Below are 62261 nucleotides of genomic sequence, written 5' to 3' on the forward strand. Positions count from 1 at the left end.
TGTGTCCCTATCATCAGCCCATCATGAAACTCAGTCCATTCATGAGTAGTGGTAATCTGGATATACTAATGTCAATGGGAAAGGGGGAACATCATTGATTGCTCAGAGATTGAGTGCAGATAGGTAACGGATTCTCTTCAGATGTATGTTGGTAAGGAACTCCCTGGAGCAGAGTTCGATCCTGCGGACTATTTCTTCTCTGCGTTTATGATGCATCTGTTGATCAGTGAGATGGCGAGAACAGTAGAGGATAAGTTGAGTGAAGCTCTCAGGGTCTTTCAGTAGATGCTGTTTTGTCAATCCAGGGATCTCGATGAGTTTTCTTTTGCATCTGAGTCTAATATCCTCCAGTCTGCAGCATTCAGCTATGAAATGGCATCTTGATTCAGGTTGGGAGTCGCAGAGTTTACAGGTGGGGTCGATCTAAAATTGGTTGAATCTGGCTCGGTTTGACTGCAGAATGTACGTTCCAGTTAGAATCCTGGCTTTTAATTCTGCTCTTTGTACGTCCCTTTGTATTGGATTTGTCATTGAGTATAGATGGTGGGGTAATCCAACTTTCAGTGCATCCATCTTGGCCGGCCAAACACACTTTAAAACACGGCATCTGATTGGTGTGAAAAATAGCTCGACCAATCAGATGCCGTCTTTTAAAGTGTGTTTGGCCGGCCAAGATGGCTAATTTTTGTTCAAATGTGAGCCCGCTAAAGTTTTCTGGCGTGATTATACGGAAACAATGGGATGTACATTCATATCGATGTCGTAGATAATCTCATTTTTTTTAGATATGTTGATTTTAACGGACTTGGTCAATTTCTGTCAAAATTTGCATCCCTGTAGTTATTTACCTTTTCATTGGTTCGAATGCAAGTACATTAAAAAATAAATTAAAAAAAATGTCATTTCTTTTTTTTATTCAGATAATTCCCAGATAATAATTTTGAAAAAAAAATGTATACTTATATAAAAAAAATTAAAAAAATCTGACATAACAAAGCGTCAAGTGCCTGTGAACCACCTAAAGGTCTTGAAGAGAAGGTGACTCACTTTCACGTTGTGAATATCATTGCGTTTTTATGTGGCGGTTCTTCAGTTCAAAAATTCTAGGAAAAATGCAGAATTAAAAAAAATGATCTGATGAACAGCTTCGTAATACAAGGACCCCCAAAAATACAATCAACGCTTCAGTTGTCTCATCTATTTAAAATTCGTTTTATAAATAGAGTGGCGTTAATAAAATGTCCGCTGTTAATGTGATACCTTAACATCAGCATAACATCAATTCCATCTGACATCCATATCTGAACAATTAAAGCCAACAAAACCCCGACTGATAATGAAACGATTCGAACACAGATAAACTCTCTGTTAAACAGATATCAGCACGGCTCGTGCTTTTCCGGTGTAGAATTGAAACTTCCTTCTGGTCACATGCGTGACGACCATTAACAATGAGACACACACACACGTGTTATATATATAGACGTACACGTATCCTCGCCGCACACACACACGTGTTATATATATAGACGTACACGTATTCTCACCGCACACACGTGCACACACGTGTTATATATATAGACGTACACGTATCCTCGCCGCACACACACACGTGTTATATATATAGACGTACACGGATCCTCGCCGCACACACACACGTGTTATATATATACACGTACACGTATCCTCGCCGCACACACACACGTATTATATATATAGACGTACACGTATCCTCGCCGCACACACACCCGTGTTATATATATAGACGTACACGTATCCTCGCCGCACACACACGTGTTATATATATAGACGTACACGTGTCCTCGCCGCACACACATAATCATACACGCTACACATACAGTGATTTTCGTAAAACATAATATGTTAAGGCGAGTCCTTGACATTTTTTGTCAAAATTTTAATCAGTCCCATTAAGAGATAATGTGGGTTGTTAGAAAATTGTCGAGACCTACAGGGGAACCGTGATTCCATGAATCGAATATCTGAGTCCCAAAGATCACATCTATAAACACTCACGGACCACCCCTGCAGGTCGGGGATCGAGAAAGGTTACCCACTGCATGTATCATAAGAGGCGACTAATGAGGGGAACATTGTGAGTTCGAATCCTGGTTTTGTTAACACCTCGGTATTCTCTTGCTTTTTAATGTGTAGTCCTAAAGATAAGGGTGTTCTGGAACAACTTTAACATCTCGTCTTTCTGAGATGGTGATCCCGGCACGTGTCTGTAATGTTACACACTAAAACAATGGTGTAGTAAATATGTTCAAATGATAGCAGAAACGCTTTTAACGTCAACAGAACAATGACTTGTAGGTCGGTATGATACATATATAAACGAAAAGAAACACCACCCATAGGACATTGTACTGTATGATGGGTTAACTAGAACATAGGTCTGAAATGTGGGGCTCAAATAGTTCCAGGTTGTTAGTGCTTGGGCTGTAGTTATGGACGATTTATGATTGTGATCTCTAGGTATCTAAGACATTGAGGGTTGTAGTAGCTTTTAAGGATATGGGAGATTTAGGATTGTGAATTCTAGGTATCTAAGACATTGAGGGCTGTAGTAGCTTTTAAGGATATGGACGATTTAGGATTGTGATCTCTAGGTATCTAAGACATTGAGGGTTGTAGTAGCTTTTAAGGATATGGACGATTTAGGATTGTGATCTCTAGGTATCTAAGACATTGAGGGCTGTAGTAGCTTTTAAGGATATGGACGATTTAGGATTGTGATTCATGAGCTGTTTGTTTTTGTTTGTTTGGAGTTATATAAAGACGGAAACGGATTCAGGAGAGGAGGTCTGCATAATTGGTGGGTTTATGATGCACTTGAAAATGAACCGGAACTGTAGTTAAAAAAATCAAATCCTTAATCTGTCAATGATAAGTAGATGGGCTTGTACCTTTAAATTTACCATGGGAAGGTTAGTGTCGTTCTTATCCGCTATAACAAGAATTAGGAGTTTTAGGATGAGATAGGCTACCACAATACGTACAATTTATAGTATATTTGATAAATGTTGTTTAAAAATAAAATATACATGTATCACTGAAGAAGGATATATTTATGTTGTATAAGGTTCTCATATAACATTATCTTATCAAATTCGACCTCGAAGTTGGTGTCTGGTATATCAACTGATACAGGTCAGCGAACAGGAAAACTGGTATCAGGCTGCATTAAAGTATTCCATGTTTGATATATGAATACGTATATCATGTAACTTAGACCACTTTTGATGTATGAGTACGTATGTCATGTAAATTAGACTACTTTTGAAATAGTTGCCGTGTGACCTACCTCCTCTGGCCACAGGGGTTTGTAACAAATATATAAAAACGTTTTAAGAAACAACTGAAAAGCGTTCTTTTTCCAGTCACTTAACGTCAACATTTATTGTTGTTAATGCTTATATGTTTGTAACTATTTTATAAAATATACATGTTGTTATCATTTCTTGTATTGGATCTCAGGGTATAAGGAATTGAAATAAATGAAAAAAAACCCACAAAATAACACACAAACATTATGCATGTTCGTAAATGTTTTTATACAAGCCCATGTGGTCTAGCGTTACATATTTAAATGTTGAAATACCATACGATGATTCGGTATTTTCACAATAGATCAGATGGTGTGAATGTGTGTGAGAAATTACGCAGTATAGATTAACCCTTATAACTTTAACTAATATGTTGACATATTGGAACATAATAAATGTAAATATTTTGTCGATGTCGTAGCGTTCCGGTGCGCTGGCGCCAAAAATCAATCTTGACTACAAATTTTGCAATTTTGTACAGAGTGAAATTACATGTAGCCTTAATGTTATGCAATGGGATTTGATTTCAAACGATTATTTTTCCACGTCGTCATCCAGATGTTCATAAGGTGGTATCTATTTAATCAGTAAAATGTGTTAAAATATCAATTAAACAATTAATTCTGACTGATTAGTTGACCTTTACTCCGTGCTGTACGAGTTGACACATATAGATCCCCTGGTGGCGCTAGGCCCCTACTGTGACCACTGTATGCACGCGTCCTGTGTGTGTCACTGACTCGTAAAAATACGAGCTCAGTGATTCGTCTTTCCTAGTCTCGCAGCACAGGTATGCAGGTAAACCTCGTTCACTGCATGGACCGGCCGTGGGATACGGTCCAGTGACGTCTCAACACCTATATACGGTCCACACAGGTTAATATACCATTGTCTATTGCAGTAGTGATAACATCAGCGATTGCACGGTATTAACGCAGTGGTGATAACAACCGAATGCGGAGTTGATGACGAAGTGGCTTGAATACTGTCTGTATACTTATAGTCCATCATTTACTGCTGTGTCGGGACTCTGTGAATTGACTTCAGCCACTGATTGGAATATTTCATAATGACTTGGACAGAAGCTCATGTGTGTTTAAGCTGCCTGCTAAGCCTGGCTTTCCGTGAGTACACACAACACATTGTCTATGTTGTTAGTATACATACATGTATATAGCTTGTATAGGGCTGTCCAACTGGAGTGGCGAATACACATTTCCCTCTTAAAGTATTTGTGAACTTTTGAGTGGGGGCACAAGGCAAGTAAACGTTATTACAAACCACGGATTGGATAGATCCCAGTCCGTGCACATAAATATTCAATTCAATAAAATTGTATTGTTCTGTTTTAGTCACATTATAACGATGAATAAAATAACATTAAAATCAATGTAACATATGTAGAAATGCCAAATTTCGTAGAAACCGGTTTTTGTAGATAATTGACAAATAATTGATAATCAAGCTTACGTGTGGAACATATAGGTGTGATATTATAAACTGTCGTACACCCGTGTACAGTTGAGTAGTATGTTATAACTAATCAAAATTCAATATTTTATAACTATGTTGTAATTATAAAAGTTATGACAAGTAACAAGAGAGTAATTGTATGGCAAGTAATGATAACCGGTACACGTGACGTGATTGTCAATCCTCCATTTATACACTGTGAGCCTGGTCTCCTCAATACCACAGAATTATATAAGGACCTAGGTCCGTGTTCATACTAGTGAAATCACAATTTTATAAATAAACAAGAATCCTGTATATGTCGAGCCTTAAAGGATGTGATGGATCGTTATTATTATATAGTAATGAGGTACAAAATTCCAATTTGTTGGTCTAGAAGACATTCAATGGGAAATAACTTTCCTCTTTAACCAGGTCCAGTACACTCTGCCGATTGAGCTATATAGCTGTAAAGACCTGAAATAGGTCTTTTGAGCTACATGTATTTTCATTTGATTTTCTCTTTTAAGGAAAACGAAACAAAGTCGCTTTTAAAAGAAGATTTATCATTAGGTTGATAAACAAAAGACATTTCATATAAGTATTACTTTTAAAAAATAATGATGTAAAAAAATCGGAAATTTTACATTGATGAAAAATGAAAATAAACATCTAAATGTATCATTTTTTCAACATAACCATAAACTTTAATGTTTCGTGCGGCTTTGCTTTAATTTAATGAAAATTGAAATCTGAGATATTTTTTTTAGCTCAATACAGCTATAACTTATAGGTGAATACAGTTACTACACACTACACACACATAGAACAAGAACGCGCATCCAACAAGTAGCAATACACACTAACAATCTCATCCCGGCAGACACCAGAACACGTCAAGGACACGACCTCAGTTACAGAGATATCTTACACATCCAAAGACACATACAGACACTCATTCTTTTCATACACCATAATACAGTGGAACTTCCTACCCAAAACAATAATCCAATCAGAAACACCAGCAGAATTCAGGACATGCACCACATATAACATAATCGAACATATACAAAACCTACAACATAACTTCACTGTTTTTAACCTGTTTTTATCATATAGCAAATAATAAAAATATAATAAAAAAAATCACTGTACATAATAATTAACGCACTACAGCACAAGACCGACTTCCGTAATCGTCGATATCGACGGAGGAAGGCATCTTCATAGCTATATAGCTCAATCGGCAGAGTGTACTGGAACTATTAACGAAAGGTTTCGAGGTCTGTGTACTTGCCATGCGTCCAGGTGCCAATGCAATCTCGTGTTCACGTACACTTAATTTTGGGGTATAAAGGACTTTTAATTGATATCATAGTTTCATCGGGAGGGAGAAGTGAAGGAAAGATATGTTGTTATCGCGGCACTGGCAGTCATCTTATGTAACCTAAATAATGTCACGTACCGGCTGCCTTCATCCAGTCAGGTTATACAGTTGATATTTACTGAATGTCCTCGGCGTATACTGAATGGCAATGTCCTCGGCGTAGTCATATAACCTGTGGGATAATATCTCGGTATACAATCAAGAACTGGAAATATAAAAATTGTTCTTTACACTAAACGTCATTGTATGCCCACATACAAACATATGGGTCATACAAATATGATAAAAATCGTAATCCAACAGGTGTCAGAGCAAATGTATCATACTTGTTAAGTAACAACTACAAAAGAATGTCCTAAATAAGTGTTTATAATATGGAAGTTCTTTGTGTAGAACTGCATCTCATTATTGAAACATAATTTCCGTATGCATGCACTTGTGTTCATTTAAATTTCTGCATATGATTACAGGCCGTACACATATATGTATGCCGACTACATGGCTGAGTGTCCGGTAAAGGGACAACTGTATATTTTATTACACGTCAGAGTGTCCTGTAGAGGAAACAGTTCTATATCAAATTACATGGAATAGCCTTTATATATAATTACATGTCGTAAGGGACGGGAGGAATAGCCTATATAGCTAATCACATTTAGGTGAGGGCCATGTTACACAGGGGAGGGAGCTAATCTGTCGTTACTTCTCGCAACCATATGTTACACTGGGGAGTAAATTAATCTGTCGTAACTTCTTACCATCTTGTTACACGGGGATGGGAGTAAATCTGTCGTAACTTGTCATAACCACGTTACAAAAGGGAGGGAGTGAACCTGTCGTAATTACTCACAACCATGTTACACAAGGGAGGGAGTGAACCTGTCGTAATTACTCACAACCATGTAACACAGGGTGGGGAGATGCTGATGATTTTACTTGTGTGAATTTCTGCATCATAATAAATGTAACGTTCTTCTGAGTACAAGATACAAGAAACCTTTTTTTGTCGTGAAACATTAGCTCTGAAGAGCTATTCCTACGACAGAAAACACGTGATTTGTGTTAGGATTTGTAAATGGTGATATAAATATTACTTATATCATGTCAGAAGTACATCTCAAACCTGTGATCCATCATCGACACCTGGCCTACATGGTTGAAATAATCCAGTATCCTCCGTAGGTGGATTGTGTAATAATCCATGACAAATGTTTTCAACAACAGTGAAGATATAGTTTTAATATTAATTATATAATTTGTTCACTGTAATTTGAACTTAAAAACTGTTATAACGACACGTGGGACCGGGACGTCGACCGATAAGCATATCCGGGTCCAACTTTACGATCCCAATATTTACAGGGGCCGTTATCGGTAATTGTTTATTTACCACGGTGAGAGATGTTTAACCCTATTTGATTTACTTGGGGTCTCACGTCATACATATGTAGTTGATTAGATGACAATGCCTAGACAGTTAAACGCTTGGTTGACGTGGTACTGAACTCACGGCATGATTGATTGGCCGGACTAGTAAAACAAAGAAAGAAAAAAATGATGATAACGAAAACTACAATTATAATATAACCGACACTTTTTATATAACTGCCATTTGGGTCTACCTTTATAGCCAAACAGCTCAACGCTTCTCAACATGTGAGCTGCTAAATATTTACCCTTACCTAGGTAATATTTACGTTGAACTCCCAAATATGTACTGTGAACCCAAATATGTACTGTGAAATATGAACTGTGAACCCAAATATGTACTGTGAACTTCTTAATATTTACAGTTAACTGAATATTTACTGTGGAATACCCAATTCGTCATTGTGCCTACTGGTTAAAATAGAAATGTGACGTGTTTCTGAATTCTACTAGTTTTTATTGCTAACATTGAAATGTGAATAAATATAAGCAGTGCTTTGCGTCACCGGGCGGTCACTGGTGGTTGCTGATCGAATTGGTCAGTGGTTAAGTGTTTTCTTTGTTCTGAAATTAGTCATTCACTGTTGCCCTTGATATCAAGTAGCGTCTCTTAAGTATCTACAACTAGAAAGTGAACTTCTGACAACTGTACGGATCACCATGCTTGGGATTGTCTCGGTCATAATATCGTCTGTCGAGGAGGACGAACCCGTGTGTCACAGCTGCCTAAAAATGACGAAGTCCCTTAAGTGATCAAGTTATTCATTTCCGTACGTTTTAGCAACAAGTGGAACTACATAATTACTCGTGCCCTACACAACACATACAATTAAATAGTAACATATAGTATTAATACAAGTACACATAAATAGTATGTTTAACAAGAGGCCCAATGGGCCTGCATCGCTCACCTGGTATAAATCTCACACTTGCAACCTTAAAAGTGATCTAAAATAAAGCTACAGGCAAAATATCAGTATTTATGATTAAAGTCATTCAAAAGAACCTGTTAAAAGATTTTAAAACATTTCACCCCTTGAAAGTCGAACTAAGTCATTATGTTGAACAAATTGTATAGCCTTTCATCTCAGTATGCAACTTGCAAAGTATCAACTTCCTGGGACCCATGGTTATTCAGAAGAGGTCGTTTAAAGATTTTAAACAAATTTGACCCCTGTGACCTTGAATATAAGTCAAAGTCATTCACTTTAACAAACATAGTAGTCCTTGATCTGACTAAATATCAACAACCTGAGCCTTTTGGTTATTCAGAACAAGTTGTTTAAATATTTTGAACATATTTGCTCCTTGTGACCTTGAATATGATTCAAGGTCATACATTTAAACAAACTTTGTAGCCCTTCATCTCAGCATGCTACTGGCCAAATACCATCACCCTGTGCATTTTGGTTATTCAGAAGAAGTTATTTAATGTTTTTCAAATATTTGACCCCTGTGACCTTGAATATAGGTGAAGGTCATTCAAAACAAACTTGATAGCCCTTTACCCCAGCATGCTACTGGCCAAATATCATCACCCTGTGCATTTTGGTTATTCAGAAGAAGTTGTTTAATGTTTTAAACATATTTGACCCTTGTGACCTTGAATATAAGTGAAGGTCATTCATTCGAACAAACTTGATAGCCCTTTACCCCAGCATGCTACTGGCCAAATATCATTACCCTGTGCATTATGATTATTCAGAAGAAGTTGTTTAAAGTTTTTAACATATTTGACCCCTGTGACCTTGAATATAGGTGAAGGTCATTCATTTGAACAAACTTTGTAGCCCTTCATCTCAGCATGCTACTGGCCAAATATCATCACCCTGGGCATCTTGGTTATTCAGAAGAAGTTGTTTAAAGGGTTTTTTAAGACAATTGACCCCTGTGACCTTGAATATAATTGAAGGTCATTCATTTGAACAAACTTGGTAGCCCTTCACCCAAGCATGCTACTGGCCAAATATCATCTCCCTGGGAAGTTTGGTTATCAAGAAGAAGATGTTTAAAGTTTTTAACATATTTGACCCCTGTTACCTTGAAAATGGGTGAAGGTCATTAATTTTAACAAACTTTGTAGCCCTTCATCCCAGTTTGCCTCTGGCCAAATATCGACACCCTAGGCCTTTCGGTTATTAAGGAGAAGTCGTTTAAAGTAAAATATTGACGCCGGACGACGGACGGACGACGGACGGACGGACGGACGGACGGACGACGGACGCCGCACCACGGCATAAGCTCACTTGGCACTTCGTGCCAGGTGAGCTAAAAATTATACACATTAATAGTAACAGATAGTAACAAAACTCAAAAATAGTAATAAAGTAACAAATAACATATAGTTACAAGTTCACATAAATAGTAACATTTAGTATTGCTGCAAGTACGTATCAATCATATAAGATAGACAAATTAACAGTAACACATAGTAACAAACACAAAACTAATAACATGTAGCAGCAAACACGCATACATAGTAACAAAGTAACAAATACATAAATAGGAACATGTATAAGGGGTTTCAATAAGATTTCAAGTCGCATGTGTTCAGCACAAAGTAGGCGGTTAATTTTAGAAGGTTTCATAGTACTCCTTTCTTTTAATTTTCAAGAAAGTAGCCGGTGACATATCTGTAGTGCAGGAGGAAGCTATTTCTACCGGTTACTGGCTACAAATGAAACCCCTTATTGTTGTAACAACTCGTTACCAACACTTCCCTCTCTCCCACCCGTCAACATATATAATATTCATAATATTAAAGATGTGTGTGCTTCAATAAGGATGTCTACAAGAACCATGGCAGTGAGACGTGCACTGTGTATTGTACAGTTTCTAAATAATGTAGCACTTATTCCCAGTTTCCTCTGGCCCTGACATCAGACTTAGACATTTTGACAGATAGATGTCTGGTGTGGGCTCTCTGCCCCTGAAATCAGACATTTTGACAGATAGATGTCTGGTGTGGGCTCTCTGCCCCTGAAATCAGACATTTTGACAGATAGATGTCTGGTGTGGGCTCTCTGCCCCTGACATCAGACATTTTGACAGATAGATGTCTGGTGTCAGGGCCAGGGAAACTCGGGCCAATCAAACTTTAAAATCACTTTGAAAATTGTCGCCTGGCAATCGATCGGAGACGATGGGTTATATCGGTTTGTGACACTTTTAAGTGTACATTATAATTACCTTATGGATAACGGGACTGATGCTCCTTGTATAACGGAACTAATGACCCCAATATAGATAACGGATCCGGCGATTCCTATATATAGATCAGACCCAGACAGTGTTTCCGTCCAGTTGTAATGGATGCAGAGTATTTGTCATTTCCTTGGATTGACCGTTCGCTGTTCTAAGATTGATCCTTGTTTTGTTCGAAGTCCCACTTTTTGTGGAACCTTTTTAATTCGGACAAACTGTCATGCTAGTACCCAGCTTATATTTAAGGTAATAGGATTGTGTCGCCATTTCTCAGTAGAATTTATTCAAATTTTGTTTAGTTATATTGCTTTGAAGTAAAGAAAATTTTCTGCCACAAAAAAAATATAGGTTGTCAGAATTTTAAGGATTTTAAATCGAAATTTATGTAAAAAGGATTGAATTTTGAAAAAAGACTTGAAACACACATTATTTTGCAAAATAATGTCAATAAAAATGATACCAACATAGATTAGTATTGCATTAATGTATATTAATTTCATAAATGCTGAAATTGTGTAAAATTAATCATCTATAAACGATTAAAAATTAACATTTTATAATAAAACCATATACACATAGTAACTACATGCAATGAGTTATCATTCTTGGAAAACTTCACAGTAGTGAACTAGGTAACCGGTTTCCTGAAGAACGGAAAAATGGACACATGTGACTCATTGATAAAAAACAACTGCATTAATGCCTGGATTGCTTTGCAATACTTTAATATTGAAAGAACACACTGTTCTGTCAATAATAGGCATACAATATTCATCAGTTTAATATTAAACATTAGAATATGCGGAAATTGTGATACTGTCTCCCTACATTGGATTTTCAACTAGGGATGTACTTCCTACTTCCGTCTAGCAATACACTCCTATGACCTTAAAGGATTTTCGGTTAACCGACGCAAAGTTTTTGTCGGTTGTGGGTCTCCACTTCCGCTATATTAACCTGACTAGGTCACTTTCAGTCTCCACTTTCGTTATATCTAGGTCAGTTTCAGTCTCCACTTCCACTATAATATATAAACTGAACTAGGTTAATTTCAGTCTCCACTTCCGCAATATAAACTTAACTAGGTTCATTTCAGTCTCCACTTCCGTTATATAAACTTGACTATAGGTCAGTTTCAGTCTCCACTTCTGCTATATAAACTTAACTATGTTAATTAAGTCTCCACTTCAACAATATTAACTTAACTAGGTTAATTCAGTCTCCACTTCCACAATATAAACTTAACAATGTCAGTTTCAGTCTCCATTTCCGCTATATAAACTTAACTAGGTTAATTTCAGTTTCCCCTTCCGCAATATAATTTTAAGTATTTTAATTCAGTCTTTACTTCCAGTATTTATACATACAATGTACGTGTACTTACAGTTATGAAAATCCGCAATATCAGATTTGTCTACAATTCTGTTCAAGAGTATGGAAGTAAAATAGTTGAGCAGAAAGTATCGGGTGAGGAGTTAGCGTGTAACAAGTCCGATGGTTGACACTGTCTTCCTATGACCTTGGCTGTTGCAAAGACGTTAAAACAATAATCGTCCTTTTTGTCGACTAAGGTGTTGCTTTTCCGGCGACGACGTCAACATTATTTTTATTTGCGTTTAAGTTAGTTTCACTGAATGTATAAGTGCTAGACCAATCAAATTTGGACCATAGATGCATCTTAGTTAGTACAGTAGAACATCTCAACCTATGCATCAAATGCTGGTTGTTTTTGCGTTTAAGTTAGTTTCTCCGAAACTATAAGTGCTAGACCAACCAAACCCGACATGTGTATTGATGGTCAAAGGAGGGTACAGGCGAGACATACCAATCCGAATGGCTTGTTTCCAAGTGACAAAGGAGGGTACAGGTGAGACATACCCATCCGAATGGCTTGTTTCTAAGTGACAAGGGAGGGAACAGGCGAGGCATACCAATCCGAATGGCTTGTTTCCAAGTGACAAAGGAGGGTACAGGTGAGACATACCCATCCGAATGGCTTGTTTCTAAGTGACAAAGGGGGGGACAGGGGGGACATACCAATCCGAATGGGTTGTTTCAAAGGGACAAAGGAGGGTACAGGTGAGACATACCCATCCGAATGGCTTGTTTCTAAGTGACAAGGGAGGGAACAGGCGAGGCATACCAATCCGAATGGCTTGTTTTTAAGTGACAAAGGAGGGTACAGGTGAGACATACAAATCCGAATGGCTTGTTTCTAAGGGACAAAGGTGGGTACAGGCGAGAGATACCAATCCGAATGGTTTGTTTCTAATTGACAAAGGTGGGTACAGGCGAGAGATACCAATCCGAATGGTTTGTTTCTGGGTGAGAAAGGTTGGTACGGGCGAGACATACCAATCCGAATGCTTTGTTTCTAAGTGACAAAGGAGGTTCCAGGCGAGACATACCAATCCGAATGTTTTGTTTCTAAGTGACAAAGGTGGGGACAGGGGAGACATACCAATCCGAATGGTTTGTTTCAAAGTGACAAAGGAGGGTACAGGTGAGACATACCAATCCGAATGGCTTGTTTCTAAGTGACAAGGGAGGGTACAGGCGAGACATACCAATCCGAATGGCTTGTTTCTAAGTGACAAAGGTGGGTACAGGTGAGACATACCAATCCGAATGGCTTGTTTCTAAGTGACAAGGGAGGGTACAGGAGAGACATACCAATCCGAATGGCTTGTTTCTAAGTGACAAAGGTGGGTACAGGCGAGACATACCAATCCGAATGGCTTGTTTCTAAGTGACATGGTGCACTGCGTCTTCGCTTGAGCTTTTACATCAGATTGTGCTCTCGTGTCGCAGTTCATTTGAAACTACATTTGTATGTAGTCTTATCATAGTTAAAGATCCAAGTGAGAAACCTTTGCAATCCTGACGGATAAAAGCTTCGTACAATCTTATATTGGTTACATTATTTACAGATAATTGAATCGACTCACTGAACACTTTGTAACCGTTATCCGCTCACTAATATTTCGTATACACATTTGGACAACGGACCTGTGAAAACAGGCTAAACAATATGGTACAGGAAAAGCCCGCAGTTACCTCTAGTCTAACACAGGGTAGCTGACACCAGAAAATAACTATTTACATAATATTATATACCTTGAGGTGTCCGGGTTAGCGGGTACACAATAACCATATGCTCACTCTCCTCCAAAATAAACATTGCTTATAATATAAACATATTGTGTGTGTAAAATCGAGCAACTACGGAGTAAAAATAGTGTAAATATAAAAAAATGTTTTCTCAAGTTTCCTGATGACAGGTATGATACGCTTGATTGCTGGAATTCAAGGTGACAAACCTTCCTGGTATACCTGTCCTAAATCTAATGTTTACATATAAGTTGCCGGTCAGGGCAGAGGAGGCCGGTATTGAAATTAATACTTATATAGGCGTAGCCTGTTGTTTATTCCTATTCACTTTTATTTTACCATCTTGAATCAAATTTATTGAAATGAAATGACACACGTGTGGTTTTCAAGTGTGCATCGCTTGATGTATATGTTGCTGCGTAAAATTAATTTCCTGGACAATTTGAACAACGTCTTACTTAGCATAGCTTAGCTTTTGAAAGCACTTTTATGGTTGACTGAACAGGACGATTTGGAAGGCTAACATATTCGCCCAAAATATAGGTGACCCTTAGAAAAATGTGAGTAGTATATGATCTGACCTACACCACACACAAAACCCGGTCTAGGGTCATATCTGATATCGTCTAACACGTTGATTTCTCCGTAATGAGAGTTTGACATTCAAGTGTAAAATGATTCAGCACTATTCTATGGCGTCACGGACCTACATGATACAGATCAATGCGGTCTTGTGGTATAGACATGATTGTGTTCATTTTATTCCTTTGTCATTTTATAAATAGGTTCAAAAGATGCTGATTTTGCCATACTCGACAGCTATTTGATGCCTATTAAATTCCTCAAGGTGATATGTACAAACTGTTAAATAATGGCAACAAAGGGTTTTGTCTGACACGTATATGACTGAACCTGGGGCGTAGTTCTAGTTTAATAGAAATGTCTCGCGAACCGGACCATGACTTCCAACTCTAGCTCAATGTCACTCATAGCCAAAGCTAAATAACGAAATAACGCCAAAAGGAGGGAGAAAAGACGCCATTTTATCTCTTCGCTTTGGCGTTATTTTCACTTCGGTTTGGCGTTATTTCGTTATTTAGCTTTGGCGCTTTGGCGTAATTTCGTCTTTTCGCTTTGGCGCTTTGGCGTTATTTCGTTATTTCGTTATTTCGCTTGGCGTTATTTCGCGGGCGACAAAGCGAAAAGACGAAATGTCATATCAGCCACCATACTATAGACAGTTAAGGTCAACGAAGTTTTACTGCTCCAATTAAATCGGTGTCAGAGACGTCCTTTTAGCAAAAAGTAAAGAAATGTAAGGCAACTTATGTAATCAACAGACGAGTTACATATATATATATATATGTGTGTGTGTGTGTATATACAGCTGTTAGACGATATATATAACCAAGAGACGAGATACACACACATATATATATATATATGTGTGTGTGTGTATACAGCTGTGAGACGATATATATAACCAACAGACGAGGTACACAGACATATATATATATGTGTGTGTGTGTGTATATACAGCTGTTAGACGATATATATAACCAACAGATGAGTTACATATATATATATATATATATGTGTGTGTGTGTATACATCTGTTAGACGATATATCCAGGAATATACCAATAACATGATACATGTACACTGCTTTTAAGTATGTAACGCATGAACTTATATGGTCGTTCCGAGACACAAATTGTGAACAAAAGTCACGTGACCCGTGGTGGTACATTAGGAGGCATGACTTCCGGTGTGAAGGTATATCGGTAACCAGTCATCTTCATCGAAGTGTAGGATTGGTAACTTATCGAAGTGTGTGGTAAATAATCAAAATGTGCGATTGCTAAACAATCGAAATGAACGATTAGTAAATTATCGAAGTGTACGATTAATAAATTATCGAAGTGTACGCTTAGTAAATTATTGGTAATTTATTGAAGTGAACGAATGGTAAATTATCGACGTGAACGATTGGTAAAGTTGGACGGAAATGACTGACATTTCACATCTTGTTTTGAAAGGGCTAACCCTCTCGTCATCGTCAGACATACGGTCGGAAACCACACACTAAGCTCGTTAATAAGGTCAAGGTCACACGATTCCCTGGCACGTGACATGCGTATCTAGACACGATCGAATCAGAAAAGGAAATTAGTCTGATAACGACGTACTGCAATACCAAAACGTATGGTTGGGTTGCAAAATCATTCATTTCATATGTTTAGTTTATGAACAAATGTTCATCGGAAGCGAGGTCTTGATGACTGTAAATCCCGCGTATGCTAAATGAGATTCCAATAAGACTATTTTTTGGGAGGATCAAATATAAAGTTCTATTGACAATGTTCAATATAAAATATATGTAATATATACCACACCCTCTGTCAACGCTTAACGGATGTACGTAAGACATTCACATGTACCTCACTGTCACTTCCTGAAGTCAAAACATCACAGTATCCATATATCCCCCCCCCCCCCCCCCACACACACACACACAAATTAATGATCGGGGACGTAATAATTATGATAATTTATTTGCACGGGGGCAATCCCTCTCCTCTACCCTCCCCCAGAATCAAATGGTCGTTTCCGTACCTTGTATGCTATCCCATCCCTGTAAATGTTCAGGTAATTGTATTTTTTATTAATTCATTAATTATTAAACCACGCGTGGCTGTGTCTATAAACCATTAACATTTGAAAGTATTTTACATGAAAGGTATACAAGTCCTACATACATGTTACGTATAACCTGTGTCACATGACCTCGTCTATCATGTTGTAATCTCTGACAGTGGACGTAACGTCTGGTTGACATGCACCACGTCCTGTTGTGTGTGCACGTGTTTTTTTACGTCACGCCTAACCACGGACCATCCTCTTCCTCTCCCTTGGTAGTGGTCACTTGACTTTTCGCGAAGTCGGTAAATCTCTGCGCCACATTCAAATTATAATCGGAACAGGGAGCGATCCAGGCTACAAACACAATCAAATGACGGATAGTGGGGGTCCCGGGGTCAGCTCCATATATCAAGTCTGACGAACCAAAGTTTAGGGTTGGCTTCATTACTGGAAATCCTAGATCGAGGGATATCGGACTTAATACTTTAGATAAAGGCTGTCTCTCACAGTTTACATAAAGATGTCGGACTTCAGATTATGCAATCTCATCTCCCGGGCAGATGACTAGATTTTATTGAGCAGGATTTTGTGACGTACAGCTCTCATAAATATGTAACAGACACACTGATGTATGATAACATTTCACGGTAGATTAGGAAGTGATCGTTAACGTCTACATAAGTGTTTTTTAGGGGGAAATATGATTTGCTTTATTTTTAAAACCGAATACACTTTATATTTGTAATATTGTAGAAGAATTACAGCTATATTTGGACCTAAAGTAAGGTGTTCAGAGTAATTTTACATGTTTTAGGGGTTAGGTCGACTTTGGTAAAAATGACACACCCATACAGCTGTAACAAATTCTCAGGTCCCTGCGGTCTTGACCATCTTCGTGTGTCGGCTTAGGCTACTGTTTGCACTGAATTTTTTCTTACCTTATCATTAACATTACCGTAACAACCATAATGTATTGTATTACATGTAAGGGGAAATACATTGTATTAGACAGTTATAATACAATGTATAAGATGACAGCTATTACACATTGTATCGAGTGACAGTTGTCATACATTGTAGAAGATTAGAGTTGTCATACATTGTATAAGATGAGAGTTGTCATACATTGTATAAGATGAGAGTTGTCATACATTGTATAAGGTGACAGTTGTCATACATTGTATAAGATGACAAATGTCATACATTGTATAAGATGAGAGTTGTCATACATTGTATGAGATGAGAGTTGTCATACATTGTATAAGATGAGAGTTGTCATACATTGTATAAGATGAGAGTTGTCATACATTGTATCAAGTGACAATCATACATTGCATAAGTTGAAGTTGTCATACATTGTATAAGTTTATATATAGCTATCATACATTGTATAAGGTGACAGTTGTCATACATTGAATAAGATGAGTTATCATACATTGTATAAGATGAGAGTTGGCATACATTGTATAAGATGACAGTTGTCATACATTGTATAAGATGACAGTTGTCATACACTGTATAAGATGAGAGTTGTCATACATTGTATGAGATGAGAGTTGTCATACATTGTATCATGTCACAGTTGCCATACATTGTATCTGGTGACAATCATACATTGCATAAGTTGAAGTTGTCATACATTGTATAAGTTTATATATAGCTATCATACATTGTATAAGGTGACAGTTGTCATACATTGAATAAGATGAGTTATCATACATTGTATAAGATGAGAGTTGGCATACATTGTATAAGATGACAGTTGTCATACATTGTATAAGATGACAGTTGTCATACACTGTATAAGATGAGAGTTGTCATACATTGTATCAGGTGACAGTTGTCATAATTGTATCATGTGACAGTCTTACATTGTATCATGTCACAGTTGCCATACATTGTATCTGGTGACAGTCCTACATTGTATCAGATGAGAGTCCTACATTTTATCAGGTGACGGTTGTCATACAATGTATCAGGTGACGGTTGTCATACAATGTATCAGGTGACGGTTGTCATACATTGTATCAGGTGACGGTTGTCATACATTGTATCTGGTGACAGTCCTACATTGTATCTGGTGACAGTTCTACATTGTATCTGGTGAAAGTCCTACATTTTATCAGGTGACGGTTGTCATACAATGTATCAGGTGACGGTTGTCATACATTGTATCAGGTGACGGTTGTCATACATTTAAGTAGACAATGCTAGGTTTCAGTTACCATACCTGAGATATATGTTACTAACACTTTACGTAGATCTGGTGATATGTGTGATACCTGTAAGTTTATGACTTGTAATATGGGTATTGTTGATAAATTGATAAAAATAAAATATTCACAGAAAATAATGCATCCATAGATTCATTAACATCATTCTGAATGGGTACCTGACACTAAATACATTAATACCGTACATAATGTATCAAATGACGTCATGTAAATGGAATTTCTATAACATGGTATAATTAAGGTTCTAAATTCCATTTTTGATATCCAGATTTTAAATAACATGGTAAAATAAAGATTCTTGATGACATCGCATAATAATGATTGTAAATGATATACTGTAATATAATGTTTTAAATGTCATGATTTAATCAAGATTTGTAATGATGAAATAAATGTTCTAAAAATATGAACCTACACTTTACAACGACCATCCTATCTAGATCACATACTGTTATATGTAAACCACAACTTCACCTGAATGATCAATTCATTTTGTTTAATCATAGTTTTAATGGTTAGACATTTTGTCGGTAATTAATTCACAAAAACGACGACTCGCCAAACATCTTACTAATTGTTGAATTTAATTAATTGTGAATATTAAATGTTATCTGTTGGACTTGATAGGACATTATAAGATGTATTACTGTGGTTTGTGATAGTAGCCCGAGGTGTTCCGAGTGTATCACAGGTACATCAATCAGTTTGTTACCATACGTTTACTGGAGACGAGATAAAACACGATTATATACTGCAAATTAGTATGATGACAGTATGAATAGAATACTAATGGCTGGTTATAAATACCCCATCGCTAGACACGGATGCGTAATGACGATCTCAAGGTTTCTCATCGTATCAGTATTTTTGTGTGCATAATTGTAACATACACAAAACCACTCAACTGCAGAAAAAGCTTATTGCATATACAGGTGTAAGAATAACGAGCAACGGGTCCCACTGCACAATCATGTACATCGTTCAAATATAAATGCATTTGTACAAATATATATATATGGTGAAATACACTTTACGTCACACTACACATTTACACTGATATAGATATAAGGTTTACTGTACTACAGGTCTCACTACACATTTACACTGATATAGATATAAGGTTTACTGTGCTACAGGTCTCACTACACATTTACACTGATATAGATGTAAGGTTTACTGTACTACAGGTCTCACTACACATTTACACTGATATAGATATAAGGTTTACTGTGCTACAGGTCTCACTACACATTTACACTGATATAGATGTAAGGTTTACTGTACTACAGGTCTCACTACACATTTACACTGATATAGATATAAGGTTTACTGTGCTACAGGTCTCACTACACATTTACACTGATATAGATGTAAGGTTTACTGTACTACAGGTCTCACTACACATTTACACTGATATAGATATAAGGTTTACTGTGCTACAGGTCTCACTACACATTTACACTGATATAGATGTAAGGTTTACTGTACTACAGGTCTCACTACACATTTACACTGATATAGATATAAGGTTTACTGTGCTACAGGTCTCACTACACATTTACACTGATATAGATGTAAGGTTTACTGTACTACAGGTCTCACTACACATTTACACTGATATAGATATAAGGTTTACTGTGCTACAGGTCTCACTACACATTTACACTGATATAGATGTAAGGTTTACTGTACTACAGGTCTCACTACACATTTACACTGATATAGATATAAGGTTTACTGTGCTACAGGTCTCACTACACATTTACACTGATATAGATGTAAGGTTTACTGTACTACAGGTCTCACTACACATTTACACTGATATAGATATAAGGTTTACTGTGCTACAGGTCTCACTACACATTTACACTGATATAGATGTAAGGTTTACTGTACTACAGGTCTCACTACACATTTACACTGATATAGATATAAGGTTTACTGTGCTACAGGTCTCACTACACATTTACACTGATATAGATGTAAGGTTTACTGTACTACAGGTCTCACTACACATTTACACTGATATAGATATAAGGTTTACTGTGCTACAGGTCTCACTACACATTTACACTGATATAGATGTAAGGTTTACTGTACTACAGGTCTCACTACACATTTACACTGATATAGATATAAGGTTTACTGTGCTACAGGTCTCACTACACATTTACACTGATATAGATGTAAGGTTTACTGTACTACAGGTCTCACTACACATTTACACTGATATAGATATAAGGTTTACTGTGCTACAGGTCTCACTACACATTTACACTGATATAGATGTAAGGTTTACTGTACTACAGGTCTCACTACACATTTACACTGATATAGATATAAGGTTTACTGTGCTACAGGTCTCACTACACATTTACACTGATATAGATGTAAGGTTTACTGTACTACAGGTCTCACTACACATTTACACTGATATAGATATAAGGTTTACTGTGCTACAGGTCTCACTACACATTTACACTGATATAGATGTAAGGTTTACTGTACTACAGGTCTCACTACACATTTACACTGATATAGATATAAGGTTTACTGTGCTACAGGTCTCACTACACATTTACACTGATATAGATGTAAGGTTTACTGTACTACAGGTCTCACTACACATTTACACTGATATAGATATAAGGTTTACTGTGCTACAGGTCTCACTACACATTTACACTGATATAGATGTAAGGTTTACTGTACTACAGGTCTCACTACACATTTACACTGATATAGATATAAGGTTTACTGTGCTACAGGTCTCACTACACATTTACACTGATATAGATGTAAGGTTTACTGTACTACAGGTCTCACTACACATTTACACTGATATAGATATAAGGTTTACTGTGCTACAGGTCTCACTACACATTTACACTGATATAGATGTAAGGTTTACTGTACTACAGGTCTCACTACACATTTACACTGATATAGATATAAGGTTTACTGTGCTACAGGTCTCACTACACATTTACACTGATATAGATGTAAGGTTTACTGTACTACAGGTCTCACTACACATTTACACTGATATAGATATAAGGTTTACTGTGCTACAGGTCTCACTACACATTTACACTGATATAGATGTAAGGTTTACTGTACTACAGGTCTCACTACACATTTACACTGATATAGATATAAGGTTTACTGTGCTACAGGTCTCACTACACATTTACACTGATATAGATGTAAGGTTTACTGTACTACAGGTCTCACTACACATTTACACTGATATAGATATAAGGTTTACTGTGCTACAGGTCTCACTACACATTTACACTGATATAGATGTAAGGTTTACTGTACTACAGGTCTCACTACACATTTACACTGATATAGATATAAGGTTTACTGTGCTACAGGTCTCACTACACATTTACACTGATATAGATGTAAGGTTTACTGTACTACAGGTCTCACTACACATTTACACTGATATAGATATAAGGTTTACTGTGCTACAGGTCTCACTACACATTTACACTGATATAGATGTAAGGTTTACTGTACTACAGGTCTCACTACACATTTACACTGATATAGATATAAGGTTTACTGTGCTACAGGTCTCACTACACATTTACACTGATATAGATGTAAGGTTTACTGTACTACAGGTCTCACTACACATTTACACTGATATAGATATAAGGTTTACTGTGCTACAGGTCTCACTACACATTTACACTGATATAGATGTAAGGTTTACTGTACTACAGGTCTCACTACACATTTACACTGATATAGATATAAGGTTTACTGTGCTACAGGTCTCACTACACATTTACACTGATATAGATGTAAGGTTTACTGTACTACAGGTCTCACTACACATTTACACTGATATAGATATAAGGTTTACTGTGCTACAGGTCTCACTACACATTTACACTGATATAGATGTAAGGTTTACTGTACTACAGGTCTCACTACACATTTACACTGATATAGATATAAGGTTTACTGTGCTACAGGTCTCACTACACATTTACACTGATATAGATGTAAGGTTTACTGTACTACAGGTCTCACTACACATTTACACTGATATAGATATAAGGTTTACTGTGCTACAGGTCTCACTACACATTTACACTGATATAGATGTAAGGTTTACTGTACTACAGGTCTCACTACACATTTACACTGATATATATATAAGGTTTACTGTACTACAGGTCTAGCGTGGGGTGTTGGCCGTCTGAGAAGTTGTTTGTATGAACGATCAATCATGAGATTTATAACTGTGACATTATGAAATGTATTGTTTGATCAATAGCGGAACAGACAGTACCAACTTACCAGCATTAAACTTAATTAACTGACTTCCTACAAATACACAATATGTAGGTAATACAAACAGAACTTGGATTACTTTCCTAGCTGAGAAGTTATAGGGGCGTTATATTATGTAAAGTATGTATGTATGAGTTGACTGCCTTCTCTGCAGAACTGATGGTTTTCTTCCGTGTCTGCTATACTTTAGTGGACACTGGAGAAACCAAAACTGTGTCACTTGGTGCTCAACGCTTTTTGCTGGCGTCTCCTTTTTAAGGAACTGTCGTCAATGACCTTGGCTGTTGCGAGGTCGTGAAACCTCGAAAATAATTAGCATTTAAGAAATTTGATTAACCCTTTTATTAGAATGCATCCCGAATCTGAAATAATCCTATGTATATTTGTTGTTGACAATCACAAACGTGATCGTCATCGCTTTGGTTTGGAAAGGCTTTATCTTGAAATAATTCAGCAATTTTCTTATTGAAGATAAAAAAGGTAATAAAGCCTCTAAATGTAAGTCAATAAATGTTTCCTATTCAAATATATATACATAGACTGAAGTTAACATGTGAACAATGCTTTATGTGCTTGACATTTTGGTATTAAGGTCAAATATATGTGTAAATAGATAAGTATTTGACCTGGGATATAAGGACAGAGATGATATACGTGTGTCCCTATCCGTTGATGTCAGCTCTCCTACACAACATACCAGGCGTTATCTGTGATAGCGTCATTACACAGGACTTGGGGATATACGCTGTACCGTAAAATGTCCTCACAGTGTTTACCTCGTAAACCTTTGACGGGAACGTTTGGGTGACACTTCTCAAGGAGAGGCTTTAAGCTCGCCTAACTGGGCATGAATACCATCAATGAATACGTCAAAGATTCGACAAGTTTCTAACTTTGTGGACAATTAGCTGTACTAATACGACATCCTCACATATTGAGCTTATTGTGAAAGATGCATGGTACTGAGTGTAAACCAATAAAAAATACTCTACCGCTGCAGGTTTTGGTGTAAGTGAATTATGGCAAACTACCTCAGCATTTAATGCCTAAAAGATATTTCTCGTATAATTCAGGGGATATTAACAGATTGATATATCTCTATTCTTTATTAGATATCTTATAAACAGTAAGATGTTTATGAATACTTGCATGTATGTATTCATAAATGTATGAGACATTTTTATAACATAAAAGATATATTTCAATTCATTTTGAAACATTTTTAATTATGTCAAAAGATACCTCCAATTGAACTAGAGGTATCTCTATTCCAGATAAAGATATCTATTATACTTCTGTGACCGTCTTTATGTATTAAATGCTATATAAGTTGGATTGCCATAGTGAATTAATTATTTAAAAGGGTTGACTCACGAAATGGGACCCCAGTCTGTTTCTGCGCGGGTACTATTGCATCAGTGAACATTACTTAAGATACGTTAAGGATCCAAGTCCCTCCTTCTAATTCCCTTTTGGATATAACTGTTCAGCGATAGGACCGTTGACCTGGGCCCCTAAACCATTCTCATACTCAAACTCAGATTGTGTGCTCAAGCTCAATATCTTAATTGTTCTCGTGATAAACCAATAAAAAAATTGTCAATGATAAGGACGAAATATGGAGAGACTTACAGTCAAAATCTTTTTTGAATGTTTTTACTTGATCTTTTGACCGTAAAGAATTTATTCATGAGAATGGTTTCATGAGTACGGGCCCATGTTTTGATTATAGCGACGGCACAATGATCGGAGGTCCAGGGTTGAATCCAGGACCCGTATGCATCTAACCGTTCTAGTGCTTAAAGTCAGCATATGTGTTTCTAAAAATTTATTAAAAAAACAAACGTTTTATCAATGAGTTGGAGGACATTTTGAGACGCAAGAAGCCTAATATCTTTTTCGGTGTTTACACTTGAAGTAATGATATTGTCACATGATTTATGCCAGGTACAACAAAGTTTTAGAGCACGATCTATGCTTGAGAATAAGAACGGTTTTATGAATAATTTGGTGGTCGATTATTAATATTCATTTCATCATTATCTATGTTTTCGGACAAGTTCTACAAGGTATAGCTTTCCTTTGAAGAATGATCTATCAAATCTGAAGGGCACGCCTTAAAAGGTTTTAAATGAACGGTGACAGATTTTTGGCAGTGGTGCAGGGATGCTTAACACAGGTTTTTTAGGTACTATCTAATCTCAATCGGGAACCGTCGGCACTTTCCGTAAACACATCGTTAATGGAAAGGGCCGACGGTTCCCGATTTATATAAACTATGCCTGGAGTGACCGCATCTACATACATATACCGAGAGTCGCCCTGAACATCACGATTCTAATTGCTCAGTCATAAAGCCTGATTGACAAATTGGAATAATATTGGTTAAATGTGATAAAATAAAAAGAGAATTTGTTATTCATTCTTGAAATATATCTTTTATAAAATATTAATGGAGTGTGCTTACATACCATACGTGTTCGTGTGTACTTTAAGGCTGTGTAAATTGTACGTTTGCACATGTGAGCATATTTTATATACTTTTAGGATGTCTGCAGCGTGGTTCATGTCTTTTCCTGCAATGCAGTGGACATTCATATTGCCTATGAACCGCATCTGAAAGCAGTTCAAAACTAAATATTTACTTAAGGAAGAATGTATAGAGAACACACATATGTTATCTGTACGATACACTTGTGTACGTATATACTTCACGTAAATGTACAACATGTAAATATGTACAATACGCCTTGTATACGTATAAACTACATGTAAATGTGTACAATACGCGTGTATACGTATATACTACATGTACATGTGTACAATACGCGTGTATACGTATAAACTTCACGTAAATGTGTATAAAGCACGTGTGTGCGTAACACGTCTGTACGTATATACTACATGTAAATGTGTACAAAACACGTGTGTACGTATAAACTACATGTACATGTGTACAATACGCGTGTATACGTATAAACTTCACGTAAATGTGTATAAAACACGTGTGTACGTATATACTTCACGTAAATGTATACAAAACACGTCTGTACGTATATACTACGTGTAAATGTGTACAAAACACGTGTGTACGTATATACTAAACGTAAATGTGAACAAAACGCGTGTGTACGTACATACTACAGGTAAATAGAGGATCTCTCATTCGTTTCCCTTCAATTGGATTTATTGCAAATATGAAAGAAAAAAAACGAGTATCATCAATCTAATATGAGGGAAACGAATGACAGATTCTTTAATTTTATCATCTAATACAAAGTAAACTGTATAATTGTGATATGAAACGAATATTTCGCACTTGGCCGCCTCTGAAACGATGAAAATTGCGTCCGCTTCACAATGACGTGACATCACATTGATTGTTCCTATTCGATTGTGATGTCATTTCCGGAGTGATATTATACACGTTACATTAACATAATTTATGTGATGGGTTTATGAGACTGCATAACACGGTATTCATATAATAAATATGTACAAGACACGTGTGTACGTATATACTACACGTAAATGTGTACAAAACATGTGTGTACGTATATACTATACGTAAATGAATGTTACGTCACTTGTTTGTGAGAGTAGCGTCATCAATTTTTGAGTAAACGACGTAATTTTCTCACACAAACCAATGACGTAACAACCAATACCTGCTCCCAAGAGAAGATAACTCTGCAATACGCAAAGACGGAATACTGCATGCAATGGTGTGTAATATAAGAGTGCACGAGGCGTGTGTACATTAAACAGTATTTATGTATATGATATGCACACATTTTTATCACGATGGTGGCTAACTTCTGTAATGTGATGCTTGAATAAAAATTAGAAAAGTAAAAAGCTTTTTAGTCATGAAAGCTGTTTCATTCCAGTAAAATTCAAGGTTTTATGTTTATTTCTCAGATTACATGATTTGTAGATTATATCAGTTGACCCAAAATCACACAGTATATAATTATCTTGCCTGTTCATAAAGAATTCACATTTTACAAAGTTTCAACAGATTGTGACGAATATATTTGAGAATGAAATGGAGGCCAGTCTCGATTATGGAACTACAGACACAAGCGATTACAAATAAAGAAATTACAATTTGGATCTCTCGGTTTTAGGCTACCAATATGCGTAACGCTTGTTTAAAAGTGACTATATATACACTCATGGTCTATAAGAGTGTTATAAAACACCCTATGATAATGGTGAGGCACGGTCGTGTAGTGGTAGGACGCCAGGCTCGTGACCGAAGGATTGCGGGTTCGAGTCACGGCACTGTGTTGTATCTTTGAGCAAGATACTTTACTCCGCTTGTTCCAGTCAACTCAGCTGTGAATGAGTACGTGGTTGGGCAGTGCTGGAATTGTAGAATGCTAGCTGTGACCGCCGAAATGACAGCACCGGCTGTATGCTCCCCAGGGAGTTGAGACAGATATTGGCTGGTTGCAAAGGCGCTATAACCACGAATAATAATTTGTGAACCGCTGCTTTGAGACGACCTACAAACTAGGTTGTGATAAAGCGGTATATAAGAATCTCGAATTATTATTATTATTAATATAACATAAAGATACATGTAACAATGATGAAAATAAAGAAAAAGTGAAACCAGTTTTGTTTAAAGGTTTACAAACGTTGTTTGATCAAGGGAGAAAAGTAGTCCACGTTACGTTGATTTTGTTGTACGTCTTGCATACGACCATGTATTTAACATTTGCAGTCTAATGTTCACGTTATGTTTAACTTAATACCGCTCAGAAGCTTAAAGTCATGCGTTCGTAATACTTTACACCAATAATTTTTTATTTTTACTTTCTTATCCAACATTTTGTGTCCCTCAAGATCACAATTACTCAAACACTTAAGGCGCTTCTTTGAGAATATGTTTGAACAGAACTGTGTTGCATACCCTCATAAATGTTTAAAAGATACATTTCAAACCTATATTTACGTTCTATTGCATCCACTTTTATCATTTAAGAAAAAATAGTACTTTTTCACATTTAAACAGCAAAACACCGTCATGAGAACAACATGAATTGAACAACCATGTAACGGTACGTGTAGTACTGTTAATACTACTACACACTTGTTTTTATTGAATCATGCAAACATTTTGGGTTGGTACTATTATCTAGAGGCACTGCAACACAGATGTAAATATTATCGTATAAATCGTCCATGTGTTGTTGTTACAGTGCCAGTGGTTTCGTCCACCATTTTAAAGGCGAAGTTCGATACCAATGGCGTCAGTGGAACGCTAACCTTCTCCCAGAGGTCGGCCGGCCTGATAACCATTATATCAGGATCTTTAACTGGTCTAAGCTCCACAGCTACTTGGGAGATTCGTACACTTCCGGTTCGACTCGATGTGGCCGACAGATGTGGCCGACTTGGACAGAGGTAAAATATGAAGATATATGCTATACATTCGAACACCACTATCCGGGGTTTATTGAATAGACTTACCCTACGTTTATATATATTTTCTTTCTCCTATGATTTTCATGAATAGTAAAATGGTCACAATTTTTGTATTGTCTTATGTAGAGTTTGTAAAAGCGTTAGTCGGATTAGCTTAGTCGGTCATGGCCTAAATAGGCCTATGTCACCGTTTAATATTATTTTAAGGTGACGTCCTAATTGCGACACAAATGCAGATACATCAAACAGTATTGAGATTTCTCACAAAACTTCTACACCAGCGACCTTTGCATTTGAAAACCATTATAATATTTTAAAGAAAATTTAAAATGACAGTAAGGTTGTCTTGTCCAATGCAGAACCGTCGGCACTTTCCGTAAACGTATTTCTCGTTTACGGAAAGTGCCGACAGTTCCTCATTGGTGTAACGTTAGCTGTCGTTATGTTAAGCTTTGTCACACCGTATCGACATCGTCAGCTTCTAATGTAAACCTTCAGAGGGTTACACTAGTGCTTGTATCTGTATCCCCTAGAGTAACCTGGTTATACTAGTAGGCACAGTTGCAATATTGCTTCCATCTGTATCCACTAGAGTAACCTGGTTATACTAGTAGGCACAGTTACAATAGTGCTTCCATCTGTATCCACTAGAGTAACCTGGGTATAACTTATACTAGTGGACACAGTTACAATGGTGCTTATATCTATATCCATTAGAGTAACCTGGTTATACTAGTACGGACAGTTACAATGTTGCTTGTATCTATATCCACTAGAGTAACCTGGTTATACTAATGTGGACAGTTACAATAGTGCTTCCATCTGTATCCACTAGAGTAACCTGGTTATAACTTGTTCTAGTGGGCACAGTTACAATGTGGGTTGTACAAGGCTTTCAAAGTTCAACACCATTCAAGATAGCTCACATGTACTCGACATAGAACAAAGAATGAGATGCTACACTTTTGTTACAAACTGATTTATTGATCATATGTTTAACCTTGATTTTCTCTTATCAAGATATACCGCTCTGGGAGGCACGTTACCTGTCGGCAATATACCGGTAGCAAACCTTAACGATCTTAATACCATATACGGTAAGCATAACTACTAAATTATCTCAACACCGTTTAAGGTATAGAACAACACCGTATACTTCCATTACTGTTTATTTTTTCGGTTTCTTGTTTATTTGTTCATATTTTTTATTGAACAGTTCCATTTGTTGCATTTTCTTTTTTCTTTTTGTTTGTTTGGTTTTGTTTTTATGTGAACTGCTCCCTTTACAGGTCGATCCGTAGTTGTGACCAACACGCAGAATCCCACTATGCTATCTTGTGCCACCCTGGAGGCGGACGACATGATCACCATGACTGCACGTTTCAAAAACACCATCGGTGGGGAGGTAGTTTTCCGCCAGCCATCCGCCCAATCCACTGATCCGATTTCGATTTATGTGGACCTATACCACCTTAAGGATATCTCCACTGCAACGGATACTTTCCGAAAATGGACAATATACGATAAAGAAATACAGGACAGTGACAGTGTGGAGAGCTGGTGTCAGAACCTCGGTAATGTCTTCAATCCAACATCGGCAACAGGAACCGGATGTTCTCCCCAGTCTCATCAAAATTGCAAAGCGGGTGATTTAAGCGGAAAACATAGTGCAGTGACGGTGTCTACTAATAAAGGGAGTGTGGTTCAGATGTTCCTGGACACGAAATTAAGTATTGGTGCGATGTATTCGGCCGAAGGTAAAACTCTAGTTGTTGAAACAACAGGGTCAGTTCCAGTGGCATGTGCTAAAATAATCAAGTATTCCACAAGAACAGCAAAGGTTATGATAAGTAGGAATGACATCAAAGGTGCTATGTCATTTTCCCAGAAGTCCCCATTCGACTGGACGGAAGTTAGTGTAAATCTGACGGGTTTGGCTAGCATGGCAGGCGGATACCATATCCATAATTACCCAGTCCCTCTTAAGATGAGAAAAGGTCAGGAGATATGCGGCCAGGAGTACGTTGGTGGCCATTTTAACCCTTTTAATGTGGACGGGACACTTCCAGCCCCGCGGGCGGGCACCAAGGACCAGTATGAGGTAGGAGACCTCAGTAACAAATACGGACTGCTGAACGGACTTCCGGAATTGATCATTACCCAAGCAGACTCCAACCTACCACTGTTTGGTATGAACAGTGTGATTGGACGCTCCGTAGTGATTCACAAACAGTCCGGATCGCGTTGGATCTGTGATACAATCGAATCCGAGGCCAGCGTCCTGCAGGCAGTTGCCACGTTCAAGTATCCGATCATCGGCTATATATTTCTGCGCCAACCCCAAGTGAACGGGCCGCTGTCAGAAACCCAGGTGTACATGGAACTCGATTACGGTAATTCTGCCACGCCGATGGCCACCGTCGATCATAATTGGCACATCCATGTAAATCGTATTAACGAGGCGTTCGGGATGAACGTATCCCAGAGATGTTCGTCGGTCGGAGGTCACTATAACCCCTACTCCGTCGACTTGGGTGGAAATTATGGCCAGCAATGTAACCCAAACAATCAGCTACGTTGTGAGCTAGGCGACCTGTCTGGTAAACACGGTAAGCTAAACGTTCGGACACAGCTTGGAGGAAAGACCCGGATGTTCTTCACAGACACCGATCTACCTCTCTCCGGACCTAACAGTGTCCTAGGTCGGTCAATAGTCATACACAATGCCAATTCTGGGGCTCCACGACTAGCATGCGCAAACCTTTACAACACCCCAACCAGAATAACCAAATTAGAAAACTGGTCCAAAAGTTCATACACAGGAACAACTGTATTCAACTCCAATACCCCTGGCTTTTTGGACGGACCAACTTCTGTCAGTATAAATCTAATGGGACTAGACGGTATGGCCAGTGGATATCACGTGCACAAGTATCCGGTACCATCCACAGCTTCCTGTTCCGCCACTTCTGTTGGCGGCCATTACAACCCTCTCTCAATGGTAGGCACCCCAGCCGACAAGACAGACGATATGTACGAAATCGGCGACTTGAGCGGAAAATACAATAATTTGCTGAATGGAAAGAGCAGTGTGATGTGGACGAGTGTCGATACAAACCTGCCCGTCAGAGGGAGCCACAGTGTCGTCGGGCGCTCTGTTGTGGTGCATTTCAATAACGGAACCCGGTGGAAATGTGCGAATATTGTGGAGGACACTACCACTTCCGGTGGCGAAATGTTCACCGCTAAGGTCGCGTTCAAAGGAGAAGTAGTTGGTAACATTATCTTGGTAAGTTTACTTGGTAATTGCTTGATTACATAGTGTTTGGATTACCATGGAGGTGTGTGTCTGGAGAGAGAAAGGCGGTTGTTTTAGAAGTTTGTATTTTCCGTCTCTCAGTCAGTCCTTATGGTCAGTCCTTATGTCCATTACATGGGTCGTGTTTTCTAAAAATCTCTTCAATATACCTATCTCAAAGTAAATAGCGTTACGTTGCTGCAGTTACTCACCAAATCAAACGGAACATTGTATAAGGGTGGAAAGCCTGAAGGTCGTGATCAAGGTCACCGGTCCACATCCAACTTTGTTGCAATTTGTCCAATTAAGACCGTGTCCGTTCACAATATGGTTTTTAACCAAACGTTTGTTATTGTCGCTAAAAGGAGCATGTAAGAGAAGGAATGTAAGAGGATGTGTGGAGGCTGTAGGTCAAAGTTCAAGCTCATAATCCTCACGGTGTTGTAAGGAACAAGTAGAAAACATCACTAAATTGTCTTCAATGTTCAAACATCACATCAAAATCAAAAACAATTAGAATGCGAACGTTAAAGTTCAAATGTCACCTTGTTATGTAGTACTACATTCACTAATATGACTACAGCTGTTCGTCAGTGCTGTAATTGTTTCACTTGGTAATTTCGTGTACATAAGAGACTTAAATATGACTACTTATTGTAAATGTCTGTTACTGCTATTATAGACGCAGTACCAGTACCCGGATGGTGGATTCAGTGACACAGGAATACTCATAGATTTGAAATACGCATCAAACGACACCTTAATTGTAAGTATTGTAATAGTCCACCCAGTCGTATAAGTCAGCACGCCATTATTTACTTCAGTGAACACGAGGAGAGATATTATCAAACTTGTTTTAATAATAAAAACGTTGCAGATGTCTCAAATTGAGGTGATATAGTAAATGGAATATATGAATTGTTAATAATGCAGTTTGCTACATTCAAACATATTTTATTGAAGAAAAAACAATCCAAGGGATTGGGCACAAGTTCTGACAACTTACTAGGACCAGTTTACTTGAAATTGTATTTGATGTCTGTGCACATTAAGATGTTATCTATGAAACCGACGATAAACGTATTTTTACATAATCTGTGACAATTTTTTATATATCTTTGTATGTTTGTTACATGTTATTCAATGTTGATTCATACCTTCCTGACTAGGTATATGCTTTGTATTGTCAGGTCACGTCCTAGTGGTAAACTTGTTGTTAAGCGTTAATAGTCTACATACCTGTACTCCTTGTTCAATAGAAAGATTACGTAGATGTTTGGAAGCTAGCTAAACCGTTTGAGAACGAAACACTGACAAAGGAAATGTAAATCTGTGCGCTGTCGTCACAGATTGAAACATTTCTGTGTAATATAGCATCAATTCACTGCTCGATCTGGCCATTTTCTACATGAATGCTTGACACAAACTCATCATAAACACCTTTCAGATTTTCGAAATACATGCTTGTAATCCGTAATATATTTGACTTGAGTATATACATTGTTCATTGGCAGTAAAAGACCCAGCCACCATGTGTTATACACGCCTATGTGTCGGAGGAAATTACTATTTAACAGCTCTAGTAAATACTAATGGCTATATCAGAAAACCTATTTTACATTGATCTGTTATTGATTACTGTATGACGTCAGAGATAGAAGAGTTATCGCAAGGAACAGCTAACGCCAAGAATAAAGTTTCGCCAAGAACAAAGTGTCTGGGGTGTTTATTGGGAAAGTTATCGCCAAAAATAAAGTTTCTGTGGTGTTTACTGGGAAAGTTATCGCCAAAAATAAAGTTTCTGTGGTGTTTATTGGAAAAAGTTATCGCCAAGAATAAAGTTTCTGGGGTGTTTATTGGGAAAGTTATCGCCAAGAATAAAGTTTCTGTGGTGTTTATTGGGAAAGTTATCGCCAAGAATAAAGTTTCTAGGATGTTTACTAAAAAAGTTATCGCCAAGACTAAAAGTTTCTTGGATGTTTACTGGAACAGCGATCGCCAAGAATAAAGTTTCTGGGGTGTTTACTGGAACAGCGATCGCCAAAAGTAACGTTTCTAGTGTTTTTACTAGAAAAGTTATCGCCAAGACTAAAAGTTTCTGGGATGGTTACTGGAATAGCGATCGCCAAGAATAAAGTTTCTGTGGTAATAAAGTTTCTAGGATGTTTACTAAAAAAGTTATCGCCAAGACTAAAAGTTTCTTGGATGTTTACTGGAACAGCGATCGCCAAGAATAAAGTTTCTGGGGTGTTTAGTGGAACAGCGATCGGCTAAAGTAACGTTTCTAGTGTTTTTACTAGAAAAGTTATCGCCATGACTAAAAGTTTCTGGGATGTTTACTGGAACAGCGATCGCCAAGAATAAAGTTTCTGGGGCGTTTACTGGAACAGCGATCCTCAAAAGTAAAGTTTCTAGTGTTTTTACTAGAAAAGTTATCGCCAAGACTAAAAGTTTCTGGGATGGTTACTGGAACAGTGATCGCCAAGAATAAAGTTTCTAGGATGTTTACTGGGAATGTTATCGCCAAAAGTAAAGTTTCTGGGATGTTTACTGGGAAAGTTATCACCAAGAATAAAAATCATGGGATGGTTACTGGGAATGTTATCGCCAAGAATAAGTTTCTAGTGTTTACTAGAAAGTAATCGCCAAGACTGTGATGTTAACTGAAACAGCTATCGCACAGAATAAAGTTTCTTGGATTTTGACCCGAATGTTTATGGCTATTTTATTAACTGTTTGTTTTCATAAATTTCTTTTCTTTCGATCGCTTGTCTTAATTGATCACGTGTCTTCCTCCGTCATGGTTTTATGTGTAATTTAGGTTCATACACACATCGCTATGATTCCTAGATTTATTGATTTCATCACGAAGACGAAAGTAATAAAATATCTTATGTATTTCTGGGTGTTGTTGCGGTGCTATAGAAACCTGTCTTCTCGCTGGCACGTGATCATGTGACCTCTCACTCGCGTGACTGAATCAAATGTTTATTTTCAGGTCATCTGACCCTTTGGGTCAGGATGACCTATACAGTCATCGTGCTTCGTCCGTCGTCGTCCGCCGTGCGACGTCCGTAAAGTTTCAACATTTTAAGCATCAGCTGAAATTTGCCTGAAATGGACTTGAGATGGTCCTGATCAAGTGTTGTTATTTTTCGGGTCGGTCCAAAATCCAAGATGGCCGCCATCCTAAAAAAACATTTAAAACTTCTTCTCCAGTTCCACTGGTGCCATTGAGCTAAAAATTGGTGGGGATGTTTAGGAAAGGAAGCCGACAAAGTGTTGTTATTTTTCAGCCCCGTCCAAACTTCAACATGGCAGCCATGGTGGCCATTTTGTAACATGATTGCGCAATCATGGTTTTCCTAAACAACACATATTTTAATCTTCTTCTCAAGTTCCACAAGTGGGATTGAGCTGAAACTTGCCTGAAATGATTCTGAGATGGTCCTGATAAAGTGTTGTTATTTTTCGGGTCGGTGCAAAATCCAAAATGGCCACCATGACCGCCATCTTGAAAAACACATTTTAAACTTCTTCTCAACTTCCACCAGTGGGATTGAGGTCAAACTTGCCCGAGATGGTCCTGACCAAGTGCTGTTATTTTTCGGGTTGGTCTGAAATCCAAGATGGCCGCCATCTTGAAAAACACTTTTTAAAATTCTTCTATTTCCACTGGTGCCATTGAGCTAAAAATTGGTGGGGATGTTTCGGGGTCTCGAAAGTGGAACTTACCTATAAATTTGCTTTTAAATGTTGAACGAGGCTGGTTCGACCCCTGGGGGATAGAAAGGGCGGCGACCCAAGAAAGGAAATTATCTAAAATCCTGCTTTTAAATACTACTCGTTAATGCCAAAAGTAGATTACAACAATTTCAGTATGAAACATCATTTTGAAACAATCATTTCTTATATAAATGAGGCAGGTTTAACCACCATTGACAGCGGGACAGCTAGGGCCTTAAAAAGGAGAAATCTATTCATATTTAGGTTCCAATGCTTGCTGACAGCTTTACTGACAAATAGTAACTCACTGCTGACCAAAACTACCATCATGGAAAACAAATTCTTAGAATATTTCATTGAAAGTTGAAAAGTTACCATTCTCCCTGCTCAGTCTTTGAAGTCAGATGACCGTTTAGGCCCATGGGCCTCTTGTCTATCTTAATGCTTCAATTTGTCGGAATTACATACATATGGAAACGTACCAATCATTCCTATGTAAATCATATAAACAAAGACATCGAGCCCTCGGGATAAGATTTTGAGTTCCCGGATCTCGCTAGTCTCGTTCTGAATAAACAAATAAGTCGTTTCATTCTGGACACACAACGATCACGTTTATCGTCGAGTTGACACATGGTAAAGGGCTAGCTACGCGCCCGTCTGTGTCCTAATATCTGTAAGTCGAACTATAGGTCACTGATAAAACCCACCGATAAATATTCTACTGGACACAAACAGTAGTAATAACATACACTTATCTCAACAATGCGAGTTCAAATCGCTGTTTCATTGTGCTGGACTTGTAACAAGATAAGGTAAATAAAAACAATTCAAGCCTGTCGACAGCCTGTCGCCTGTGTGTTTCCATTGGTGACGGCACAGTGAGAAACACTACAAGGTCATCAGGGTTAAAATGGCTACTGTTCCTTTACATAATTTCTAGTGTCGCGCATTTCTATTCCAAATGTTTTAAATGTACCTATAGGTTCTCAGCGTCGTATACTATTTCACTACCTGAAGCTGTGAACCCAAAATAAAGAAATACTAGATCTGATGTTAATAGAGAATTTGACAAGTACGTCGATCACTGTAGCACAGAGGCACAACATCAAGCTATTCACCTGTAAATGGCCATTGATATGTATATATATATGTTACTTTGGAAAGAATGTGAGCTAGCAATTAATTGTCTCTGCCCCTGTGCTGCATATATAGTGTTAAAAGTAAATTTTGAATTCGAAACGCGCTGCTCTTTTATTTGGACTAGATATGTTTATGACATGTATTGACGATTTTATATTCTTGCAGACACACGGTCATAAATGGCACGTGCACGAGAAACCAATGACCGGAGACTGTAACAGTGCTGGACCCCACTACAATCCCTTCATGGTGGACCTGGTACGTTAGCAAGGGAGACAACCATCGCCTAGTGAATCGGGAACCGTCGGCACTTTCCGTAAACGAGAAAGTACACTTTAATAGAATATAGTTTCTCGTATACGGAAATTTCCGACGGTTCCCGATTGTCGCCTATTAGGATTTTAATTACGCAGAGTGTATAACAAGAAAAAAATTCATATAACGTCATGCCGTTGTAAAAGAAAATATTTCTTTTAAAGTTCAACACATTCAAAAAGTAAAGTCGGCAATTTTCATAGCCAATTAGCCTCAAACATGTAAGTTGAGAATCTGAAGAAAACATATTTTTTTTCCTGTACACAGACAAATTATACTGAGTGTTCCCCTTACAACCAACTACGGTGTGAAGCAGGCGACCTGTCCTCTAAGACAGCCGTGTACGACATCGGGTATGGCAAGCGTTTCTATACTGATGTAAACCTAAACATCGTCGAAGACTTCGGAGGTATGACTGCAATTTCTGATCGGTAATAATTAGGGTTTAGGTATCAATAAATCACAATCAAATACCGTTTATCCTATCAAATCATCAAAATGTTAAAAAAAATGCATCGATTACTTGAAATCAGAAAATATCCCATATTGACCGCTATTTTCTTATTTACATTAACTCTGTACTGTGGTATATGTTCTATAGTGGTCGGAAGGTCTATAGTAATACACCAAGCCAACAATGGCGGTCCCAGATATGTGTGTGGTGACATATTGCCGGAAACCAGCTACAGTGAAAGAATGAACTTCCAATTGTCAACTGTGATGGTCGATAAGTAAGTATAATCAAGTAAATGTAAGGGACAGATAACTCTGATATTTAAACAACCTAAAGAAAATCGGTTGATAACCCAAGTGTTTTATAGTAAATATGTGTCGGGGGCAGATAACTGCAGTGTATAAACAGCAATAAATATGTTAGTGTATCAAGGGCAGATAACTGCAGTGTATAAACAGCAATATATATGTTAGTGTAACAAAGGCAGATAACTACAGTGTATAAACAGTAATACATATGTTAGTGTAACAAGGGCAGATAACTACAGTGTATAAACAGTAATAAATATGTTATTATATCAAGGGCAGATAACTACAGTGTATAAACAGTAATAAATATGTTAGTGTATCAAGGGCAGATAACTACAGTGTATAAACAGCAATAAATATGTTAATATATCAAGGGCAGATAACTACAGTGTATAAACAGTAATAAATATGTTAGTGTATCAAGGGCAGATAACTACAGTGTATAAACAGCAATAAATATGTTAATATATCAAGGGCAGATAACTACAGTGTATAAACAGTAATAAATATGTTAGTGTATCAAGGGCAGATAACTACAGTGTATAAACAGCAATAAATATGTTAATATATCAAGGGCAGATAACTACAGTGTATAAACAGCAATAAATATGTTAATATATCAAGGACAGATAACTACAGTGTATAAACAGTAATAAATATGTTAGTGTATCAAGGGCAGATAACTACAGTGTATAAACAGCAATAAATATGTAAGTGTATCAAGGGCAGATAACTAAAGTGTATAAACAGCAATAAATATGTAAGTGTATCAAGGATAGATAACTACAGTGTATAAACAGTAATAAATATGTAAGTGTATCAAGGACAGATAACTACAGTGTATAAACAGCAATAAATATGTAAGTGTATCAAGGATAGATAACTACAGTGTATAAACAGCAATACATATGTAAGTGTCTCAAGGACATATAACTACAGTGTATAAACAGCAAAAAATATGTTATTGTATCAAGGGCAGATAACTACAGTGTATAAACAGTAATAAATATGTTATTGTATCAAGGGCAGATAACTACAGTGTATAAACAGTAATAAATATGTTATTGTATCAAGGGCAGATAACTACAGTGTATAAACAGCAATACATATGTAAGTGTCTCAAGGACATATAACTAGAGTGTATAAACAGCAAAAAATATGTTATTGGATCAAGGGCAGATAACTACAGGGTATAAACAGCAATAAATATGTAAGTGTATCAAGGGCAGATAACTACAAGCAATAAACAGCAATACGTATGTAGTTTTTCAGGGAAAGATGAGTCCGGTGTATAAACTACAAGTTAATTCAATTAACTCTTTCGTGGAAATTCACTGATAGGAAACATGTGGATAAGTACGGATAACTTTAGTGTTGAAATACTTAATGTTAGGCAGTCATGTGGGAGGAGCAGATAACCCCAGTGTAGAAATACTTAATGTAAGGCATTCATGTGGGAGGAGCAGATAACCCCAGTGTAGAAATTCTTAATGTTAGGCAGTCATGTGGCAGGAGCAGATAACCCCATTGTAGAAATACTTAATGTTAGGCAGTCATGTGGGAGGAGCAGATAACCCCAGTGGAGAAATACTTAATGTAAGGCAGTCATGTGGCAGGAGCAGATAACCCCAGTGTAGAAATACTTATGTAAGGCAGTCATGTGGCAGGAGCAGATAACCCCAGGGTAGAAATACTTAATGTTAGGCAGTCATGTGGCAGTAGCAGATAACCCCAGTGTAGAAATACTTAATGTAAGGCAGTCATGTGGCAGGAGCAGATAACCCCAGTGTAGAAATACTTATGTAAGGCAGTCATGTGGCAGGAGCAGATAACCCCAGTGTAGAAATACTTAATGATAGGCAGTCATGTGGCAGGAGCAGATAACCCCATTGTAGAAATACTTAATGTTAGGCAGTCATGTGGCAGGAGCAGGTAACCCCAGTGTAGAAATACTTAATGTTAGGCAGTCATGTGGGATGAGCAGATAACCCCAGTGTAGAAATACTTAATGTAAGGCAGTCATGTGGCAGGAGCAGATAACCCCTGTGTAGAAATACTTAATGTTAGGCGGTCATGTGGGAGGAGCAGATAACCCCAGTGTAGAAATACTTAATGTTAGGCAGTCATGTGGCAGGAGCAGATAACCCCAGTGTAGAAATACTTAATGTTAGGCAGTCATGTGGCAGGAGCAGATAACCCCAGTGTAGAAATACTTAATGTAAGGCAGTCATGTGGCAGGAGCAGATAACCCCAGTGTAGAAATACTTATGTAAGGCAGTCATGTGGCAGGAGCAGATAACCCCAGTGTAGAAATACTTAATGTTAGGCAGTCATGTGGCAGGAGCAGATAACTCCAGTGTAGAAATACTTAATGTAAGGCAGTCATGTGGCAGGAGCAGATAACTCCCGTGAAATTCAACAGTGGCCGGGGCTAGCTCCATTATCTTTTTTGGTTTATATAAAATAATTGGTAGATTTATGATATATATATGAACATATAACTAAAAGTGTGTACAACAGTGTGCTGAGGGTATGCTTAATGGACAGAATATCCAATTTGTATTAAAACAATTGGTATATAATTAAACGTTTTATTTATAAACCATAACATGGCAACGATGGATTAACACAGACAAGCAAACGTACTGACAATATGGTTTACGTTAACGTGGTACAATGTCTATGTAAACAGGTAGTTTAAGGATATACCAGACTTTGAGAGAGGGTCTCACGATTCTCATTAGCTTTGCGATGATCTTGACAATGTGGTTGTCTGTACATTTTGCCGCCAATATGTCTATAATCTTGTCGTTTTCGTATTTAGGTCGTCAATGATGACCACCATTGCAGCCGCTCTTAATTCCCGACCAAACAACATGGCGTTAATGCAGATGTCAGACGGACCCGGATGTGTGGAAGTTGACGTCATGTTTACAGGTAGCGTCACCTGGTGTGATTCTTCGAAATAGAGTTATGTTTTGGCTGGACGGAGTGTGGTAACCAGCAGCTTAATTAGTCTTAACTCCAGTACTACATGTACTAGAATAGTGAGAGTAGATACTGTTTTGGGATTTCAATATCCTTGGAACAGAAGAAACACGGTATTGAAGAAATGAAAACAAACCTTCCCACTTACGAATGTTTTGGGTTAGGGTTTTAAAGGACGTGTGGATTGAGTGGTGTTTGGAATTGTTGTGGACATATTCCAAACGCTTATGTAGCAATTTATTTCTTGAATACTGTTATAAAAACCACGCATATTAATTAGATAGATACATAATCTAGAGTCTAAAACAAAACTTCTGTTTCAAAGTCAAACAATAAATTATGTATGTAGCAATAACATGACACTCTTATATAAGAGTTGTCAAAATAAACCTGGATTTTTGTTCACCATGCTAATTTTGATTTCCTTCCAGGAGCCAATGCGGAGAGGATGCGGGCGGACCTCCACGCTATGGTGATGCGAAATGACCCGACATTGGGCGTGTACGCACCCTCCCCGTCAGTCTGTGGAGCAGGTAAGGGTGTATTGGGTTCTGTATCACATGTGTGTGAGCTTTATTGTCAACCAAGGCACTCAGTAATCTGACCAGGTCTTTAAAGTTGGATTGTCTACTTCCGTGTTGTTCGGTCGAAGTCTGATAGGTCATATGAATGTGGTCTGTTATTATTATGTAAAGAGACAGGATGTTATATGACATGACTGTGGTTATTTGTTTAGCCCACGCAGAACGTATCACATTAAGTTATTACATAAAAGTGTCTCACTTTACAGTTTGTCAACAAAAAGACATTTCGCAACTGGAAATTCCTCTTTATGAAAAAGATACTAGAATGACCATTCATTTTTCTGGTGATTTTCATTTTAAAATACCTTTCTTCGGTTGACTGGAGTTTGTTTAACACGTGGTGACGGGAACATGTGATGTAGGCCGAACATTCTAGTGTCAAATATACATCGATATACCGTCCGTTCGTGCCCTCGAAGACGTAATCACCCTCCCATGATACCTCTATGTCTTCACAAACTTCTCCTCTTATACGAGTTCCACATTTCAACCTTCTGGGGTCAAAACCAAGGTCAAAACCAAGGTCAAAGAACTACCAATGCGTGTTCAGAAAACTTATATATGAAAGTTTGTACTTCAACCTTCTTCGGTCAAAAACAAGGTCACCATTACTATAAGTATGATTTTGGTTTCATCGCTCTAGAGACAATGTTAAGAAACGTTCTACCCACGTTCACGAACATTTCCTTGTGTTCGGGTTTCCATTTCAGCTTTCTGTGGTAAGAAAAACTGGCTGTTACTGTAAATAGATCGTTGGTGTTAGCTATAGATTTCTCCTCCGATCGTCTTTACAAACATCAGCTCTTGTTTGTGATAGTTGTTTGACCTTCAGAGGTCAAAAGCAATATCAATTACTATAAATAAACATATTTCAATTTATCAAAGGGTTATGAAACTTAGAAAACATGTTCTCAAAGCCCCCCCCCCCCCCCCCCCAAAAAAAAAAGCCGAACGAATAAAGGTTCATACACTTAGCATTTCTGATCACATCCAGTCACAAGGGTACGACTATCCTCTGCGATACCTGGAAAATCATTTTAAAATCTTATTTTTTTTGCACCACGAGGTACAATATGTAAGCTTGTCCAATGGATGAATTCGGTCAACATGTGTATCAGTAAGAGAGCCGTTTTATAATCACATCGTAACGAAACTATGGAGGAAATGTGATAGTGTATGAATGATATGTAGGTTAAATTATTCACATTTAAATACGTCGCCTCGGTAAGCATTTGGCAAATTTCCATTATAATTTATTTTTAGCATTCCAAGAAATTCTGCGGATTTTTACAAGGATATGAACAATTCGAATTTAAATCAGATTACAATAATATCAGGAAACACAAGGATTTGTATTGAATCATTTGGGACAAGGGGCCAAACGCCTGGCTTACGGTTGTTCACGGACTTGATATCATCAACGCTTTGCTGTTCGTTTATATTTGTTAATATTTTTCATGTGCATGTATTCATTTCGTGGTGATTTGGTCATCACTTTTAATTTATGTACAATCATGTTCCTGTTCCAGCGAAAGGCTACGTAAACAATATTGTCGTGCCAACAGGAGTAAGTTTGGTTCTGTGTATCGTTATCTTTAAACGTTCCGGACCGCTGTTCATTAAGTTGCCCTCGTGCTCAAACTCAATTCTGTGCTCATTTCCTTGTTTCGATGCTAAATTAATAAAAAAACAACACTCCTATTTTGTCATTGAGAGACTTAGAGACATATACATTTTTCAGTAGGACTTTTTGGTCATGTCACGTGACTTTTTGGTCGTGTCACATGATTTAAACCAGTTACAAGAAAGAAGGGTTGAGCATAGAATCCATGTTTGAGCGTGAGAACGGTTTCATGGATTCGGGCATCGGTATCAATGGTGACGGGCGCTCCACTAGAGATATCGTGTCGAAAGCAAACAAAGGCGAACAACTTTTATCCTAAATGCATATTTTAAAATCTTGAAGGTCCTGAAAAATCAAAGGGTTATACCTGAATACGCGAACTTTCCCCTTTACCACTCAAACACGTCCCTCAATCTTAACTTGACTTTAACTCGCCCCGCTGTTGTAAATTTACTCAAAATTACCCCTGTATAGCCTCTTAACTTGAACTCTTCCTTCCATCATAATAACACATACTTTACTCGAACTCAACTCTTCCTTTTACTTTTAAAACTCGCCCCTCTGTCGCCGTGTTACTATTACTCAAACTCTTGCCTTCTATCATAACTCAGAACATGCCCTCCGTCTTAATGTTACCTGTTTTATAAGAGCAGGAGTGTCTAGACGTGTAAAGCTATATGCGTTTTAGTTGATTTCGAGAATTGATCTCGGAAAAAAGTATTCACAATACAATACTGTGTGGTGTTAGGGGCGGGGCTACATCAGCCATATAACTGAATTTTCCTTTTTTTGGACATAAAGTTTAATTATTTATAATCCTTTAATTTTTGATACCTTTCCTGTGGGCGCCTGTTATTATAATACGACTGTAACGCATGTGTTGACAGATAGATTATATCTTACCTGCCGTGTGGTGTTGGTCCTTAATATAGAACCATATATTTAGCTCCACCTGGTGGGGATATGGTTCAGAACGTAGAGAATTTATGCTAAATGCAGATTCTACCCAGAGTTGTCGTTCCTTACATTCACTAAGAACGACAACTCTGGGTGATGCTGATGGCGGGCAAAAATGTATTGCATGAATGTTAGCGTGCTTTTGCTGTTTGTGTAGGGTCATTTGAAAGGAGATTGCAGATAAAGTTTCAGTGTATTGTGTACTGTAATAAAAAAAATGTATACGACCACTGTCCACTTTGCATGGCTTTATGGGCGGTATCCATATCCAGGGGTTACGCTCACTTTCGCTCTCTACACCCCTGGAATATGTCAAAGCAAAAGCGTAGGCTCAGTGTGCGCCGCCTTGTCGATGAGACAAGAAGGCTAGTTCGATCCTTTGATATACATCAAAATAATCTAGCGGTCGCGTAACGGTAAATATTGACAGGCTTTGAAGCCGGGCGTCTCTCCTTTGTAATCTTCAAAGGACAGGTATCAGCCTTGCGATTGGTCAGGTTTTTTTTTTTTTTTTTTTACCAGAGACCAATAAAACCGCTATCTTCGTGCCTTCAATTTTGCTATTACATATTCCAGGGGTGTAGAGAGCGAAAGTTAACGTAACCCCTGGATATCGAGGATGGGCGGTGTATTCCCGCTTACACGACACGATATTAACACTTATCGTTGTTTCATTTTCAGCTGGAGTTTCTTTTTCGTTGGTGGCTGTTCTTCTTTCCTTATTCCTCCAGCGTCTGATGTCCCTGGCTTAGAAGTCTTCTGCGTCAGATTCTTCATTGTCACGTGACTCGTCAGACCTTTTTCAATTCGCCATTACATATGACGCCGATGAGTTACAAACATTGTCTTCCAGTTCCGTGATCAAAGACAACAGTATTGTAGATATGGAACTTTATCATGCAGGAATCACAAAACATAGGATATTAGCATTTCTCCCGTACAGGGGCAACCACATGTAAGACATTATCAGTGCCCACATACATGGATCATAAAATATTGTATATAAGATATTACCATTTCCCCCATGCCGCGGCGACCAGAAATAAGACATTAAACTTTCTATATCCCTTGTAACCAGGGCAACCTGGTCTCCATTACGGTTCATAGACGTTGTAAATAAGATAGGTAAGGTTATTATTGCATTATTGATCAAGACTAGCAAAGTGTTTATATAATAGTTACATCATTGTGTCGCCTTAAACATTTTTAATTATGGTAAGTTGTGACTGAATGATGTACAATTGCAGTAAAATTGTACATACACCTTAAGTTATTTTGATATTTACCATAATAGTGCTATAGATAGTACATATACTACAGACAGTTATTTCGAACCCACGGTTATGATGAAGTCGATTTAGGGCGGGGAACTTGAACTAGAATCGGTGAAGTATTGGAAGGAATTTGTAAGGTTATGTGACAAAGACATTTGAATTCACATATCATGTGTAGTCGTACATTTTCTCCACATTTTAGTTGCTGAAACTTTGACTCGTGAAACTATACTTTATGAAGTAATGCTCCTTTTTTTCTTCATCATAAATTTTCGTTTCTGGAACCTGGTGCTGATTTAACAATGTTATGTTTGCCATGAAACATGGTGTTAAGGGTATATGCTACCTTGTTTCTACATACATTTTCTCTTCAAACACAGAACAAGTAACAGAACAGTCGGGCAATTCTGTTTGGTGTGGTCAAATTAAATTATTTCAAGGGATATAATTCGTACACAGGTATAATGTGTGAGGGAGAAAGCCTTTCCATATGGAAGGATGGAAAGCATAGAAAAAATATTTACATATATGATAAATATAAGGTGTAAGGGAGATAACTCTAACACAAATTACAGGTGTCATCTCAATCGGGAACTGTCGGCACTTTCCGTTAACGAGAACGGAAAGTGCCGACGCTTCCCGAATGGTATTATCTCTAACTCAAATTCTTGATATAATGTGAAAGGGAGACAACTCTTATGCCAATGACAGGTTTGTATAAGGTAGCATATGTCCTTAAGTGTGTAGGGCGGATGTCACAGATTTGTAGTTTATAAGTACTTAATGCCCTGGTCCATTACCATAACCAGCCCAGCTGTTTCTTAAGAAGTAGGACGTCAATAACGTTTAAATGCACACGGATCCTTTCTGCTAAATTTGATGTGTCTACGTTGATGTTGTTATGATGACGGAGCGTAAGAACGTTGGTATGTGTGATGTGCTTGTGTGGGTATGGAGGCAGCTTATGCATGGCTTGATTATGTTACCCTGCGGTCATTACATCTGTGACGACGATATTTGTAGACTGAATTGGCCTGTTAATACATGTGTTTTTTCTACCTCATTGCTTATACGTCTTAACGAGAGAGAAGACAAACATTTGTACCAAATTCAGAGGAATTTAACGTAAAGAGCTTTAATATACAGTCTGATATTACATGCCCATTCATATATTTTTCTAATATATTGTCGTGTTGTCGGAAACCATTATAGGCCTCCAACTGATTATAAAGCTGATGTATTTGTATTCATCCTATCAAAGTCCTTAAAATAGAAACTCCTGCTCAAAATGAAAGGGGAAGAGTACTTCTTAAAATGCAGATTTAATTATTTCGTGATTTATTCTTAGAACGCTAGACCAAGTTATGAAATATCAGCAAAGTCTTGTGATAATACTATATGTAATTTGAAGATTGGGCACCAAGTGTTACTCATCAGAACCATCTAGTAAATTTACTAGGGCTGCAACGATACGCATACCTCACGATACGATGCTTACGATACGATACGTATCACGATACAAATATATGATTAAAAGGTCAATTTCATAATGATTGAGTGTAATTTTATCGAGTTTTGTCACAGACTTCAATAGTAAATACTACCTAAATATATTTTTGTTTAATTTCTAGTACTTTTGGGTAAATATGAACAGTGGACAACATCTTTACTGAAGGGTTCAATAAAATTAATATAAGTACACTTTATTTAGGAGTTTCATAAAAATCTATTGATAATTTAAGTACTGTTTCTCGATGCATGCAAACAAAACAAATCGATACGATACAAAAGAAAGTATCGCGATACGATACACAAGAAAGTATCGCGATACGATATATCGTTGCAGTCCTAAAATATACTACTAGCTAGCTTACAGACTTTGTTACATTGTGTATGTATCCGTTATAAGTCGACACACTATCTAGGTGAACAGAATGTATATGTCGGTCCATTCTACCAATGTCGACGTCACCATACCCACACACGTACGTACCACTGCAGCTGTGAACAGTTTGGGTTATAATTAAGCATGTGCGGCAATAGACACCTTTCTATTTGTATGTTGTTTTCTGTGAATAACTCCGCCAGCTGTGTATATTGTATTGTGATTAAACGGGTGATGTTGATATTGTATACAAATCATTATATGCTTAGCCTATACAGGGAAAATTCATGTTATCATCTGAGGTAATTCATCCCGATTTTCACATTTCCAAACAAAATAAACATTCATGTCATGTTTGTCTAGATCTGAAGATTATTTTAAAGAATATTTAAAAATCTTTTTATAACTACGCATATTTCTGCAATGGTGAACTTCGAACACACTTCAATTAGTGTTATTGTCACAATCATATTTGACGTTTTAGTTTTCTTTGTGGACCCTGTTGTCACGTGACATCCTGATCGGCATGCGATACCCTTTGTCACGTGATACTGTTTCTCTAATTGTCACGCGACACCCATCACTTTCATGTTATATTAGCCATTTCGCTCTTACTACCTTAAATAACACTTGAAACTTGGTGTACCAAGTGACAAGTATTTCGGAAACTGTTAATGCAAATTCGAATATCTTTGTCAACAGAAATTGCTTTTAACTCATCCACCCCTGAAGACACATTTGAACTCTTCCAATTCAAAGGTTGGAATAGTTCATTATGAAACTTTAGGGGTGAATGAGTTAAACATTGTTCGCTGTTATTCACACAACTGAAATTCTTAGAATGGTTTGGGGATATGACGTTTGCCATTGTTATTTTTGGTGATCGTGTAATTATTTTGCCATGTTCCTAGAATGTATTCCACACTCCTTCACAGATCTATATATGTATACATATTTTCGTTCAATTCAATAGTTTATAAAATGTTGTTGCTAATAAATTTAACATTTAATTTTTCAAAATCAAATTGTTGTATTATTTGGAAAAAGGTAAGATTTTATGAAATAGAAACTGCACAACAGGTCACTAATTAATGGCCTAGTTGATGTTGCTTAACATTTCTGTCGGTCAGATCCCCCGCCCTTTTTAGCACTAATTTGTTCGGGTCCTATATCATTCAGCTGAAAATCATTCATTTCATAACACCAGGGGAAAATGTCTCTCAGAAAGATTACATATAAAAGTACCACATCATCCCGATATTATTACCGCCACGCTCCGCTAGGAGATAAACATCATCGTTGCTTGGGTAATAGTTTGAGAGGACCAGGTAATAATTGTTATACAATTTGATTTATAGGTTGTACACTGCATCGTTAATCCCAAAACGTCAGAGATAAAAAGTCAAACGTTTAAGGCTACTTTTAAAATAATTTAATAACCACAAAACTCGGAAAGTCCCCATTTTCTTTGGCTATGCTCAATATTACTATAAACAAACTAGTATGCATCGTTGCAACAGTGTGCGGGGGCGTCTGATAATGTTTGAAAATTATTGCGCAATACAGATTAGAATAGAAATGTGTTGCTACGCTCAATATTGCTATTTAAATAATAATACTTATGCAGCACATTTTTAAAATAATTAATGTTTAAAAATTGGAAATACATCAACTTGTTTAAATTTGCAATCTATTTACATTTTAAAATGCACCAGAAAACTTTTTTCCAGGGAAAGGTAATGCTATGGATTCGCAAAAAAAATTCTACATTTTCACATCCAAACGCTCAACAGTAACAACAAATTACATTATAATTAACAAATAGCAATTATCTTTCCCAAATATTCACTTTCACAAAGCAAAAGGTACGTATAATAGCTTCCCGAAATGTAGCTCACTGTCCGGTCAATCTGTTTTCTGATATTTGATGTCGTCGGCCACATGTCAATTGCCTATGACATATAATGATCGAATTTGAAATTGAAATAGTTCTGGCAATCAGCTACAGGTGCCACAAACTAGAGAAGTGACCTTCCACTGACATTTGAAAACTAGGGACGAATACAAGTATTTATATAAATGTGACCGAGGTAAGGGAGACCACTCGTGTTGGTGACACTTTGTTTCGGGTAAAAAGAACGACCCAAGTTTGTACGTCATACTCTAGCAATTTTATCTCACTCAAATATTCATAAACGTCTCATTCGAACGTGTCAAAAATCGCAAGATTCCTTATTTTTTTTCTATATTTCATGGGCAGGTATCAAAATCAAATTTGAATCCCATATTATCTTTTTAAAGACCTAAAAATGTAATGATATTAATACAACTGCTCTGTAACTGCGGGGATTTTTTGTAATTTCTTTAATTGGTTCCATTAAAAAATAAAAATAAATGGACGAGGAAAAAAATTCCTATCGGCCTACCCTGTTTTTCATTTTACCTGAAACATACATTTTTAGGTCTAAAAGACAAACAATATACGTTTGCCGGTTTTCAAAAAAACAACTCATATGAATAAAAACATATTCAGAAAGAGCTTAGTTGTTCACAGGTAGATAAAAATCAAATTTTGAAAACTAACTGCACCAAGTTTACATTGAAATATACGTAAGATATATTACCTCAAAGTTATATTCATTGATTGTACTGAACATGCTTGACGCATTTAATTTTACAGAAAAAGGCGCGCACTAGTGATGCAAGTCGGCCCGTCAAAGCAAAGAAACCAATGTACAGAAAACTTACAGAAAAGTCCAGACGGGAAAAACTATCATCTCAGGTCGTTGCCATTGTTACCAAGTATGCCCGTATGTTTAGAATCGACCCACGATTTGCGCGGAGGAAACTACATTTGCTGAACTATAAAGGTCGCGTGTGCTTCGGCCATCGGAGATACCGTGTGTGTTGCCGGAAATCACGTGTCCTAGTCCATGGCGCCCCCGTTGTATGTCGGTCACTGGTAGCTAGGGGATACCAGGGACGATAACAGGATTCGACATCTTGAAAATGTACTAAGTTTGAATTGAAGTCCTTGAACTTTGTGTGTAGTTTTAAATAATCCAATAAACGATAAATCAACTGAAGCTGAAGGCAATATTTTGTGTGTTTATCAGTGTTATATACTTGGTTTGTATGATATTATAACCATCAAGATAATGTTAAGGGCTGTTAAAAGGACCGATTCTCAATTTAGAAAGAGTGTGATTTTCCGAATATGTCCGAATCGGGAAATCTATGAAGAAAGTGAAAGCATAAATTTCAAGAAATTCCTCCCAACAGCTGAAGTTCTCAAAATGCAGCATATGTAGAAAAGATAGAATTATCATGTTGTCATAATAGGCAAGATGTGCTTAATAGTTAAACATTCTAATTTCATTAGTCAGAGTTATTAATAAGAAGAATCATCCAAGTTTCCAAAAGTAATTCTTTTGTCGATGTTTTTTCTTACCAAGTTCGTCCTAGAATCCGTTTCTTAAACCCCCTGCTGAACCCCTGTATTTCAACCCCAGACGGTAATACCAGACCACAATCCCCTCGACAGAAGGAAGTGATGATTCAGTACATTACAAAAGGAGTACAATGGTATCATAAGGGATGACACCGTATTAGAGCCGTACATGACGATGTAAGCGATTTTTGTACGAGATATTGACCTCTTAATTGTTGCACACGTATTGTGAGACGGTAGATTATAAAAGGCCGTTAACAGTTTGCTATCCATATCAACCTCATTATGTGAACTATATTTTATTTCAACCTCATTCATGTGAATTTCTGTTCAATTCTCCATGAAAAGTCCGCCATTAAAAATGACTGTGATTTTAGAACGAATCAATTAGGACATAACATATGCTTGCAATTTCCAAACAAATGTACTGTTATTATTTGTTGTACACGAATGTATTAAAAACTCGATAAAAAATGTCCTCGTGTTAAAATGCAAGTCGAATAAAGTACTCCTTTGTAAAATTGTTGTTGTCGTTGTGATACTTTTACTTGTTAATGATGCCTTACAACCTTAACACACAATGGTGTCGGGTTCAAATACAATGTATGTCAGTGTTTCAGTACGACAAAGACGTTTCCTTAAAAAACTATAAACACCCCCTGGTTCCTTGTCGTTGTCGATGATGGTATACAACAAAGGGAACAACCGTTGTTCCTCCCGTTGACGAAATAAAACCCCGCAGATTTATCTCGTAGCACTCGCGATAGAGGTATACAACAAGGGAAGCAATCCTAGTCGATAGCAATGACGGAATATAACAATGGGAAATAACCCTTGTCGCTCCCGATGATAAAAACAACATTGTCGCTCGCGATGACGAAAACAACCCGAACGAACAACCGTTGTCGCCCCCGATGACGGAATACAAACGAAGGTACAAACAACCGTTGTCACCCCGATGACGAAATACAACCGGAAGATACAACCGTTATCGCTCCGATGATGAAATACAACCGGAAGGTATTACCGTTGTCGCTCGCCGATGACGAAATACAACCGGAAGGAACAGCATATGTCACCCCAATGACGGAAAACAACTCGAGGAAAACCGTTGTCGCCCCCGATGACGAAATACAACCCGAAGGAACAGCCGTTGTCGCCCCAGATAGCGAAATACAACCCGTAGTACCGCCGATGACGAAATACAACCCGAGGTACAACCGTTGTCGCCCCGATGACGAAATACAACCCGAAGAATACAATTATTTTTGCTCCCGATGACGGAACAAAAACCGAGGAAACAACTTTTTCGCTCTCGATGACGAAATACAACTCGGGGAAACACATCTTTTCGCTTTCAAGGCCGTTGTACAACCCGGGGAACAAATAATTTTGCTTCCTATGACAAAACACAGCCTTGTTGATCCCGACGGCGGGCTAAAATCCAAGAATATTTATGGCCTTTATTGTGAAAGAATAAATTATGTATTTAAATATAAGCTCTTGCGAAAGATATGTTAAAAACATACATGGACGCAGAAACTGAGGAAATCCGACGATATCAAGATCCATACAAATGTGCGGGTACTTTTATGAACAGATTTGGGTTTCAAATGCGTAATTTTCCGAGTGTCATATGTGACCCTTTCGTTGGAATTTGTTGGCGCTAAAAAGTGCCGTTTGTTTGTGAGAAGGTAATCTCACTGTCCTAACCACGCCTTACATGGTTATTTGTCCCTCGGTTGTCTCATCCAGTTCGCTGTCCTCTTCGTCTTCATCATCGTCCACGTACCGAGTGACGCCGTATCCTAGGAAGTTGTCGTCCAACTCGTCGCCACTCTCCTCGGAGAAGGCGTGTTCGACTAGGATGTTCTGTCGAACCTTGCTGATCTGGAATGCTTTTTGTGTGGCATACTCGTAGAACATGTTTCGGACACCCTCTGTCATGGCCATGCGCATGCGCAGAATGTACCGGAACGTGCGATCCCCGCCGCGGTCAGCCCGTTCGTACTTATGGGACAGTTCGTCCATTGCTACGTTGAGAACGGACAGCTGAACGCATGCGCCATGATAGAATCGTTCCAGTTCTACGAGACGGTCCTTCAAGTGGCATATCTTCTCTGAAGACATTTTGTCGGGCTGATGCGTCACTTCCGGAACAATAAAGATTATTGCAGTACTCTATTTTCTTCCAAAAGAATTCTTGACGATTTCAGTAGAGAAGATTAACAACGAACGATATGATAAAACAAAGAAAACGAATTACACAGACAAAGGTTTTTCTTTCAGAAATGTTCTGATATTCGAATGTGTGTGTAAGTGAATGATGGCCGATACCTGGCAATACCTCCGTTATATACCTACCTGAAACACTACTCGACGAGTACCACTTCCTACTAACACAGCGTAATTATCCTACAGTAATTAGTCATAAGGTGCTAATTAAAAAGACAAAAATAGCATCGGTCAGGGATGGTCACTGAGCCGTGTCGACACGCTGGAATGCTCAGCCGTATTGGTCAGTGTGATGTGTCGGCAATTAAGGTGTTAGTTGAGTATTTATTAAATGATATTTTACCGGTTAAGGTAACAAGTTTATACAGAACATTAAAGCAAATATATACACGAGGGATGGTAAAAAAACAATAGATTCTATTTGGTGTATCAATTTGCAAGTAGAATTTACATATTCTGGTACAATACAATAACTTAACTACAGTAATCCCTTACACGACACTATCAAACTTTACAATGCATATTTGAAATAATACAAAATTAAATAATTCCCCTACACCCTTCTACACTTTAAATCCCTCTACACGACACTATCAAATTTCAAAGTAAATATAAAAAAAAATATCCCCTACACTATACTCAGTATTTTCAAACTTCAAATCTCATCAAACTTAATTTGCATATTATTGGCATTTAACATACTTTATAAATTAATAAATTGATTTAAAATGCTACGAACTTTATTTCCTCAAAGTAATAATCTGTGGCGAAACCTGTGTAATCCGATCACCTTTACGTGTGGTAGCTTAGGAATCAATAAATAAACGGTGGGTCGCTCACGCCTTCAATAAACTCTGAAAATTCAGTTCAGTTTCTGATAAACGACTCTTAGGTTAAATAATACTAACGCACAATGATATAATTTTATTATTGTATAATGTACAAATCCAAAAGTGAAGTGGACAGCGATCATACAGTGTAGATCAGTATATATTCAGTGACGCATTACTCTTTTCTAAACGATTACATGTAGTCGTGTATAAATAATCTCCCATCGTAGATTTTTGTAACATCTTCATTTCAAAGAAAAGTGAACTTCATCTCCAATGTCACCAAACTACATAAGTAAACAATCTAGTTCGTCAATCAATACTGTAACATCTCCAATGTTTACATTATACGCTTATCGCTCTGGTGTGAGGGAGACATGAAGTGTTGTTTCCCCGAGATAGATAATGTTTCCCCTAGGACAAAGCTGGTGATAAACTGAATTAAGTTATCGAGACGTTTTCTTGTGGTTGTATTACTTTACATAAGAAAATAGGCTGAGAAAGGTTGACAGCAGTAACCTTTAGATTACCTTGATCTATCCCATAACATATCATGTCTGTGATAACTTGTATCGAAATGTCTTTGTTCAGAATTTGTAAAGCTTACCATAAGTTTCACAAACATTCCTTCACTAAAATAAATTCTCTTAGGTTTTTTCCCGTAGGAAAGAATTAATGGATTGAGGGGGAAATTGAAGTTAAGGATTTCCCCCTTGGACTTCAAAGAATCCTGTGTTAAGAAACGTACGTGACACTGGCCTCATGATTGGTTGATAAAGTACTTGAACATTTATTACAAACCAAGAAAAGACAAAGATTTGTTTAACAACAACTATCCATTCATCGTTCACGCTGACGAACAGCATACCATATACATACATGATATACATACACCCCCCTTTTCTATATCCATGTTTACTTGTCCTATGTCGGGATATTTGTGGAACCCTCATAGTTCGGCGATCCCAGGTTCGAATCTCGATCAGGCCCAGTTACATTTTACGAATTCAAGATTCAAGATTTTTATTTCACTCCGACACACATAAATGTGTGTAACAAGAGGTCGTGTATATATAACATAGTTAGAGTGCATGACAGGCAATCATTCTACAGCATAGTACATACTTACATATATACGTGTAGTTATATATAACATGTCACTAGCAAACAGAAGACAAAACTTATAGAATAGAGACACTAAAGTACTTTTGTTAATTTTTGAACAAATAAGCTTACACTTTTTAACAATTTCATATTTAAAATTGTGAACATTCCTTTCATTCTATGTTGGTTTGGACTTGTATATAAAAAAAATAGGCCGGAATATGTTTCCCCCTATTTTGAGTAAAGTATCGTTATCACAAATATAGTAGTAATGAAACTCGTCCCCAATACCAGTATTACGGAGTGGGCATATTCTGTGCTGTCTATGAATTCCCACCCATCTTTCTGTTTCTACTGGAAGCTTAATATTTGAAGTTCTGAATTTGCAGATAATTTTCCTATCTTTTGCGTTTGATCGTATCAAATGGTCTACTGATCGTGTAATTTATGTATAATTGCAGCTTTTAAATAAGCAATATCGTGCAGACAGGTTTTTTTTTTTTATGGATCCAAACATAGCTTAGACCTACGCTATTCAGGAGATGTTTAACATAATTCAATCATTAAAACTCGATTTGTCCATTTTCATGTAATGAGTACATCAACTTGTACATACGATTAGACAACTTATTTTCACTCGAGGTATACCAAAATTTAATCATTCTTAATTTGACATCAACTTCAATGGGGTATCTGCCAGTTTCTCCATAAACCATAAAATTACAAGTATTTCTACGTAGAGTAAGAATTCGTTTACAGAATTGGAGGTGTATTTTTTTCAAGTATACTAACATCCTCATAGCCCCATATTTCTGATGAGTATAGCAAAATAGGAGCAACTAGCGAGTCAAACAATTTGAATTGTAAATCAATGGGAAACGTAACATTTCTTATTTTTCTATATACGACATACAGCGCTTTTTGGGCCTGTTCAGCTAATTGCTTTTTTGCCACTACAAACCTTCCATTATAGTACAATAGAACACCTAAGTATGGAAAAGAATCTTGAATGTCTAGCTCATTATCATATAATAGAAATCGATATCTGTTAGTATTCTTTCGTTTAGAAAAGATAACTTTTGTCTTCTGTGTGTTTACCGTTAGTTTCTAATTCTCACAATAATACTGAAATTTATTTAGCATTGATTGCAGACCGTCTGCTGTCTCTGACATTAGCACTGTATCGTCAGCATATAAAATAACAAAAAGTTTTACGTACATACCAATATGATCATGACAAAGTTCATCAATCTTTAGTAAACAATCGACATTTTTTTCTAATAAATGTCTCCTAAATCATTTTAAAATAATGCAAATAGAAAAGTCGAGCAATTTTCCCCTTGTTTTAGTCCGACATTGGAAGTGAACATTTCTGACATTTCATTCCCATTTCTCACACAAGATTTCGTATCAGAATACATGTTAATTAAAATTTTAAATATTTTACCAGTTATGTTACATTTGAGTAGCTTTTGCCACAAGCCTATTCGCCACACCGAATCGAAGGCTTTTCTAAAGTCAACGAATGCACAGTATAGTTTTCTACCGGAAGATAAATATAACGTTGTCAAAACGTGTAAAATAAAAATGTTGTCTATTGTTGAGTGACCTTTCCTGAAACCTGATTGTGCATTACTTATGGGTTCAATTCCATCAGATAGTTTGTATAACCTTGCATTTAAAATCGATGTAAAAACTTTTCCCAAGCATGAGACCAATGAAATAGCCCTGTAATTATCCAAATTTTTGCGATCACCTTTGTTCTTATAGATTGGATTGATTATTCCTGTACTCCAACTCTCCGGTATTATACCAGTGTCCAATATTATATTAAACATCAACATATATACAGGTAATATTGTGTCAACCGTACTCTTTATGTACTCATTGACTATATTATCAATACCACAAGCTTTGTTATTAATCAAATGTTTTATAGCATGAACGATTTCATCAGTAGTAATTCTATCATTCAAAATATTATCATACACACATTCATTTACAAGTGGAATTTCAAATTCCTCCTCTGTTTCATTATTAAAGTATTTTTTTTTTTTTTTTAATAATCATGTAGTTCGTGTATTGTCGGATCAACTTTATGACGACATTTAGGCTTATCAAGTCTATTCAAAATGTCCCAGAAGGCTTTTGGTTCAAATTTGGAAGCTTTCCTCATTTGATATTCAATATTTTCTTGGAACTTTTTATAGTTACTACCATTTTTGTTCATTTTTTTCGATTTCTTCGACTTTTGAAGTTTTTGTTATCTCTCTTAGATTCATGAAATTCTGTTCTTTTCATATGTCCTCTTTGGTGAATACTTTTTTTCCATTGTGCACTTTCTTTGTTCCAAAAACGTCTCTTGCCGAGTTCAAAAACAATTCAGCAATGTTATTTACCAATTCATTTACATTGTCTCGCGACATAATCTCAATTGGAGACTCGTGTATATTTTTAATTTTTGAATTAATTTCGTGTAATTTATCCCTCTCGTCCATGTGTACTGTAGTTACGAAATCAGTTTGTTTTTCGTTTACCGATTTACCGATTGATTCTCTCAGTAAGATGAACCGGTTCCTCGTTTTTGTATACTGTTTCAGAATATTGAATAGATTTTTTTTTAGTCTACAGTGCACTTCTGAAATCAAAGGATCAAAGTCTAAAACTTCAAAGTGACACAAGAGAGGAAAAACATTCGACGATACAATTAAATAATCAACTAAACTTACATATTTACAAGTATTCTTACCAATGAATCTACCATTTCCGACTCTACCGTTTGCAATGTATAAATTATTACCTTTATAAAAGATCTAGCAGATTACGACCAAATGTTTTTGGTCTTGATAGGTCTTGACTCGTTCTTTGAAGGTATCCCAAAACGGGTTAACTCTTCGTAATCATATAAATACTTATGTAAATCGTCATTTTCATGTATATTCAATGTTTCAATTAAATGTTCATCTGGAACGATATTATCGTCACAAGTATTAGTTCTGGCATTAAAATCTCCGATAAGTATAACTTTTTTGTAATTTTTGTGTCGCCTACGACGGATGTCGGAAAGACACATATATAGGCGTTGCTTTTCCGACGGCGACGGCGGCGTCAACAATGTTAAGGTTTTGCGTTTAGCTGTTTCTGACAAAGCTACACCAACAAAACCTCGATCATAGATGAAGCATGGGTAGTGGAGCCTACTGCACTAAAAACGTTTCATTGATTTCTGCTTTTTTTTTGGTAAAAACCTCAGATTTCTGGACTTAGAAAAAAACTCAACGTTAAGGTTTTGCGTTTAGCTCTTGCATATTAGGCTCTTTCTGACAAAGTATAAGAGCTACACCAACCAAGCCTCAATCATACGTGTATCATGGGTAGTAGAGCCTACTACTCTCTAAACATTTCATGGATTTCTGCACTTATTCGGATAATAACCTGAACTTTCTGGACTTTAAAAAAAATCAATGTTATGATTTTGCGTTTAGGTCCGTTTCCTTATGTACTATGTCAAATGCTTATTATATTGACAAAGCGGGACAGGCGACACATATAATTACACGTAATTCTTGTTAATTAAATTAATCATTTCGCCCTGAACTTTTAAAAATGCTTCATTACAAGCATATCTGGAAGTTTCGGGGGGTACATACACACAGCCCACTAATAGAGTGGATATGTTATTACTTGCACGTACTTCTACCCACTGGACGAACTCGGATGGAATTTTTGGAAATAGAAGTAATGATTTATACTTTTCTTTAAATATCATAATTATTCCGCCAGATTTATTTTTTGTGTTAGGTCTGTTTTTAGCTACATAATCTCCAGATCGTCAGTTTTAGTTTCAGATAATATAAAGTATGGTGGCATATTTCTGCCATCCACTTGCATCTTTCAATAATTATGTCGACATACGTAACTCGTAAGTCGCAAGTGGATGGCAGAAATATGCCACCATAATAAAGACATCGTGAGACTTCACAATATCAGAAAATTCTGGTAACAGGATTTCAGACCTGACACCACAAATGTTCACAAAAGTGAAATTTAAGTCCTGCACCTCCTGAACTCTTGTGACGTGATCCTAGTGGTGCTCATTGTTCCGTCCGGGGGGGTAGGGCTCGTTGGGCGGGTTCCTTGGGGTGGGGCTCTATAGGGTTCCCCATTGACGTATAACGTGTCATAACTGAGGGTAGCCCTATTGCCACGGCGCTTTTGTTCCCTCATTGTTGGGTACAAAGCTGCTCGTCTCTGGGCAACTTCAGGAGGGAATTGCGGCTGAACGCTGAACTCCGGTTTACCTCGCAGCTTGATAGGAGCTTCTTTGAGGACTCGTTCCAAGTCATTGAAGTTGGCAAATTTGGCAATTACACTACGGGGTTTGCCGTCACGTCGCTGTCTCAGGCGGTGTACATTGTCGAATGATATGCCGTCGGCATTAATGATCTACGAACAGTTTCAATGTTTTCAATATGACGTTCATTATCCGGAATTCCCGAGAACAGCAGGTTATATTTCATCGAATGCGTCTTAAGTTTTAGGAAATTTTCTTTCAGGTCTTTGTTGTTTTGCATTAAATTTTCTTTTTTCTCTCTCCATAGAGCAAACACGTTCCTCTAAATTGTAGTGGTGCTCCTCCTGTTTATCACTTACACCTCTGTTCTGTTCCGATATTTGTCGCACCTCTATTATTTCTTGTTGGAGGTTTCTGATACAAATTTCAAAATTGTTCACTTTTTCATTTATTTGATCAAATAGGTCTAGTTTTGGCAGGATTTGGTCCAGCTGTGCAAGTCTCCCATTAAGATAGTTCATTATGTGCATTACTTGTGGAGTATGTGAGAGAGAGAAGGAGGAGGAGGAGGAGGCGGTAGTATAGGAGAGCTGTTGGGGTAATGTCCGTGTAATGAAGGGCTACCTCGGTGCATGGGTGTAGGCGACACTCCGCACGTGCTAGGCGACATACATGTAACAGGTCTCGGTATGCTACCGGGTGCCGACATCGTTGAATACTGACCACTATAGCCATCACCTTACCTCGCCTTACATCTGTATTACTTTGCCGTTCGCATGTCATTGTTTACATGAGATATTTTCACACTCGTGATAGAGCTAAAGGACCTCTCAGCCGTGTCTGTGGCTACTGACATGATTAACCAGAACAATGTCTTCAAACGTGGGTCAAGGTCACTTCTCAAACAGGACCTTCAGAAAAAGGTGACGGTCAAATATGAATAAACTCGACAGCAAGCAAGCATACACTTTAGGTTAATGGTAATTATTTTATGTCTTATGTATCTTTGTTGGGTATTTTACACTGTATTACCAAACTTAGAGCTAGTACCCTTACCAAGGTACAAGCATTACTCTAGGCCAAATATTGCTCGAGATTTCTCTGGCCCTGACATCAGACTTGGACATTTGGACAGATATATGTCTGGTACCAGGGCAGGAAGAAACTTGTGCTAGACCAAATAGAGATGTAGAAGTTGGAACAAGATTTAAACAAACACATCTGATCACGACATTTATTATGGACCAAGGTAATTTTAACAAGCTACACGACAAGCATCATTACTCTTGGACGTCTAGCTTATCAGGAATTGTTTTGACAAAATTCACCAGTGAAAGTCAGTAAATGTTATAATAACAACTGGATAAATATTCATCTCTGAAAGTCACGGACACAAACATAATTACTTACCGCCTTATGGATCTTTACAAAATCATTCGATGTTTTCAAAATACTTTTTATCTACAGGGTCATTGTTATTTCGATAATCCTTCATTCCAAAAAGCCAAATAACATACTCTAGACCTTAAAGATCTTCGGAAGGAATCATTCAAACTTTTCAGTGAACCGAGAGTGGGTCTTGATCATTTACTTCAACAAACTCATAGTCCCACATCCCAGTAACCACAGGCTAAGCTAAAAATAAGCATATCACTTTGGTATCTGAAGTCATTTAATGTTTTAATACATTACACTCATTGTTCAGAATGTAGGTCAGTCGTTTTACTAAATTTGATAGCCCTTCAAACTAGCAAACTACATGGCCGATACCATCACATGTATTACAGGTCTTTAGAAAAGGGATCCACACACAGACACCTGACTTGTGACTCACAGCACGGCATTGTTTCTAAAAAATGTTTGATTGCGAGAAACTGAAGAGCCTTGAATTGATCACTGATTTTTTTTTTTTGAAAATGTTGTAATCAAAGTTTGGGACATCTCATTCATAGCCAATCAGCTCATGACATTTTTACATAGGGTACATTCGCGTATCTGGTTGAAGATCTGGACCGCGGCTGACCTCAGGAAAATTTGGTACGTGTAGATCGAGGGGTCCAGACGTACCTGACCGAAACTAAAATGCTGACTATTACCAATTTGCGTTATTTCTTTCTTAAACAATGTCAAAGTCACATGTAGTTTTTAGGTCACATGAGCTTTAGCTCAAGTGACCTATTGCTACCGTTTTCGTCCGTCGTCGTCCGTCGTCCGTTAACATTTTACATTTCAAACATAAAGTCAAGTTCTGCTCGGCCGATTGAACTGAACGTTGGTAGGAATGATCTCCTTATGGTCCTGACAAAGTGTTGTTATTTTTCAGGTCAATCAGAAATCCAATAGGGCCGCCACAGCCGCCATTTTGAAAAACTATTTCAAACTTAAAGTAAAGATCTGCTGCGCCGATTGAACTGAAAGTTGGTAGTAATGATCGCCTTATGGTCCTGACAAAGGGTTTTTATTTTTCGGGTCTATCAGAAATCCAATATGGCCGCCACGGTCGCCATTTTGAAAAACGATTTCAAACTTAAAGTAAAGTTCTGCTGGGCCGATTGAACTGAAAGTTGGTAGGAATAATCGCCTTATGGTCCTGATAAAGTGTTGTTATTTTTCAGGTCAATCAGAAATCCAATATGGCCGCCATTTTTAAAAACTATTCCAAACTTAAAGTCAAGTTCTGCTGGGCCGATTGAACTGAAAGTTGGTAGGAATAATCGCCTTATGGTCCTGACAAAGTGTTGTTATTTTCCGGGTCGATCAGAAACCCAATATGGCCGCCATTTTTAAAAACTATTCCAAACTTAAAGTCAAGTTCTGCTAGACCGATTGAACTGAAACTTTGGCTGCCATGGCCGCTATTTTGTAAATACCTATTTCAAACTTAAAGACAAGTTCTAATAGGCTGATTTCACTGAAAATCGGTCTAGGAATGATCAGCTCATGGTCCTGACAAAGTTAAGTTATCATTATACTTAACTATTTTTTACTCAAATTGGTACATATTTCAACAACAAAAATAAATACTCTAGGACTCAGGTGACCGTTAAGGCCCATGGGCCTCTTGTTATGATACGTTATGTTATTTAGTGGCCGCGTGAGAGAAGGGCATAATATTCTTGAAACATTGTTTTTTATTCTCCGAAACTGTATTTTTAGCTCTGCTTACAGAACGGTCCAAGTGGTTCGTTTATCGTGGAAAATTTCTGCGCCACACGTACAGTTTTAACCAGGA

General features: G+C 37.4%; 1 protein-coding gene across 5 annotated transcripts; it reads left to right on the forward strand.

Moving 5' to 3' along the window:
* The first annotated feature begins 4055 nt into the window (after nucleotides 1-4055).
* Nucleotides 4056-51082, forward strand: LOC110466445. Of its 5 annotated transcripts, XM_021522937.1 has the most exons (13): nucleotides 4056-4474; nucleotides 28334-28538; nucleotides 29580-29656; nucleotides 29849-31848; nucleotides 32540-32623; nucleotides 36892-36984; nucleotides 37309-37450; nucleotides 37643-37772; nucleotides 40628-40740; nucleotides 41223-41324; nucleotides 42905-42942; nucleotides 49796-50126; nucleotides 50571-51082. In XM_021522937.1, exons 1-12 carry the CDS (start codon nucleotides 4420-4422, stop codon nucleotides 50102-50104), a joined length of 3348 nt encoding a protein of 1115 aa, XP_021378612.1. In that variant the 5' UTR covers nucleotides 4056-4419; the 3' UTR covers nucleotides 50105-50126; nucleotides 50571-51082. The 5 variants fall into 5 exon arrangements, with proteins under 5 accessions (XP_021378612.1, XP_021378610.1, XP_021378613.1 ...); XM_021522935.1 differs by lacking the exon at nucleotides 50571-51082 and having other exon boundaries at nucleotides 49796-50454; XM_021522938.1 differs by lacking the exons at nucleotides 49796-50126; nucleotides 50571-51082 and adding an exon at nucleotides 44638-47725.
* Nucleotides 51083-62261: the final 11179 nt, after the last annotated feature.

Source organism: Mizuhopecten yessoensis, unplaced genomic scaffold (assembly GCF_002113885.1).
Source record: "Mizuhopecten yessoensis strain PY_sf001 unplaced genomic scaffold, ASM211388v2 scaffold11133, whole genome shotgun sequence".
NCBI lineage: Eukaryota > Metazoa > Mollusca > Bivalvia > Pectinida > Pectinidae > Mizuhopecten > Mizuhopecten yessoensis.

Bases quoted from the DNA above. Each gene is read 5' to 3' on its own strand.
- LOC110466445 (XM_021522937.1), top strand. From the start codon at position 4,420: ATGACTTGGACAGAAGCTCATGTGTGTTTAAGCTGCCTGCTAAGCCTG. The intron at 31,849-32,539 runs GTAAGTTTACTT...CTGCTATTATAG, and splicing joins TAGTTGGTAACATTATCTTG to ACGCAGTACCAGTACCCGGA. The intron at 37,451-37,642 runs GTATGACTGCAA...TATGTTCTATAG, and splicing joins CATCGTCGAAGACTTCGGAG to TGGTCGGAAGGTCTATAGTA.